This window comes from Folsomia candida, unplaced genomic scaffold, assembly GCF_002217175.1.
Source record: "Folsomia candida strain VU population unplaced genomic scaffold, ASM221717v1 Fcan01_Sc012, whole genome shotgun sequence".
In the NCBI taxonomy this organism is placed as follows: domain Eukaryota; kingdom Metazoa; phylum Arthropoda; class Collembola; order Entomobryomorpha; family Isotomidae; genus Folsomia; species Folsomia candida.
Window position 1 is genome coordinate 187,362 of NW_019091204.1, and position 66,376 is coordinate 253,737.

Genomic DNA, 66,376 nt, shown 5'->3' on the forward strand with positions numbered 1-66,376 from the left:
GCAAACAATAATTATGGTAAGTGTTTCCGTAAATCTAATAATCATAAATTTCGTAAATAAATTGCTAACCACTGTTTTGTTGTCACAGATAATTGGGACAAATCAATAGCAGCTCTATTTGTTCTGTTACACCTTATTCCTCCAAGCGCTCAAGGGAGAGGGAAAGGGGGACGCTGTAAAATTGACGACGCAAAGTTAAAGTTGGTTACTTTTTACCGGGTAAGCGCGGGAATAATTTAAGAGGGTCAGCTAAACGATATGGGACAGTTTTAATAAATATGTGTTTAAATAGGCTGAAACGCCCTTGAAATCAATTGTGGACACTTGGAATTTTGAGACTTCCCAACCAGCGCTCATTGTACTAGGCGAGGACCACTCCAATTTGACGTCCTTCTACATAATTTGTGATCGAATCCTCCTCCCAATCAACGCAAGAACTTCAACCGAGGCAATCGATTCCCTATTTAAGGCTCATTACGTAATTGGAACAGAATACGACAAAAATTTGACCGGAATTTGGAAGTTTATTCAAGTACACATTTTTCAACTTGAAACAACTACTCAGCTATCAAGAAAAGTGAAACAAGTGTTCCAGCAAATTTCTACTTATCTTCAAACGTCAAATTCCTCGACAAATTAAAATGTATACTTGTGGTCCATGTGGAAAAGTATTTTGTAAATTTAGAGAGATTATAGTACATTTTAGGTGCATTCATAATTACGGTGAGGCAAATTTTCCAGCTACAATATGTCCTAAACAGTCTTGTAGCACACAAATATGTACATGGAGTGGATTGTTGAGGCATTTTAAGTCCCACGAAATTGTTTTAGATTCTGAAAATTATGATAAGAATTTTGAGGAAAATTTAACTCCCTCACTTAATTTAGTAGATCCAGTCTTAGATGACGTAGGTAATGATCCCAATTTAACTGAATTTAATGAACAAGCAGATATTACTACCAATTTAGGAATTAACGTAATGAAAGATATTTTAATTTCATTCTGCTCGTCATTGTTAGCCTCAGGTGTTACCAATTCAACTGTGGACTTTGTTGTTAAAGAGTTTGAAAATTCGTTTCTTCAAATTTCAAAATTAATTTTAAGGATAAGCAACAAATTTTGCAAAGAAAATTTTGAGGACTTTAGTTGCCAGTCGCTATCTTTAATAGAAGCGTTCAGTCACGTAAATTCTATTTACAAACGACAGAAAGCGTTAGAAAAATATAGCCAAATAATTATGCCAAAAGAATATTCGTTAGGAAGTAGGCTGGAGCAAAGGGTGAGAGATAACAAACGTCAAGAAGTTATTGTATCAGATACATTTATGTATGTACCAATTCTCAAGAGTTTAGAAAAACTTGTTTCATCTCCAGATATTTATCAGTGTTTTTCAAAAGTTGTACCTTCAAATTCCAATTCAATCGAGTCATTTAAAGATACAGTTGCATTTAAAACTAATTGTCTTTTTTCAAGGAACCCGAATTCTATTCAAATTCAACTTTTCTATGATGATTTTGAAACAGTCAATCCCCTTGGCTCAAAACGAGGAATTCACAAATTGGGAGCGTTTTACTTTACTATTAAAAATCTTCCAGATTATATTAATTCCCAACTTAGCTCAATACATTTATTAGCCTTGTTTTATTCGGAGGATGCCAAAAAGTATGGTATTAATTCAATTCTGAAATTAATAATTCCAGATTTCCTGTATCTTGAGAAAGTGGGCATATCGGTAAATGGATCTGATAGAATTTTTGGTACTTTGTGTTCTCTTGCGTTTGACAACTTAGGTGGAAATAGTTTGCTAGGATTTAATGAGTCGTTTAATTCCCATTATTTTTGTCGAATATGCTGTACATCTAAAAGTGAAGCACAAGAAATATTTGAGCATAGCAAAATGATAGTCAGGGACAAAAGTAATTATGCCAATCATTTAAGTGACAAATCTTTTGGTGTTCAAACTGAATGTATTTTAAATCAACTTAATTATTTTAATTTTTTAGATAGTCCGTCTGTTGACATTATGCACGATTTACTGGAAGGTGTCGTTCCGTACGAAATCAAACTAGTTTTACAAAAATTAATATCTTTAAAGTGCTTTGATTTAGATTTAATTAATCAAAGAATTCAGGCCCATAATTTTGGCTATTTAGAATCAAAGAATCGCCCAAGTCCAATACGACTAGAAGGATCGGGAAACAAAATTGGACAAAAAGCTTCTCAAGCCTGGTGTCTGATTCGGTATTTACCAGTGATTATTGGGGATTTAGTTATTAGTAATGAGCAAAAAAAATATTGGGAAATTTTATTGCAACTTTTGGAGATTTTGAGCTATGTATTTTGTCGGAAATTTTCAGAATCTACTTTGTTATTATTAGATGCAAAAATAGTTAGCCATCATAATCTATTTCGTAAGTTGTTCCCAGATCAAAAACTTATCCCCAAGCACCATTTAATGTGTCACTATTCTTTTGTCATTAGGCAAAGTGGGCCATTAGTATCAATGTGGGCCATGCGGTATGAGGGGAAACATAATTATTTTTCTCAATTAGCAGGACAAATAAGAAATTTTCGTAATATTTGTTCATCGTTGGCTAAAAGGCATCAACAGTATAGTTCTCATTTGTTAAAAACTATTGAAATTAATGAGGGGGTTAGGGCAGATAATATAGTAGTATCTAATTTGTATGAATTTGCTGAGTCTTTTGATTTAATCGAGAAATTAAGACAGTTTGACATATTTAAAGAATGTGACGGAAATACAAAAGTTTATACAGCAAATAAGGTCTGGTATCGTAATTATAAATACAAAATTGATTATGTTGTTTGCTATGGAATGGGAAATATTTTTCCAAATTTTGGTGTAATTCAGGACCTAATATTAATTGATGAAACCAGATGCCTGTTATTTTTGAAAAAGCTAAATGTAGACTTCTTTGACAGACACTATTTTTCCTATATTGTTACACGTACAAATGATTTGTTTGAAGTTGTGGATATATCTAATTTAATTGTTCATGAATGTTTTGAGTTTCAAAAAAATTGTAATACCGATGCTTTTCATTTAGTTTTAAGGCATTACTTGTAAAAATATATGTATTTGTAATTTAGGCTATATATAACTTGATTGGTTTTTGTATTTAATTAAGTTGTGTAGTTTAATTATTGCGAATTATTACAATAAATAATCAAAATAATTACCGAAATAGTGAAACATTTATTACCATAATAATAAATATCGATAAGCAAACGATAATAATATGATTATGGTGCGGTGTTGATTATTTACCACCCAGTAATAAGCATCTTTATACATTTATCATAATATCATTACTGGCTAATATTACTTCATTACTGCGTGCAGTTGCAGGTTCATATTGCATGATATTTATGATATTATTGTGGAGTAATACGTTAATGCCGGGATGGTAATCTTTCTGTTAAATACCGCGCGGTAACTAACCCATTACCACAGCAGTAGAGTCATATATAGACTACACGGGGTAATGATTCCGGTAAACATTTTTCGGAGAGTGTGCCAATACAATCAATCCAAGGACAAACCCAACCGTAAGCACTGCCACGAACATTGTCTCAACTTTGCACAGTGGTACGAATATTAGAATGTACATCCAGTTAGCTACAGTTACAAATCCTGTCAATCCAACGATACTAAATTTCTGGGTGGAGAATGCACCAGATTTTACAAATTTTCTCCGTTTGCAGTTAAATTTTAAGAGGTCAATTCTCAATATTATTTGAAGATAGTTGAGATGCAGGTTTAATAAATCGAGGCCAAACTTGAACAACATGGTCCAATTTTTTGAAGGCAATTATTTTGACTTGAGTGGAGTGGTGTACAAATTCGACTAACGGTGGAAAGGATTCCTTTCATAACTTGTCAAAATTCTAGGTTATGATTCCTTGTTAGTCTTAAAAATAATGGACTCATTTTGAAATGTAAATGCTGTCAAAATTCGATATTTTGTAGGTAAAGTACATTAGATCGATCCAGTGCAATGTTAACTTGATAAAGAGTAAACTTTACTCTTAATTTTCTGAATATATAATTCAGATTGCATTTACTTTTCAAAAAATAACTTTATTTTTAAGAGAGTGTTGCTCTAATTTCCACGTGTGCAAACATCTATGCTTTAATAATTATTTCTACGGCAATCCTCCATAATTATATGTACATATTCCTAATTCTACATTTTGGCTCAGGAAGCTAATTAAGACACAATTCAATTTCTTATTTTTAGGGAAGTTGATATTGCAAAACATGTGTAAATATCTTAGATATTATATCTATGTTCATGTGTGCTTAATGTATAATAAAACTGTTGGTCGTCCGACAGATGTGCAAAGACGAATGTGTAAACGACAAACGCGCAAAGACAAGCCCCGATAAATTTGCAACCGATAAATCATTTATCGGTTTGCAGGAAATTTTCTAACAATTGTTACACTCTATCTCTAATTTCATTTAATAAATAGGTCATATGTGTGTGAAGTTCGTCAATACGTACATAGATAAATGAATTTCCTACTTTTCAAGCGAGTAATTTATGCTTAATCGCTAATCCAATTTACAAGCACTTGCTTGCATATACATATGTATACATATCAACATACCTATATATTTACTAAAGCAATGTCAAAATGAAAAATAAACTTTCACGTATGCTTACCTGCAAAGGATTATCGACAAGCTACACTTCTTCAATAACTGTTTAACTAGAAATCAACCTAAACTCTATCTCTATACATATTGACATAATATTTGTAAATACAGATGATAGATTATAGGTAGTTGCGATTGGGTACAAATTATTTTAGGTTATTATTCCAAATTATAGGTTATTGCACAAAATCATTTGGATTATTACACAAAATTATTTAGGTCAGTGCACAAAATTTTAGGGTAATTATAGATTTATCACTAATCGATTTGGAACTAATTACTTTATTATATTATACAATGTACATAACTCTACGGGCCATTAGCCCCCTCCGCGTTTTAAATAAATGACTTATATTCATACATAATATTTGTATTACGCACTTATTACGCACCGAATTTAAAACACATCGGGTTGAATTTATTCTACTTCAATCAACAATAAATTCAAGGACCTAGCATAAAGTCATTCATTTTAATTCATCATGAGACGAATATTTGTATTTGTTTTGTCCGCACAAAAGCTTGTAATCAACAAAGGTGTTGACATTGCCATGAAGTTGTTTGCAAATCGGATCTTCTTTGAGGAACATGATCTCGCCATTTTGTGAAAAATACATATACCCGAGCTCGGGTAAATTGTTTAAGGCATCCGGATCAGCTGGCCGATGTAAGAGTTATTTAAGATAAGATTTTTATTCCTTCCCTACGGAGGCCACTTCGGGCCCATGAGGGTACAGTTATTGCAAGTATGTACATGTCAGAGTCATTTCATTGTAAGCAACAACTTGATCGTCCACTTGACGCAAACACCAAGCGTGACGAGTGGTGTTAAAATAGTGACAAAATTGTCTCCAAACCTGATCTTAAGTACCCCACAGGCTGCTAGCCTTTTATGAAACTGCTTGTTCTCTACCATACCCCCTAGTTGGACACGCCTCAGCCTACCGCACAATTTCATCGATGTTTCATTAACAACTCCCGCGAGTAGGGCAAAAGCGAAATTACCAAAGAAACTTTCGACACTTAGAACTATAAATACCACACCACCCAGTCTGTCCACCTTGCACGAACCGTTTGATTAGGATACAAAAGTAGAGATGATATTGGTCAATCCAAACATAGCAAAGCAAGAGGGAAGAAACACTGCTCGAAAACAGTGGCTGATTTGAGCCTCCAAAATTTTGATGTGTTGCCACTCCATGAACAGTTTCTTATATCCCAAGTAAAGCTCGCTATTCTGATGACAGCGTCTAAATAGTTCAAAGAATAAAAATTGTTCAACTCACATTTAGGCTAATTGTTTGTTGGTAGTGAGGTCTTTATAATTGGTTTATATTTACTTAACCCCATAAAACTCACCGCATTATAGACTTTATTGTAATTATCAAACCAAACACTGATAGTATGAAAATGTTTGAAATTTCCAAAATCCAGTTGCTGCACAGGAGGAAATAAAACTCGCCCTGAAATAGAACAATAAAAAAATGCACCAGAGTAAGGACATTATAGCAACCCTCGCTCATTTTCTATTTATAGATTTTATAGCGAATGCATGCAACTTTTAGCATGCAAATTTTATGCATGCATTTTTTGCATGCAAACTTTTTTTGCATGGAGTTTTGCGATGCTGGGGGCTGACCCCCCCAGGGGTTGCAGATAACCCCAGCGCAGTGACCGCGGCGCCGTGACCTTTGACCTGTCAAGCGTATTTATTATAATATGAGCGTTACATGGTGAGTATGTATGTCAAGATGAAAAAACCACACATTGATATTTAACTACAATGATGAAATGTGCATAATAATGGGTGTTAAGTTTCACAGTTTAATAGCTTAATTAAATGTACATGGCTTGCAGAAGCTGGCCAACTTCATTTGACATTCCAAGCGAATTACGTCCAGTTTTATTCTAAAGAAATTTACTTTAAGATATTTATTATTCCACATACAATGAATTGATTATTGCTTAGTTTTATTGATACACACAAAGTGACAATGAATTTGCTTATATTAATTTGTGTTGTGCTGCAGACCGTAAATTCGTATACGGAATGTTATCGTCATGATAGTTGTGTGCAATGCATTCAAATTGTGGGTTGCGTTTACGGAGTAACAAGTTCAAGTGCTCGGAAATGTTTTCATCGTGACGAGATTCCGGTTGGAATTTTGGCAACCTTTCGAAATCCGACTGCATGTAAAAGAATTTACAGGTTTGGTACGTTCATTTTCATGTTTTCACTTTATACTGAGAACAAAGTGTTTCTTTACTGAATAAATAAGTTGTTTTTTAATTTTTAGCAACCACCCAGACGAGTGCATTTGATTACCATTCTAAAAGTGGAAGCAATATCATTGTTAAAGAAGAGATAATGCACAATGTTTTAACAGGTATGCACTGCCATTTTTCGCAATTTATTCCATTATTTTAACATTTTGACATTTTTAGAGCGGGTTTCAACCTCCACCACAACTGAAAATCAATTGTATACTTCAACATTACCTACTTTCACGACTTTGCCAACGACCAAAATAGTGACGACCAATTTTTATTTGCCGGAAACCTTACATCCCACACAACCAAGTGTTGATCACGAGCAAGACAATTCAGAGACCACAACGGAGACAATAATAAACACTGCTGTCGCCGGTATTGTACACATTTTTTTTGTTACGTAATCTCGGTTTTTCATTCATAAATAAAACCATCACAGAAAAACTGGCAATCGAGACTACAATCCTACCAATGGTGGAATCAACTACGCATTTCTCTGAGCTAATTCATCGGCCCACTGATCCATTCCTGTTGCTGAATACGAGCATCACAATTGGGGGTATGCACACCATAGTTAAAAAAATAGCACGTAAAGTTTATTAAAATTTTATTTATAGAAACCAATAATACTGCGAATTGGAATAATGGTTCCAACCATAGTGGAAGTTTCAACTCTTCCGTCCCGACAACTACCAATTTAACGATTTCGGTATTTATTAGTGTTTATATGCAACCAATCCCAATACCGTCTAAAGCCACGAGAACAAATTCGTATGCAATTCTTATTGTGTCACTTCTTAGACTTTTCCAGTTGTAGCAGCAAGAAAACGGAAAATGTGGAGCACCTATGACACAATTGGATTATATGCATGCAGAATTACTAAATTACTTAAGAAGAATAATTTCTTTCATGATCGAGATCTTTCTACTATTAATAATATCATATCGAGGAAATTTGATTATGTATTATGTGATTCGTTACTCAGCGGAAAGCCAATATTTTATGCCAAAAACATTTAAATATATGCAACAAGTTAATTAAGCAAATGCATTTGCAGAGTGTTGGATTTAGAGGAAGTTCTAGCAATAAATAATTATGATAATTTTATTACAATAAATGCATGACATTTTTTCGATTTATTTTTTTATTTGCTCATTTCCATCAAATCATTTGTTTTTATTTTCAATCATCAACTTAAAATGATTATAAATCACTACTAAAATCACTACTAAATTCTACATGTATATATGAACTCTACAAATGACTCATTTCGATAAAATCACTACTAAATTACTACTTTTTTTAATTTTTCGTTCGTTTACTGGCGGGGGCGTTTGTGGGGGGGGGATGCTTGGACTGCTGCTTGGACTGCGGCTTCCTGTGCCTCCTTTATTGCTTCAGACACAACTGACGAGGTCAGAGGCTGAACCGTCAGTATCTCATTCGGAGCTGAAGACAGTTGTTTTACACACGTTGTAAGGAAGAGAGTATCCTAAAAAAAACAAGCATGCTTTGCAACAAAATCGTAATTATAAGTACGAAAAAAAATTGGAAACACTTACCTTTGATGCGTCATGTAGCCTATTAACCAGGCCCATAGCATTGAGATGTTGTAATTTTTTAAATATATTCAAATTTGTCCTAAATTTGAGTTTAGGAACTCAAATTTAGGACAAATTTGAATATATTTAAAAAATTACAACATCTCAATGCTATGGGCCTGGTTAATAGGCTACATGACGCATCAAAGGTAAGTGTTTCCAATTTTTTTTCGTACTTATAATTACGATTTTGTTGCAAAGCATGCTTGTTTTTTTTAGGATACTCTCTTCCTTACAACGTGTGTAAAACAACTGTCTTCAGCTCCGAATGAGATACTGACGGTTCAGCCTCTGACCTCGTCAGTTGTGTCTGAAGCAATAAAGGAGGCACAGGAAGCCGCAGTCCAAGCAGCAGTCCAAGCATCCCCCCCCACAAACGCCCCCGCCAGTAAACGAACGAAAAATTAAAAAAAGTAGTAATTTAGTAGTGATTTTATCGAAATGAGTCATTTGTAGAGTTCATATATACATGTAGAATTTAGTAGTGATTTTAGTAGTGATTTATAATCATTTTAAGTTGATGATTGAAAATAAAAACAAATGATTTGATGGAAATGAGCAAATAAAAAAATAAATCGAAAAAATGTCATGCATTTATTGTAATAAAATTATCATAATTATTTATTGCTAGAACTTCCTCTAAATCCAACACTCTGCAAATGCATTTGCTTAATTAACTTGTTGCATATATTTAAATGTTTTTGGCATAAAATATTGGCTTTCCGCTGAGTAACGAATCACATAATACATAATCAAATTTCCTCGATATGATATTATTAATAGTAGAAAGATCTCGATCATGAAAGAAATTATTCTTCTTAAGTAATTTAGTAATTCTGCATGCATATAATCCAATTGTGTCATAGGTGCTCCACATTTTCCGTTTTCTTGCTGCTACAACTGGAAAAGTCTAAGAAGTGACACAATAAGAATTGCATACGAATTTGTTCTCGTGGCTTTAGACGGTATTGGGATTGGTTGCATATAAACACTAATAAATACCGAAATCGTTAAATTGGTAGTTGTCGGGACGGAAGAGTTGAAACTTCCACTATGGTTGGAACCATTATTCCAATTCGCAGTATTATTGGTTTCTATAAATAAAATTTTAATAAACTTTACGTGCTATTTTTTTAACTATGGTGTGCATACCCCCAATTGTGATGCTCGTATTCAGCAACAGGAATGGATCAGTGGGCCGATGAATTAGCTCAGAGAAATGCGTAGTTGATTCCACCATTGGTAGGATTGTAGTCTCGATTGCCAGTTTTTCTGTGATGGTTTTATTTATGAATGAAAAACCGAGATTACGTAACAAAAAAAATGTGTACAATACCGGCGACAGCAGTGTTTATTATTGTCTCCGTTGTGGTCTCTGAATTGTCTTGCTCGTGATCAACACTTGGTTGTGTGGGATGTAAGGTTTCCGGCAAATAAAAATTGGTCGTCACTATTTTGGTCGTTGGCAAAGTCGTGAAAGTAGGTAATGTTGAAGTATACAATTGATTTTCAGTTGTGGTGGAGGTTGAAACCCGCTCTAAAAATGTCAAAATGTTAAAATAATGGAATAAATTGCGAAAAATGGCAGTGCATACCTGTTAAAACATTGTGCATTATCTCTTCTTTAACAATGATATTGCTTCCACTTTTAGAATGGTAATCAAATGCACTCGTCTGGGTGGTTGCTAAAAATTAAAAAACAACTTATTTATTCAGTAAAGAAACACTTTGTTCTCAGTATAAAGTGAAAACATGAAAATGAACGTACCAAACCTGTAAATTCTTTTACATGCAGTCGGATTTCGAAAGGTTGCCAAAATTCCAACCGGAATCTCGTCACGATGAAAACATTTCCGAGCACTTGAACTTGTTACTCCGTAAACGCAACCCACAATTTGAATGCATTGCACACAACTATCATGACGATAACATTCCGTATACGAATTTACGGTCTGCAGCACAACACAAATTAATATAAGCAAATTCATTGTCACTTTGTGTGTATCAATAAAACTAAGCAATAATCAATTCATTGTATGTGGAATAATAAATATCTTAAAGTAAATTTCTTTAGAATAAAACTGGACGTAATTCGCTTGGAATGTCAAATGAAGTTGGCCAGCTTCTGCAAGCCATGTACATTTAATTAAGCTATTAAACTGTGAAACTTAACACCCATTATTATGCACATTTCATCATTGTAGTTAAATATCAATGTGTGGTTTTTTCATCTTGACATACATACTCACCATGTAACGCTCATATTATAATAAATACGCTTGACAGGTCAAAGGTCACGGCGCCGCGGTCACTGCGCTGGGGTTATCTGCAACCCCTGGGGGGGTCAGCCCCCAGCATCGCAAAACTCCATGCAAAAAAAGTTTGCATGCAAAAAATGCATGCATAAAATTTGCATGCTAAAAGTTGCATGCATTCGCTATAAAATCTATAAATAGAAAATGAGCGAGGGTTGCTATAATGTCCTTACTCACCAGAAGCAAAATCCTTCCTGTAGCATGTCCACCCCCATCGAACTGCCAGGCTGGAATAACTGATCCAAGATATGGTGGAAGTTTCGGGTCAGAAACGATCATCATCATAAAACCAATCGGGGCAAGAATAGAGGATCCGCACCCAAAGATTAGCATAATCCACTTCAATAGTATTCTAGATGTTTCAATATTTCGAGCACACTCTGTCGCAATGGTGGTTTTTTCATATTCGAGGCCCATTCGAAATAGGGCGATGAAATCGTTCGGGTTTTTGTGCAAGGTTAGAATAACTGCGAAATAGCAGAACGGGAGGACTAAAGTGCCAAATGAAGTGACGGCTTTCGTGCCGACCGAGTGATTAGGAGAGCCGAGATATATTAATCCATTGATCAAGATAAAAATGGCGTAGAGGGAGAAACAAGTTAATCTCGTGGTCCTAAATATGACGAAGTTGTTGGATTTTTCAGTTCGGAATTTTCGTGAGACTGTTATCTTATCGTTATCGTTGATGGAAATTGGACAATCTGTTAATTTCGATATAAACTTGATTTGCCATTTTATCATTGGAAGTGTGGAACGAAGAATCATGTTGGCTTAAGTTTCTCCAAAAACGATCTGGCCAAATGTACGTTAAATTTTGGCTGGAGTGATGAGTACCTGTATGTGAAATTGTGACCGACGTGTAACTTCTGTGCGATAGAAATATATGACCAACTTAATAACACTCTGCTCATAAAGTATTTAACTTGTACATAGCATGCCCAAGGTAACTGGTAGTAGCTCTTTACCCCGAAACCGCTGGAAATAATGAAATTCTGATAAGTGCATTGGATTCCTCGTGCGATTTTGCATAAATACCGATAATCGATTTTTTTATTATTGCAAAGCGTATCAACAGGGAAAACATTAAAGGGACGCGGGTGGCGATAATTTTTCATCAAAAAATCGGAAGAGAAATAGCGAATTTGAAAAGTATGACATGAATTGAACGTGCACTTTAATTTAGTCAAACGAGTTAAAAAAACGTGCATGGGGACCAAGTCGACTAAGTACAGTCGAAAAAGAATTTTTCCAAAACCTCCAAGGACCACACCCGTCGTGAAGGCGCTAAAGGCTAGAATCCGAAGAGATTCACGAAATTTCAACTGAAAATATCTTAACAGCTGACATTGTTGATGCAAATTGTCTAACGAGTGCTCAAATTGAACCTTAGACTTAGGGCTTTGAAACGTAGTACTTAGCATCTCCTGACGATCCCCAACAGGAAAGCCAGATTAAAGAAATGAAGAGCTGTACGCAAGCGGTACGCACCAAAAAAGTGGAGAGGATTTTTTAAAAGATGACGAGATTTTGACATCGGAAAAATCTTTTAACGAACGAGCTCACCTATGGTTAATCTAACAAAACCGCAGCATTTTCTTGGTTCGAGGTTATGTGGCGCATGCCGCAATGCTTATAAGCATTGAAACTTTGATTTTGAGCCATTTTTGCAATTCCCCACCGATTTTCAAAATAAAATATGTTTTGGAAACAGTTGACCTTTTGCTACAATATATAATTTCAAATTTTTCAAATTTGACCTAGGTAACCTGAAATCAAGGTCACAAGGTCAAAAAATGAAAATGTTGCATCGTTCTTAAAAACACTTCTTCGCGAATTTGATTCAAAATTTTTACATCAAACAACTTTGAGGAGTGGAAAAATTTGACCCAAAGGTCATTTAAAAAATTGTGGGTGCGGCAGGGGGTGTGGAAAAATGGAATCAGGTTTAAATTGCTGAGTTTTAACACCTGAGAGAGTTAGAAATATCATTATCCAATCAGAGTCACACCCCTCGACAATGGTTATATTAGCAGATTCAAATTTTGAATCCCCAACCACAGGGGGTGTGGCCATCAGCGCTTTTGCTATCTTTTCGAGAAAACATGCCGTGCGACATATCATTTTAAGCAGAAACATTAGGGGAACTTAAAAATAGGTTCGAAATTGCCAAAACCACACCCCCAGGTGGGTGTGGCTTCCAGCGCTTTTGTCATCCTTTCGACAAAATATGTCGTGTGACCTATCATTTTGACCAGAAACATAAGGGCAACTTAAAAAAGTATCGAAGTTACCAAAACCACACCCCCAGGTGGGTGTGACTTTTAGCGATTTTGCTAGGTTTTCGAAAAAACACGTTGTGTGACATATTGTTTTGAGGGCAACTTGAACACATGAGGGCAACTTCAAAATAGCATCGAAGGTACCAAATCCACACCCACAAGTGGGTGTGGCTTTCAGCGTTTTAGCCTTCTTTCCTTTGTGTGACATATCGTTTTGACCAGAAACTTAAGGGCAACTTAAGAAAGGTATCGAAGGTACCAAAACCACAACCCCGGTGGGTGTGGTTTTCAGCGCTTTTGCCATCTTTTCGAGAAACCCTGTCGTGTGACATATTATTTTCACCAGAAGCATAAGGGCAACTTATAAATGGTATCGAAATTGCCAAAACCACACCCCAAGTGGTTGTGGCTTTCAGCCCTTTTGTCATCTTTTCGAGAAAGTCTGTCGCGTGACATCGTTTTGACCAGAAATATAAGGGCAACTTAAAAATAGTATCGAAATTAAAAAACCACACCCCCAGTGGGTGTGGCTTTCAGTCCATCTGTTCGAGAAAGCATGTCGTGTGACATATCATTTTGACCAGAAACATAGGGGCAACTTAAAAATGGTATCGAAATTACCAAAGCCACACCCCCAGTGGGTGTGGCCTTCAGCGCTTTCAGCAGAATGTTTATAAAGTGTCTTTTGTGATGCTAATATCGTGTCGTGTTATCGTTGCGGGATCGATTGTTACTCCTGGTTTGAGATTTTTTTGGTATTCGGTTTTTTTAAAACGCGTGGAACGTTAATTCTTTGAAAGTTAAAAGTTTTGTTGGAATGAAACGTTAATTTTTTTAATAATTAAACGTTAACTAAACTCTGAAACCTTAATTTATTAGAATTAAGAGTATGGCAAAACTTAATTGTTGGATATCATTCTTCTCCGCTCAAAGAGCAGATCCCGATTCAAGAATTAAAATTCATATCATACACCCCCGTGTGTATGGTTCCCAGAAACTTTTGCCTTTTAACGACAGCATGACATTTGATATGTCATTCTTCTCAACTTGATGAGCGGATGGCGACGAATAGCTATAGTTCATAAACCATACCTATAGTGTATGTGGTTTCAGTGATTTGGTGTTCCCAAAGGAATTACAAGAAATAATAAATATATCAATTTTGTTAGCCACATTCAAGAAAATCAATCGAATAATTACAATTTGAAATCACGCCACCAGTGAGTGTGGTTATGAGAGATTTTACGACTTTAACAAAACCATGTGGCACATCTCCTGTCCCTTGGTTCCTTTCAAGACTAACGTAGTCTCCCACTTTTCTTAACTTGGTGAAGGTCCCCTCGTCGATGTCTTCATCGATTAATAGCATCTAAACACGAGAAAAACATATCTCATAAGGCATTTTTGGGTAAAATTGATTAGTCGCTGAAAACCACATGACGTGTGGTTTATAAATTTATTTTTTGAATGGCGATTTCTTCAAGACGTCATGTTTTAGGCAAAACCGAGAAGTTCTTGAGAACCGTAATCACTGTGGGTGTGGTTTATAAATTGTAAGTTTATAATCGGAGTGTCGTAATCGAGCTGAGAAAAATGGTATCACAACCCATGTTTTGACAAAAGTAGACAAGCGAAGTGAACCACACCCACTAGGGTAGGGAATGTGGCCACTTGAACTTCGTGGAGCGTGACCTAACTCTCGGTATATTCTTTCGACACAAAGTTAAAATTTTGTGCCTTGAAACGACGATGTATCAATCAACTAATACTATTTTACATACTATTCTAACTGATAACCCTAATTTAAATGGGATGTGGTTGTATATGACAATTCTGGGAACGCGTATTTCGTAGAAATATCCAAAGTTTCCGAGACGGCTAAAATTTTGAAAATCGGTCAAACATTGATTAATTGAAAGCAGTGACAATTCCCAATCTATATTATAAGCTGGAAATGTTTGTCTGCACCGGAAGTGAAAGTAATTTTCCGTGACGGAAGTGAAAGTGGACCAAGTTAAGTTTCAAATGGCGCCATAATTCAAATTAAATTCTTAATTTAAAAAATCAATACCCCAGATAGCCACCATCTGACAATCACCCCCAGATAACCACCGTCTGGCAAGCACCCCCAGACAACCACCGTCTGACAAGTCCCCCAGAAACCACCCCCAGACAATCTTCTTAGCTAATCACCCCCAGATAACCACCCCCAGATAACCATCTAAGATAACAACCCCCAGATAACCATCTACAAAAGGCGTTAGGACATGGTTTTGACGAATTCATACTTTAATTGCGGGATGGTTTTTAGTCGTAGAGATTTCTAACTTGTTTTATGTGAAAGCCCATGTCTCAAACTATAGGTAAGCATATCTGGCTTCCGATTTTGTGTACTCTGCGAAATGAGGCAAGGTCAAATTTGGAGAGGTGTCCTTTTTTAGTTTTCCAAACCAGTGTTCTTATAAAATGGCGTTGAGCGATATATTTTTTTCTTAGGTCCTGATGCAAAAATCGTCTTTGCGACTATTTTTAAGGGACTTAGCATGCTTTTCACTATATAAAACCACTTTTGCCTTATGCTTATCTTTTAAGTCCGTTTTGCAGTCTAATTTCATACTTGTCTTAATGGAATGCGCTCTTTAACGCAACTCTTCCACTTTTAAGGCCCCCACATTTTACGACTTTGATGCTAAAAATCCCTAACGTGGTTTTTATCCAAGGTACATATAGTATATTGCACTGTAAGTACTTTTGACAAAATTTTGATAAGTGGTTATACCCCACGGACTGAGTTTTCATCAGACCTTATAAAATTTTTGGAAAAGTTCCGGTCGTTTTCGATGTCGAACTTCAGAAATAATTTAACTAACCAAAACGCAATAATTTTATTATTTTGTCACTTGTACCTTGTAGATAAAATAGTTCTGCAGTAGGGGACACAAAAAGATTAGTAAAATTTATTTTCTAAAAAATTTGACCATTAATTTTCCAAATAAGTTCACGTGTTTTTTAGGATTCCGCGACAGCTGATTAGCTAGGGTCGTTCTCCAAAACTGTTTACACAAAATCTTCACTGTTTAATTTAATATTATTTGGGACACTTAAAGCTTTGCCCTCAATCTTCATTTGACCGAGTGGGTCCGCGTTCAAGGTCAGCAGGTCAATTTTCCTGTGCACGGTCCAATTTATCAATTTTCATGAAAAAGTATCAGCGACGATGGAGGCCCAACGTTATGTAATTGATGTAAATTCTTTTATTATTACATGCAATGATTATCTAGGGTTGTAATATTAACAATCATCCACCTCTGACCTCTTAGGTTATCATGCTATATGAGTAATTCAGTTTGGAAAGTGTTTTTTTGGCTCCTTCCAACTCTGGGGGCACTGGAGGGGGCATTTATAAAGCTATCGGCCTAAAATTTTACATATATCTTTTTGAGAGTATTATCTTACAACTGACCAAAAATCAGTTCAAAATTCAACTCCCCGCCAGAGATATTCACCCGCGAATTCGTCAAAACCATGTCCTAATGCCTTTTGTAAGATAACTACCCCCAGATAACCATCTAAGATAACCACCCCCAGATAACCACCCCTAGATAACCATCAAGATAATCACCTCCAGATAACAATCTAAGATAATCACCCCAGATGTACGCACAGCACAACAGTAACTGTTGTGACTTGAAACAACTCATCGATCTGTGATGAAGTTGTCGGTGCTGTTCTGTGTGCACTGCACAGGGTCCACAAGTTGTATCACGTTGGAACTGGGGCCATTGTGCTGTGACGTGACACAAGTCATCTGTGATTTGTTGTCTGATAGTGGTTATCTGTCAATGGTTGTCTGACGATGGTTCTTTAGGAATTATTATCGTGAGCGGTTATCTAATAATAGTTATATTGGTTATCATGGACGCTGTACTTTAAAGGGAAGGTAAAATTAAGTGAATGTCACTTTTGCTTCCATAGCGCGGAACAGTTACTTTTCTTTCCAACAGACATGTCCAGTTAATAAGAGGTATAATAAAAAAAATAATTATGCACAAAATCCCTCTCAATTTTCATGAAAATCAGTTGAGCTCTCGCCCGGCGGGAGACGGGCTTATACGCTAGTGTATTATGTGCGTAAATATTAGGATATGGTAAATTTCACCTATTAACCAGAGGACCCAGGAGAAGGGTCAAATTATTAAATGCATACCGTAACGGTACAGCTTTTTAATTCGCAATTGAATCTTCAACGACTAATTGACACATTTCAGGCGGAACTGTATTTTCGGTTGCTTAGAGCCCCACCCGCTGGGGTTGTGGCAATTGATAAGCGCAAGTAAACATCGATGCCCCCCATAGTACGACACGATATTTGCATCAAATGAGACACCTTATGCGAATTCTGTCAAAAGCGCTGAGAGCCTCGTCTACAGGGGGTGTGGTTTTGGTAACTTGGATACTATTTTTAAGTTGCCCTTATGTTTCTGGTCAACACGATATGTCACACAACATGCTTTCTCGAAAAGATGACAAAAGCGCTGAAAACCACACCCACCGGGGTTGTGGTTTTGGTACCTTCGATACCTTTCTTAAGTTGCCCTTAAGTTTCTGGTCAAAACCATATGTCACACAACATGCTTTCTCGGAAAGAAGGCTAAAACGCTGAAAGCCACACCCACTTGTGGGTGTGGATTTGGTACCTTCTATGCTATTTTCAAGTTGCTCTCATGTGTCTGGTCAAAATAATATGTCACACAACGTGTTTTTTTGAAAACCTAGCAAAATCGCTAAAAGTCACCCAGCTGGGGGTGTGGTTTTGGCAACTGCGAACCTATTTTTAAGTTGCCCCTAATGTTTCTGCTTAAAATGATATGTCGCACGGCATGTTTTCTCGAAAAGATAGCAAAAGCGCTGATGGCCACACCCCCTGTGGGTGGGGATTCAAAATTTTAATCTGCTAATATAACCATTGTCGAGGGGTGTGACTCTGATTGGATAATGATATTTCTAACTCTCTCAGGTGTTAAAACTCAGCAATTTAAACCTGATTCCATTTTTCCACACCCCCTGCCGCACCCACAATTTTTTAAATGACCTTTGGGTCAAATTTTTCCACTCCTCAAAGTTGTTTGATGTAAAAATTTTGAATCAAATTCGCGAAGAAGTGTTTTTAAGAACGATGCAACATTTTCATTTTTTGACCTTGTGACCTTGATTTCAGGTTACCTAGGTCAAATTTGAAAAATTTGAAATTATATATTGTAGCAAAAGGTCAACTGTTTCCAAAACATATTTTATTTTGAAAATCGGTGGGGAATTGCAAAAATGGCTCACAATCAAAGTTCCAATGCTTATAAGCATGGGCCCCATCCGCCAACTTGTTTCAGCAAAATTGAATAGGAAAATGCTGCGGTCTTAATAGATGAACCATAATCTACTCAAAATCGGTCAAAGACATCTCCCAATATAAGCAGCTGGTCAAAAAGGCATATTATCCGGGTGTATGATGGTTTTGGTAGGTGGGAGCTAATTGGGGTAATTCCTCTACATTTCGGAGAAAATGGGGGGAAGGTGGGGAGATAAAATTTCTTAAAATACTTTTTTGAGTTGATAGTACATCCCCTCAATGAGATCCAGTTCAATGGAATCGATTGGACCTCCCAGAAGGATTCAGCATCACCAAATAGTGGAAAAAATGATCCAAGTGTGGCTAAAAAACTACATTCTGACCTTTATCTCAACATCGGAATGACCATCCTTCTGACTGTATTTAAATCCCCGGATTATGAAAAATGGTCAAAGTTAGAGCCAAAGGTGTGGTCTAAGCCTAACATACGTGTTGAAGCTCTAAATCTTTGACCACAGAATGATACAATTTGTCCATGGATTTCGTGCGTGCACCAATCGAGGACTGGAGGCAGCGTCTTCAGCGCTGTAGTAATGCAGGGGGAGGAAATTTCAAAAGCTAAATACTGGTTACTACTCAGAAATTAACTGGCTTTCTATTAAAATTAACTAGAAGTTTGTAAAGCAAAAGCCGTTGAAACCACAGCGTTTCATTTCACTCCCAGTTAGCTTGGGCATGCTATGTATTAAATTATTAAGTATTTATTTACTTTGTACGCTTATCCCGACTTCGTTCTAGAAATCTATTCGTAATACTTAACGATTGCTTCCTTATACAATATAGTCCTTGGTCAAGGTTACATTTCCTGGGTTACATACATATTTATGTTTGTGCGTGTTCATCCCACTTCACGCAGTATTTATCGGTTGGTGATTAAGCATTGTAATTTATTTATATTTAATTAATTCCATACATTCAGCGACCTGAACACTACAATTCCCCGGAAACATACATACGTATATAGAAAAGGGCATGCTCAGCAGTATGGAAATGTACGCCTTGTCACCATCAATTACGATTTGTGTGAATGTGTATGAGTTGGGTAATTATGGCCGACCAGCGCTGACAGGGTCGACCTCCGAATTGGATGTTACCTAACCTAAATTGGAGATACCGGAATTGGATGTAACCTAACCTAACCTAACCTAAGTCGGCAATCTGGATCTTAAATTTTTTGGACATTTCCACTGCTGGTGCAACATTTGAAAAAATCAAAATCTGAAAAAAGTTCTAAAGTCAAACGACTAGGGTGAATCCATTAGCCGAGTGATTCTAAAACATTTTTTTGACAGTTCACTTAATGAAGGATTGATTCGCTTGGCTTCACTTCACGTAGTTTCATTGTATTCGAGTTCGGTGAACGATGTATTTAGCAACTTAAAACATGCATTCTAATTCATTAAGAGCAGTCTAGTTGTTGTTTTTGCACAAAAGCTGGCCATCATCAAGGGTGTCGACATTGCCATGAAGTTGCTTGAAAATCTTATTTTAATCGAAGAACACGATCTCGCCATTTTGTTGAACAATAAACCAGACTTTTTACTCTTCGAAGCGGCCCCTCTGATTTTGCTTATGTAGCGAATCGACCTCTTATTCACGCAACCAGCTATCGTTCCCATCCCAAAGAGAGCAATTGTCGATTCTACCGCAAGGAAGGGATAGAGGAAGTTGGCTGGGTGGGCGAGAAGATCGGACTTTAACGTAAATGTTAAAGTTGCTCCAACCACATTGGCCGAGACGATGAAACATAGAATTATTGGAAGAAGGACTACCCTATAGCCCAGGTTTATCTGAGCGACGAGGATTTGCAGTTGTTTGTAGAGGTGAACCTTGACACGCATTTTTTCCAGGGATTGAGAGTTAGAATTAGAGTTAGAATAGAGTTAGTGCTGATATTAAAAATCATTTAAATTACTTAGGTGAAATAGATCAAGCAACGAGTCGCAACTAACTTTTGCTCAAAAATAATGTAATATATCTTACCAACACAGACAATGCAAGTAGGTCATGATACAAAGCACCATGCCAAGAAATAGGTCCCCGAAGATAAATGGAATCAATGATCCGTACACAGAGAATGTCCAATGCTGAGTGAAAAAGACGATTGTGTGCAAAACATAATTGAAGACTGACAAATCCTCTTTGAAGTGTCTTGCAACCAGTGATCCCAAGAATGGATACATCGAAGGGTCGTATAGAGTGAGTAGCATGACCAAAAATGGCCCAATTATGCCGATAAGCATGGTCGATACGAAACAAAACCGGAGTCCAAGGATGGATTTTTGATTAGGGTACCCTACGAAAGATGAGACAAATAATTTATACGCTTTACACAAGCCTCCTGGAAAACCATGAATATAAGCGATGCATATTTTAATGAAACATTGGAAAAACGTAGTTAGAAAAATATTTTTTCCAGGGGCTAAACAAGCGGGCACATTGTCTTGTGGTTTTATAATTTAAATTCATAAGGGGCTTCCTTCCTTCCAAAGCTTAGCGGGAAGTCTCTAATAAATTAAATTATCAAACCGTAACATTCAATCTACGAATTTTCAAAAATGGCTTGACTTGCCCAAGAAATGTTTTCCAAACGTGTTATCCAGCCGAAGCAGCATGTTTGGCAAGCATTTGAAGTCGTCCAAATAAAGTAGCAGAGATGCAGAAACGACTAAGCAAAGGATAAACCCAACAGTAAGCAGTGCAACAAACATTGTCTCGGCTTTGCGCAGTGGTACGATTATGAGAGTGTACAAGCAGCTCACTACAGTTGCAAATCCTGTTAATGAAAAAATGCTGAATTTTGTGGTGGAAAATGGCTCAGATTTTACAAATTCGCTTTTTCTATGGTTATATTTTAGTAGCTCAATTTTCAGTATGACTTTAAAATACTTCAGATGTAGGTTTAATAAATTTAACCCAAATTTGAACAACATTTTGATTGACGTTTAAATTTCTCTTAGTGTGACCGACTGGAACCGAGTGGTGCAAAAGCTGCATTAACGATGGACCGGATATCTCGTGCAATACGTTTGTAAATAACATCGTAATTGCCACACTAAAAAATTAGGTTACTCTTCTGACGCTAAAATGCAGCCGCAATTTTATATCTTTGACGTGACCTAAGCTTAATCCAGAATAGGGTTAACTTAATAAGAGTAAAGTTTACGCTGGATTTATGTAGGATAGTCGACCTAATTTATGATGCATTTAATTCTCAAAACGGTAACATTATTTTTATGACACTATTGCCCCACTTATTTCCAAGTGTGCAAACATAAATGCTGTCAAATTTAATAAATATGTTTTCGACAAACCTACATAAGTATGTATATTATTATGGTTTTGCCACTCTACAGTTTGGTGCAGGAAGTGCATTAATATATAATTGGTTTTCTTACTTTTGAGATAAACAACGATTTAAAGTCAGGCTGTTTCACCTATGTATATATGAGATAACCTTGAGTTGAGGAAAGGGCCGGATCATCTACAAAGAAACGACTTACGGTCGCCTCTGTAACAGAGGTAAGCAACCAGTGTTAACTCTCGAGGCAACTGTACGTGCTCCTTTTTTACATGATCCGGCCTTTTCCTCAAGTCAAAGTTATCTCATATATAGGTGAAACAGCCTGGTTAAAGTGTGCTGACTGGATAATACTGCTTAAAAGGGGCGGCTGATACTCGACGCCAGCATGAAACTATGTACACTGTTAGAAATCTGGTATAGTCAGGCAGGTATTGATTTCTCGGTGTTAAAGTTGCTACCGCCTGTATTAAAATTATACCCGTCCGGAACAGTGTGCAATCGACATGTTCAAAGCGAAGCTACTCTGCGAATACAATTTATGTACCTATGTATACTACATTTTAACATGCATATAAGCGTCCAGACTACTGAAAATGAAAAGTGAAATTATTCACTACCTCAAACGAATTTAAACCGACCATGCACCTTAGGAGGAGAGACCCACTACATGTCGTCTTCAGATCTTGATACCCTTTGCATATTTTGGAGTACACCTTGAGTCTACTAAAACCCTCAAGTTGTATGATTCGATGGCCCTATCAGCGTCCCCCTATAACCTGTAAAAAACATGAAAAAAGCCCTCTTTTCATGTACTTCAACCGTCACTAAAATCCAACTTTGCTCGGATCTTAATAAATATAAATTTTTGTAATCTAGGACAATTCATCAAATTTCAACTCTAACTGGAGTCAAACGCTTTGTAATTTCCCTCATGACCGATCAGTGCCCGTGCGACCCTAAATATATACCCGGGCAAAATTTATTTGAGCGCCCCTAATTTTTCGTTCCTTAATTTTGTATCTGAATAATTTTTTCGAGAGATAAAAAAGACCGTAATTATATGTTCAGCTCGTCTAAAAATTAATGATTTAATATTTTGATGAGCAAACCTATAAAGAAATCAGTTGGCTCAAAATGTGTTTAGGTCTTTAAAATTTAAAACTCACAACTTTGGGGGCCAAAGTACGCACGAGAGCTTTGGTTATTGCCTCGTGGAGGGAAACCGCGAGAAAATTTTGCTAAAAAATTGCACTTTGCTCCAGTATTTCTCTTCAAAGAGTCCATTCAACGGACTGATAAGCTCCATGTGATTCCCAATTATTGGCTTAATTTTTTTTTCATATAACTCGCTAGACAATCCCGGTATAGGTTGAAAAAATGTTCCATGGTCAGATGCACATGGGACAATTTTATTTTCTTCCACAAAATAAGCATACCCATATTTTTGGGGGGTTTTCAGAATGCCTAATTTGAGCCGGACACTTGCATTTCAAATTATTTTCCAGCCACAACCATTGGTTTTTAAAATTCTCGAATTTTTCGAAATCGAAAAACGCGAAAAGATTTTGATTGGGACTTACTTGACTTATTAAAAATCGACCAGCCATAATTGTTGAAAATTTAAAATTTGCCAAGAGTGTGCTTTTAGAGGTTTCACAAACTAATGAAAAATCTTCAATAAAAATTCGGTAATTCGAATTTTATCTAATTTTATCGAAACTTTAATTTCGGTAAAATTAGATTGTATTAAATCAGACAATTAATTCTGAGCAAACCTGTTTTCAAAATTTTTAATTCTCGGTGAAATTCGAAAATTTCAAGGTTTTGACGGCAAAACCATTTATAATTTATGCCTCGAGAATATAAAATTCGTCCTACGTAGGTCTGAATTTTATGTTAAACCGTCGCATTTTGAGCGTAAAAATTAAATTGAATTCTGGCACACTTGCGGCCATAGAAAAGGGTTCCTTTTGGTGACGCAAATTTTTCTATATTAAATTCAAATCCGACGTTTGGGAAAACACCAGGGTTGTTCTAGAAAATCCATACTCAAGGGCTTTTTCGGGGGTTTTGAGAAGTTCTTTAATAAGTTTGGGTGATTCAAGAAACTAGGATTAACTTGTTCATGATATTGAAAATTCAATCATAAAAATATTAAAAATTTCATGAGGAATCCCAATCTTTATTATGGAGGTTATTGTTTAAGGAGTTTTATTTCAATTTGCCAAAAAATCTTACAACAAAATCCCGAATAAACATTTTCAGGGATTTGATAATAACAAAAACCTCCGAAGCCAGACATACCTACAAAAACCAGTAGTGGCGTACCGAACTGAACAATACCACTCATTGCTGTAGAATATTCGAAGTATAAGCTTTGCTTTAATTAATTCCATTTTTACTTACTAAAATTATTCAAATAAGTTATTTAACGTATCATACATATCGTTGGCGCCCTCCGGCGCCCCTCGGCGCCTCGGCGCCCCGGGCAACTGCCCGGCTTGCCCGCCCCTCTCACGGGCCCTGTGACCGATCATGGGCCACCGATGAGCCATTCAAAAATCCAGTTGACGAACTCAGAAATAGATTTGTATTCTACTCGAATCTAGTTTAAGTTAGTTTGGGAACGGTAAATAGAATCCAGGAATAACGAGTTAGGGTTTATTAAAGCAGTACCTGCACAAACCTACATGTCTAACCGTTAGACATGAAGGTTAGACTCTAATCAACGAATTAATAACGTCTACCCCATTTTTACGGATATTTATGTGTGATATTACTTGATTGGTGATATTTTTCGGTGTCAGACTAGAAATAGCAATTTTGTTTTATAACTATAAATATGTTTCATATGCGCTTATTTATTTAGAATTAACAACTTTCTGCAATGCTGAATGTGCACGTCAAGTGATTCAAACGTAATGTTATATAATTCTGCTTAATCGTTTTTCCTGATGAGAATGAGTGACGATGCTTGATTTAGGCAAAAGTTTTGAATAACCAGACTTGTTCCTTCGTCGACAAAGTTAGATCCAAACTTGATACTAAGGTGACTACAAGATTTAATTGTCCTCGTTAACTCGTGCCTCCTCCCGAATGGTTGTGGGTCCCGTGCGTACTCCCCTAAAACCTGCTTTGACGTACTGTTCACCCATCCGGCTAACATGAAAGTGAGGACGTTTATTACGGTGACATCAACCATGAGAAGTGGGAAAAGGACGAATCCAGGCATCGGGATTTCCTTATATAGCGTGAAACTAACGTACATGGTGACAATTTCCGCCATTGGTGTAAAGGATATTACGGCAGGTATTATGAGGAAATTTAGAAGTTTGTTGAGGATCCGTTCCAAAATTTGAATTTGCCGGTAGAAAGCGATGCAGCGCCTGTATTCCACCATTGTGCGAGAAGTTTGGAATTTTCTAGAGTTTTTTAATAATTTAAAATTATTAATTCATATATTATACACGCCCTCTAAATTTCCATTTTTTTCAATGTTTTTATAAGGAAAGTTAACTTAATTAAGACCAGAACTGACAATGTTTTCGAATTATTTCGACCGAACTAAAAAAAGCTGAGATATGTAATGTTTAAATTTGGTCGTTCCTCATACATCATAACTCGTCGGCCTTTGGTCACTTTACATAATTTCTGCTGCATAACTACCATTTTACATAATAGCCATTTTGCATAGTTATCAATTATGTTAAACAATTATTATGTTAACGAAACAAGTATGCAATGCGTATTTATGTGATAAGGCTTGTTATGTAAAATGACTTTTATGCAATGAAAATTAGGCAAAATGGATATTATGCAAAGGTTCTTTATGTAAATTTATCTAGGTTCACAGCGTAGAAAGCGTTTCTCCTTGGCCTTCTCTAGGCTAGGTTATAAACGTATCAGAAATTTACCGCTTTATAACTTCCAGAAAATTAAAAAGGCTTAATATCCCAACGGCACACGCATACAGGAATATCGTAGTTCCAGAGTAGAACATATGCGTCGTCATCCATACTTCGAAAAGGATGACGAAATGCTGTATTCCCAAACTTCCCCAGAAGCTGAATCCAGAACATTCTTTGCACATCGATAATATGAACGGCGGCGTGCACGGGTCGTACAGTATCAGTGCCAATATGAAGACTGGAACTACCTTCAGGCTGAATTCAATCATTCGAATCAGTATCTTCAATGAGTCTGAAGCCATGGATATCCTCTGCGCAGGCTGACCTGGCATGGCATAAACAAATTTTGTAAGTACAAATGCTACTAATCTGTATGTGCAAAACTCTAAGAAACCCGGTAACTAAGTTATTACCAGGCGGAGTATCTATGTGACTCTACCGCATAAGTCATAATCATTAATTTCCTATTGAGTGGTTGAAAATTAGTTACCAGCTGGTAATATTTTCAAATTTCGCGACCAATGTTATTACCGGTTTGGTGACAAAATGTCTACCACTCAATCATAAATTAATTACCATGCCGTAGAGTCACATATGTAGATACTCCGCTTGGTAATAAATAACTTAGTTACCGGGTTTCTCAGAGTGAATCCATAATTATTTAAGCGGACCTTCCAGAATATTTTCTTCAAAGTCCATATACGAATTTATCACATGACTTATGAGCGGATCCAAGTCGTAATTCCACCTGCATAATGTCAGGGCAAAGAAGCAGATCAGGAAAACTAGTCCTTGACATTGCTTCCACAAAGTTAGCGGGCCAAGTATGATGTGGGGGAGGAGAACAGAACAATACAGGACAGAAAGGACAGATTGCAGTCGAAATGCTCTAATGCGCTTGGGACACTGAATCATGACGACTTGCCTGGATTTGGGGTCATATTCAATCGGGAGACATTGCAGAGAACGGCAGAGCTTAAGTTGACGGATTAGAAGGTTGAGAAAGTATGTGCGGTACATTAGTATCGAAAGATGTTTAATCTGAGGAATTTAGATAATTGTTACAAGTAGGCATGATCGCTTGCAATCTTCTGGCGTCTACAAATTCGAAGACGACTTCTATATATTTCAAGCCTCTCCAAGATAATGCTTTGTCATTAGGTTCGAAAAATGCTTTTACAAGGATAGCCTGCCAATAAAGCGGCAGAATATAAACTAGTTCTCCGTTACATAAAAGAGTCGTTTCATAAAATAGGGTAAATGTTCTATTGGCCTGGGGTGCTCACCCAGCTATCATATAGAAAGTAAATATTTGGTAAATAAGCCAAGTTTTACTTATATAGTACTTTCAAAATAACTTGATTACAAAGCGTTAAACCACAAACAGGCTTGACTCCCTAAATAATACTTTACCGTGAGTAGTTGGTGTGAGGTGCCAAGTAAACTATAAAATTATAAGGGGTCTGACGAGCCAATTCTTTTATTAACTTTATCTATAAATGACTCATATCATATAACCATGCATGGTTATATTTTATACTTGCAGGCTGACCATGGTCATCCTTGGCATGCATACATAAGATAGAAATATATAAATATATCTTTATATAACACCCAGAAATAGAAATACGACTTAATGAATAATTTGCATTATGCGTGGCAGGAACATGACTCCTGACATCCTTAAATTTTGTAAGCGTAAATTCTCCTAAACCTACCCTCAATCGATAAACAATGGAATAAAACTAGTCTGCAATAAAACACAAGGACTAAAATTACAGTATGTACTACATAAATTATTTTGTTGTATTCTGGAAAGCAAGACATGAAATGTGTGATTGTTTGGAGTAGAGACATATTTGATAAATTATAAATTATTAGTAATAGTTAATATGGTACCTATGAGTATTATGAGCATAAATATAGGGTTGCCCCGGTTACGGAAGGCGGACAGTTTGGCGAAAACCCTTTTGGCGAAAAAAATTCGCCAAAAAAAATCCAGTTTGGCGAAAAAAAGATTTCACCCACTTTATGGCATTTTTAGAACAACGGTTTCAAAGTACCTTTTGGCGAAAAAAATGTCACATTTGGCGAAAATGAAGATTTCATGAGTATGTTACATCATAAGGATAATACTACAAGAATTTACATATTTCTTTATTTTCATACATTAATGTATTTGAATGAGCACGTTATCGCTGGATTATTTTAATCTTCTCCTTCTTAGCTCATCAATTATATTTTTACCGTCAGTCACCTACCCCAGCCTAAAAAAAATCATGTCTGAATTTAACGAGTTCACTAGCAGAGAAAATAATGGCAATAGGATGAGTTCAATAAGGTTTAATGATCCCACATCAATTAATGAACTAGATCTGCCAATCCTACTGCTTTCAATACTAAGGGGATATACATTTTTGATGAAGGAGATGGAATATAATGGAATTTGTATTTTCTCAACCGAAGCAAATGTTAGCTAGATGCTCATTATACATGTTGCAGAGATTGGCAAAATTGGATACCTGGATTTGTGACACAGATTTTGTGTATAGGACTCAAGCTAGTCATGAAAAATTTGTAACTTGGTTATCCAAACTTACAAGAAGCGCTCCAGACTATAAATAAGTCCTAATTTTCTGAAATTTGAATTATCTAATAATTTGTTGCAATTGTATTAATTTTAAGGCGTTTGACATGAATAACTACGAAATTTATTTTTCGTCAAATGTGCTTTTCCGAGTTTTTCACTTTCGCCATATGTGACAAAAATTTCGCCATTCGGGATTTTCATCCTAATTTTTTTTACCACTTTGGCGAAAATTTATTTTCGCCAAATCGGCTTTCGCCAAACTGTCTGTCAATCCCGGGTACCGGGTAGTTACCCGGTACCCGGCATACCCGGCCTGTTTTAGGATACCCGGTACCCGGCCGGTTAGACTTAAGTACCCGGTTTACCCGGCCGGGTAATTTAAATATTCAATTTTCTTACTTAAAATGCAAAATCTTTAAAAATACAAAAAATACCGATGGATTTCATTTTTGTACTTGGTAGAAAATAATATATTTGGAACGAATAGGAATAAGTACAACTTTGGAAATTTAACTTTTAATTTTAAAATTGTTGCAAATTCTGGAAAGACTAGAAAAATACCCGTTATTTTAAATATATAAATATTACCCGGTACCCGGCCGGGTAGCCGGGTACCCGGCAAAAATTTCAGGCCGAGTACCGGGTAGCCGGGTACCGGGTAGTACCACTACTCGGGGCAATCCTACATAAATATATATGTACGTCAGTTACGAATGAAATATGACTTTATCCATTTATTGATAAATAGTCCCCAAACTTTCTGAGAATATTCACGATCACTAGTAAATACATAAATATATGTCTTGAACACTATCCGGTACGGAAAGATTACTATTTATATTACACCTTCTACGCCAATTTAATGTTTTTCAATATATTATGTATGTATTCAAAGTTATACACAATATACGGTGGCAGCAAATAATATATGGATTAATTATAGGTACATGCATATGTACATAGGTATGTATATACGTTAGACTGCATGTGTATTCCGAAGTCTTACATATTTTTATACCAAGTTGGGGGCCAAATTAACATTTTCAAAAATATTTGGCCACCAATTTTTCTCCCAGTTCGATAGCATTAGTGACACATTCCAGCGTTAACAAGGTGGTCCCATAATAAAGGCCACCATCACCTTGAATGGAGTCGAAATTTGAGTAAAATCCTTTTCGAATGGAGTCGCTCGTGACGTGGGGAAAGTACTCGGTCGTCTTCATGTATAAAGTTTTCGAAAATGGGTGGATATTCTTTAGTGTCGTTTTAAATTTTGTGGCCATTATTTCCATGTTGTGGTTAGTAGCGGGTTCGGTGTAGTCACCGTAAATCCAGAGCCCGATTTGTCTCGTGGCTCTATATTAATTGCAATTTTTTGCGTGTGCTGCTGCTGAGAAGATTTTAAAGAGTAACTGTGATTTGTCTCGTGAGGCAATATTTATTGCGGATTTTTTGCACTAAAAGAAGCAGCTTCTAAGTAGGCACATTTGTTTGTAACAGGTTATTCGTTTAGTCGAAATATGCTTACCTGGCAAAGCGACGTATGATTGAAGGGGATTTAACAGGAATTGTGGACAACGACTAGCAAATTTAAAGTTCTAAAATGCTAGTGAAATGGACAAAAATTAGAAACAATTTGAGCATGTCACGATACAATATTTGCTTTTTATAATTTTAGTAACCTAAAAACAATTTTGTCTAACATCGATGAACGCTAAATTAGCCTTAAAATTTATTGAATTTAGATCATCATGAGTAATCTTGTCGTTTTTGCACAAAAACTCGCCATAATCAAAGGTGTCGACATTGCCATGAAGTTGCTTGAAAATCTGATTTTAATCGAAGAACACGCTCTCGTCATTTTATTAAACAAGATTCTCGCCTTCTTATCGTTTAAAGACGTCCGCCTGATCTTCCCGATATATCGGATCGACCTCTTATTCACGCAACCAGTTATCGTTCCTAAGCCAAAGATAATAATGGTTGATTCTATCGCAAGAAAAGGATAGAAGAAGTTGGCAGGGTGCGTGAGGATACCCGATTTCAAGGTAAACGTCAAACTTGCACCCAACACGTTCGACGACACGACGAAACATAAAATTGTAGGTAGAAGGACCGACCTGTAGCAAAAGTTGATCTGCCCAACAAGGATTTACAATTGTTTGTAAAGATAGATTAATTCACGCTGCTTTTCCAGGGATGGAGATTCTCTATTATTTGTCCTGAAATTTAAAATGATGGGAAATTTGAAAATTGGTCGATAGTCTTATTCATAATCGTATCCATAATCTCATATGTACAAACATCGAATCCTAATAAATTAAAAATGTCACAGAAATATTTTTTTTTACTTTGTTGTAAACACAATCGCCTAATTGAATTGTAAAATTTAGCATCTTATTTCCAACTTTATCAACAAATTAGGCGAAGCATCTTACCAAGACAAGCAATTCAGATAGGACATTACACATAGCACCGTTCCGAGGAACACATTGCCCAAGATGAAGACAGTAAACGATCCGATGACAAAGATCGACCAGTGCTGAGTGAAAGAGACGACAGGATGCAAAAAATAATTGCAGGTCACGAAATTGTTTATACAATGCCTGACGACCAATGATCCTAGGAATGGATGCATCTTCGGGTCATAGAGATTGAGTAGCAAGAGGAAAAACGGGCCCCCAATGCCGACAAGTAGGGTCGATACGAAACAAAACTGGAGCCCAAGGATGGAATTTCGATTGGGGTATCCTGTAAAAGATGAGGCATATTTATGCAAGATTGTGCATAGTTCGCGTAGCGTAGACTGTTCGGTTTTTATTTTCCTAAAAAATCATTCTTAAGTGTGAATTCAGGGACAAAGAAAAACTGGAATGAAAATCTCCACCACAGCTTTAGACCAAATTGGTGTCAATCAATCCTGTCTTGTGAGTTGATATTAAGCAATGCAGTCTGATCAAGTGGGATGAAAAGCAAATAACTTGAAAACCCGGAGTCAGAAATCGGGATGATCGACTTTTTAAATTAACCCAATTTTTTAACTGGATCAACTTACCCGAGAAATGCCTTCCAAACGCGTAATCCAGTCGTTGCAACGTGCTAAGCAAGAATTTGAAGTCGTCCAGATAATGGAGAAGATATATCGCGAATATCGATGCAAGGGATAAGCCAATCGCAAACAATGCAACGAACAATGTCTCAACTTTGCCCAGTCGGGTGAATATTAGCGTGTAAAAGGAGTTCACCAACGTTGTAAATCCAGTTAATACAACGATGCTAAATTTCAGGATGGAAAATCCTCCAGATTTTACAAACTCACTACGTTTGGGATGAAATTTTAGTAGCTCAATTCTCAATATGACGCGAAGATAGGTAAGGTGCAGATTTAGTAACTTTAAGCCAGCGGTGAATAACATTTTTAAATATATTGTACCCAATATTTGCAAAATATTTACAAAAGTAAGTACGATTAATACAGAACTGTAAAAAATCTGGTAAAGCCGCATATGGTAATAAAATTCACTGGAAGTGGAATGGATTCCTTGTCCAATAGCGAATATAATAATTTCCAGTTAGGACTTACATATTGCTATCTTGAAAATAATGTGGCCCTTTTGAAAATATGATGCTATCTCAATTTTACAAACGTAAAGACTTTTCTGTTGATCCACTTATGTACCATTACTCTGAATTTAGTGGGATTTATTAGCATTCGCTTTTGATAAGGGAACAATGTTATTTTCCTCGTGTGCAAACAATAATGTTGTTAAGTTTAATAAATAATTATTTCTCCAGTAATTCTGTGTATGCACAGGTTTACCCATATTTGCATACATATCCCTACTTTCACACTTAAGCTCATTAATGAATAATTTGAATTCCTACTTTAGATTTAAACTAGTACATATTTATAGGTATGTACATATGTATGATAAATACAAGGCTCAAGTCAACGCCAATATTGTTCGAAAATAAAGCAGGGTTTTGATTAAAAAAAATAACAACCCAGGGGTTTTATGCATTAAATTATTAGCAATAAATTCGACATATTTGTTTCACAACCAATTGTTAAAGTTGCGAGAAATATTTGCCGCATTTGTTGGTAAGAAACCTAAATGAAACCTCCTAAAACTCATCACACTCATTGGGTTTTAATTTTTTAAGTAAAAACCTTCGTTTTCATCCCTAACAAACTTGGCATATCATCCAAATTAAATCAACTGTCATCTGCTTCGCAAATATTTAAATTTTCGCATGTTTTCATTCGAGACAAATACGTAAGTATTTATGGACATTCGACGTGGAAGTTGTACCCGTTTGGTATATTTTATATGCAATGTATCAACTCGATAGATAAAAATTTTACATATGTACGTATGTATATCGTTCTAATATTTTCAAACATATATTTATATCGTAAATTCCATTAGCACCGGAAAGATTACTATTTATTTTACATTTACAAAATATAGCAAAGTTTATGTCTTAGGTGTTTAAACATTAAGACTTTAAAGTTGTACACACTAACAATTTGGTGGTAAGAAATAATACAATAATAATAGGTATTTACATTACATATGTGCATACATATCCTTCTCGTAGACTAGTTATGTTTATGTAAATATTTCCAAGTCTCAAACACATGTAAGCATTTCAAAATTTTGGCAAGATCATCATTCTCAGAAATATTTTGCCACCAATTTTTCCCCAAGCTCGATAGCATTGTTCACACATTCCAGGGTTAACAAGGTGGTCCCATAATAAAGGCCACCATCGCCTTGAATCGAGTCAAAATCGGAGTAAAATCCATTTCGAATCGAGTCGCTCGTCACGTGGGGAAAGTATTCGGTCGTCTTCATGTATAACGTTTTTGAAAAGGGATGAATCTTTTTTAGCGTGGTTTTCAATTTTGTGGCCATTATTCTCATCTCTTGGTCAGTAGCGGGTTCCGTGTAATCTCCATAAATCCAGGAGTACGCATTGTAGCAGAGACGTTCCTGGAAGAATGGCAATTTTTAAATTTAAAATTTGGTATTTCAACAAACGTCTTGTGTATTTCGCATATGTATGTATACACTTATTTTACAAATTTTCAAAAAGTTTATATCATAAGAGATTTCGCAAAATATATTTTTTGAAAATCTGTTCAGTTCTGTTATCCTATTTTAATTGGGTATCCGCAATTTTTAATGCATTTAATAGAGGATGAATAATCTTGCGAAATAAAGTCAGGGTCAAGTTTTCGGTAAATTTTCTAAAACATGCTTTGGGTTTAAAAAAAATGGTTTTGCGAAATCTCGCAAAATTCGTAAAACCTCCCAAATTATGCCTAATTTTAGTCATGAGAAAGTTGAGTGAGTACGCCCAAATGTTTCCAAATTATTTGTTTCCAGGCAGAAAATATGTCCATAAAATAATTTGCCATAGAAATCACATTTTTAAAATAAATATCTCAACTTACCCCTTTATTCTGCTTTACCAGCACAACCGGTCCGCCATCCCCCTGCGGATAGATCATCTTTGGAAAAAGATGTCTGTTATAGTCGTACCCAATCTCCGGAACCAGCCCCGAGTACACGGCCCGATTCAAACTCGGTATTAAATTCCCGCTCGAAACATACTTCATAATTTTCACCTGGTTAAAAACCTGTTTCTCCTTATGACTCAAATCACTCACTAAAACCGCCAACTTATTCATCAACGGCGGAAAAGCTAATATCGTCCTTTTACAGATCTGGGTAATCTGCGACTTCATATTTCCCGCGCTCACTTCAAACGTAACGTACTGCACATCCTTGTCCCGATTTCGCTTAATATCGACCGCCCTCCAACCTAAATTTTTATTCTGCACAGAGGCCGCCATTCTTTCGGCAAAAGTATCAAATCCCTCCTTAACTGTGAATGAGGGCCCGCCAATTTTGAAAAAGTTTTCCGCGTCATCCGCAATAATAAATTTCAGCGCATACATGGCGGGAGTATCTTTCACATCTCCGTACCCCATAGAGGTCAAAATTACCCCGAAAAGGGGCAGCAGCTCGGAAATGTTTCGCTGTTTTAACCAAGTCTCAATCGGTGTCGCAAGTTCCTCCAGTTTCGCTTTAGAAGCGGGAGAATTATACCCCAGTTCGAGCGCTTCTTCGGATAAGAAGTTCCAAAAACGTTTATATTCGTTATTCAACTGTTGCACTTTGGCGGTAAGTTGCGCACTAAACTCGAGGCGGGGGAAGATGACACCACTTTTCGGGTTGAACAGGGCGTGGTCATGAATATTGAAGGGGATCGTTGTTAAGTTTACGCGATTCATGTGTTTCACGATGTACGTCATTTGATCAGAGTAGAGAATCGGGCCTTTCTCTATGACGATGGTGTCGCCGTATTCGTCTTTGGACCGGTAAGTGTCTAATTTCCCGCCGAAACGGGATCCCCCCTCGTATAGGATGACATTATCGTAGCCTTTTTCTTGTAATGAATTTGCTATCGTGATTCCACTAATTCCACCACCAATTACGCAAATTGGGTATTGTTGCGAATAAATTTGCTCGACGGAAATTAGGAGGAGTAAACACTGGGATAAAACTGAGGAATGTAATGTCTTCATAATATCAGAATTTAATATTTTCAGTTACAAATTTTGGGAAACTATGTAGTGACCCGGAATTGCCTCGTGGGACAGTGCTTATTGCAAATTTTTTGCATGTGCAGATGCTGAGAAGATTTTAAAGAATACGTGCGATTTGACTAACGGGGCAGTATATATTGCGAATTTTTTTTGCAATAAACACAGCAGCTGCAGAGAAGATTTGTTTGTAGCAGGTTATCATTTTAGTAGAAACATGTTTACTTGGCAAAGCGACGTCATACACGATTCAATGGGAGACGCGATTTCCAAAGAATTGTGGACCACGGCTTACTTGCTACTTGGTTCTTAGGAATAATGTCCAACCGGTTTTGTTTAGTATTGTATGAGAGTCAAATTACATACGTAGGTAAATATGTAAGTGACGAGCTGGACCACATGTAAATATGTTTGAATGTGTGTATATATTTACATACATACGTAACTGTGTGTGTGTAAGTATTGGGAATACCTGATAAACATTGTGTTGCGCATAAATTTTGGGATACACATTCACAAACAAAATATATTAGAATTCAACAGTGTTTAAATATTTGAGTAGTGGACCTATCCACGTGTCTTGTATGCACTGTCTAGGAGTAGTGAAAATGTCTACAAGGCCAACATTTTGTGCGAGTAATTTCATATTGCGAAATCTTCGTAACTGGAATTTCAAACAGATTAAGATGTCAACACAAGTACATTTGCGTCCGTGTGATGGTTACATAAGTTTGACTAAAATTTTAAACATGTACGTATTTACATAAGGTATGCACATATATCCAATGTGTTTGTAATAAATATTTCCATGCACGCATTTTATGTGGTTCTCATTCTGTACAAATATTTAACATATGTTAGCAGAGCTAGGTTAAGGGACATATGCAAATGCATGTCGCATCGGTGTGATGAATTTAAAAATTATTAAGTAATGCAAATTATCGTGTGATCGAGTGTCAATGTCGACATAGCTATTTTTTGAATCATGAAACCACCCTTTTGAATATCAGTCATAAAATGATCGCATGAATAGTTAACAAATATTTTTGTTTGCAATTTGTATGTATTTATTTCTCATTGCAATATTTATGTATGCTACAAATTGACTAGATGTAAGTTATTATCACAATTTAACTCAAAATTGTATACGTTTCAAGTTTGATCTCTTGTGGCTGATCAAGTTGCATACGTGTATCTGCGTATTTAATCGCATCAAGCATCTTGTTCCTGAAATAACCTGAGCTTAACTTGAAACGAAATTCGATAAGTCCAAATAGCTATCTCATGCAACAACTTTTTCCGGATCTCTATGAAACATACAGATGTACAAATAACACAACAAATCGCCCAAACGTTACACAACGAAGTAAACTTCGACATAAAGTCTCTCCTCTCCAACTCATTTAAGACTGGTTTAGTCCAGTTTGCATAATGAGGAAATAGCTTCGTCGGCTTGGTTATCTTAAACCACGCTTTCCACCAGTCATAAATGCCACAAGTTACTAACTTCTTCAACTGATCATACACAAAATTCTTTCTATGGGTGTAGTCCACCTGAAAACCCATATGCGTCGATAGGAACTTATCGTCCGCTCCTTTCATGAATACTATACCGTCCTTGTTATCGTTTAAGAAGGGCAGAATTTCCATTATATTTTCGGTGTTATCCAAATAAACGTACTTTTCCTGACATTTGGATAAGTTCGTGTAAAGATCCCACGGCCATTTGTAGTGTAGCTCTTGCCAAATACGAGAAGGAGCTTGGCTTGTGAACGATATCTTCCCAACGGTCCGATCACCCACCATGAGGGCCTTAGCGACCTTTTTATATCCTAAAAGCCTGCTGAGATTACCCTCGTATCTTGCCGACTGAGCCACCTGGGAGGAAAATTCGAAAGCTAGCAGTGTAGTGATAGGAATTCCTTTAGCGTACAATAGGTCCAGATCTCGATATCTGGTTACAGGTAGTAAAAATTTAAATCCAAGGGGTTCCAGATCGTAGATACTTGACCAGGATGGGTTTCGATGATACGGTTGTATTACGTCCGCGATAAAAACGTCTTTGTACATTGATGTAATGGCGGAACAACATACAATCCAAAACCAGAAAGCGGGAATAAGTTTGGTAGGAATAGCCCGACTAATATATTGAGAAAACGAGGTTTCCAAAAGTACAAAGCATGACACGATGACAATGTCCTCCACACCTGCATTATTTTTGACGCTCTTAAAATTTTGTACGTCATCCTTCTCCATCCAAGTTGTCAGGAAGGACATTACGATAAATATAATTACCACGAGGCAAATAGCAATCCACGTGTATATATCGAAAGGCTTAGAAAATACTTGATAGGACAGTTCCTGCTTAATGTCGTAGCACGATATGAAACTACAAGACTTCGTGGCCAACCTAATAATTTGGTGGTTCCCTCTTGAGTTCCGAAGAGAAGCTGATCCATGGTAAAAATATTTCTCATTAAAGGCAATTTTTTGAGGTATTGAAATATTTTGCAATGTATTGGCTAAAATGGTGTAGGCAATGAATTCGTCAAGGGATTTTGACTCATTTGCAAGAGTTATCCAGTTTATCTGGGAATTTTGAAAGAAGTGTTTAGTGTGCATTTTACGAAAAGATAAGTTGTACTCGAGATCACCCCAAATCACGTCCATCCACGGGGTAAAAATCCAGAAATATTTGTTAAATGTGGTCGCCACAAGTTCAGACATTTCATCAATTTGATAGAAGCAATCCGTCGAATTATCTTTATGACAAAAGAATTCAGTATACCTCGGAAATCTGTGAATTAGATGGAGTGGGACAGGGTTAGGATTGTGGGCCCTGTCTTGTCGATGATAACGGTTAAAATGATAGATATTTTGAAAATTGTCGAAAAGGCAGAACTCCCTATTTCCCATATGCTTTAGATCGGTTTGTAACATCCGCATGTAGATTTTGTCCAATTGATCTTGGATTCTCTGTTTTTGGTTCGCTATCCAAACGAAATAAACTGGCCCAATGGATCCTCTAATACTTGGAAATAAATGCGAAAGTAGGAAATTTCCCCTATAAAATATTCTTCCAATTGTAGGGAAAACATTTACCCAGCAGAACCTTTTTGGATTTTTTCTCCTAAAAAAGGTAGTGCGTTGAAATATGAATTTAGGGAATATGTAGGATTCGTTTAGTCCGATTGTCAAATTTTGTTTGGGTTCGAATATAAGTAATGTGGGATGTGAAAGATTCAAATCCACATCTAAATTTTCCAGAATCAATGATATCATGCAATGTGCAAATATGTCCATAACTGATGAAATTTGGTTACTTATTGGGACTCGAGGAAGTTCCATTGCGATCATTTACGATAAATAGGAATGTATTTACCTCTTATTTTAATTAGATATTTGGAGTATTTCCATATAAATGTACCACATTAAAGTGTAGCGCGTTCCACGCAGAAAATTAATTTTCGCACTGGTCAAGGAGCAAGTACATACATTTGCTGTTTTATTAGTAAGTGATAGTAGGTTACTGCTTGTTGTTGATATTCACTGTTAAAATTTGGGCAACAACGTCTGAATTTAGTTGTTCAATAATAATTTACTTGCTTCACTATACTTGAACTTCAGCCTGCAATGAACAAGTACAACAGAACAGCTCATCTTTAGTAGATCAAGGTGTTTACACATCACTTAAACACGTGTAACATGCCGTAATTCATACTTGGAAGAACCGTCACAGAAATAAGTTCAAGTACATACATGAACAATGGACATCGTCATTGATTCAGTGGAGTTATGAAAACAGGTTAACACCATTCGGAACCTTTGCATCATAAGAGTATTGAATACATTTATTGACACAGGTGAAAGCTACAGGTGAGCATGGGTATGAGGCACGCTGGAACTTTTCAAAAGCAAATATCTAAACATAAACACTGCAAGAAAGTTCTCTTGGTTAGTAATGAATTGAGTGAAGAGTTTTCTTGATTCGATCTCTTTTTTAGTGTCCCTTAATGTGATCCAGTCATTAGATTGACCAAGAGTTTACATGCCAAAAAATGACTACACTCTTAGGTAACCGGTATTTAATCATTACGTGTAATTACTCGCCGGAGTACATACATATACTATATGACTACCAACATCGGTAGTATCGATTGTTGCGGCGTAATAATGTGGGGTGATAATGAAATCTATACCACCACTTAGAATCAAACTATAACCAATCCCGTAGGGAATTATTGCAAAGTTAATACAGTGCACATATTTATGTGACTACCGGATGCATTAGAGTCTACCTATGTATACATATGTATTTACATATGTATGTATGTATACATATGTATTTAAGATATGTATTTACGTACATATATCCCGGTCCATGCATACCCTCAGTAGAAAATATTTCCTTCCTCACAGTCGAAGAATAGGTAAAGGAAACTGGAAATATCACAAAGGAACAAGAATGGGATCAAGGACAAATCCAGATCCCTTTTCTAAAATTCTTAGCAACCAACAAAATACCTTTTTTCAAGATTACTTACTATTGTAAATCTTTACCATTCCCTAGATTAGGCCCAAATCGTATAAATCGCAACCTTTTTGGAGATTTTGGCTCAATCATCTTCTCATCTTTCTCTAGGGACGGTCGAAAGAAACCCGAAAGAAAACCGTTTGGTGTGTTTCGAAAGAAACCCCAGACTTAGGAAATATTGGCGTGTTTTGAAAGAACCCCCAATTTAGGAAACATTTAGTGCTTCCTCGGAAACACTCAATTCACGGACCGTACATGCACAACGACATATTTTTAGAAACAATAACATGATTGACGTATGTATGCAAATAGAATTTATAAGAATATATCACGCAATCCTTGCGAACACAAGATAACATTGAATGTACAAATGCATACGCATTTTACAGGTAAGAAGTTTAACCGCTATTTGCATATATTTTTTTATCTTGTTTATTCAAGTAGAAAATTCCATTTTACAAATATTTTCTAATTGGGAACTCGGGCCAGTTTACAGCAATCCAACCAAACCATTTTGGAATATATTTATCTCCTTGGATTATCACTGGTAAATAGAACTCATAAAATATGGAGAAATTCCAACCCTCAACGCTCTCCAAAACACAAAAAAGGAATCTCCGCAGCAGACGGGCAAAAAAAGAATGGAAAAATATCCATGAAATGGGTAGATTAGAGGAAGAAATAGAAATACGCAAAGCAGAGATAAGCAAGTTAGAGGAAGCATTAATGCAGATTAAAGGGAACAAAAGCAAAAATCGGGAAAAAATGTATGAATCGGAAGATCAAAGAGCAAATGCAGCTTTTAACCCATATCCTCATCGACACGACTACCGTAATGAAGAAAAAGTGCAACAGAAATTAAACCAAAATTAAAACACAAAACGCACAGAGATCTTGTTTTAGACAAATGATTAAATTTCAAAAAATTATAATTATGAATTAAGGAAGAGTTGTTATACAAATTATTTCCTCCTTTTGTCGAAAATAATAAAATAAACAAAATAGACCGGTTAGAAATTTATAATATTGGGAAGTTAGGAGTGTTAAATAGATATTACGTAACAAATGTCATATGTTACTGATTAATATGTATATACATCCATCCATAAATACTAATACTAAATACTAAAAATTGTTTAAAAATAAATTTAAAATAATGGTTAATTTTGGCATTAAATTTATTCGAGGAATAACTTTAGTATTACTATGAATTCTAATTAGGTACCCATGTCTTAATTAAACTGAATCAATCTTAATTAATTTCAATTTATTTAAGTAATTGTTTTCTTGGAAACATTAAATGTAGGACAAAAATATACCCATAGTCATAGCAATAAAATTTATGTACATACATAAATGCACAATGTAAGCTATTATTGTTGTCCATAAACTATATAAATTCATAAAATTTGTATATACAATAAACATACAAAGTTCACAAAAAAGTTGAATTCAGTCTAAATTTACATATATGAAATTAATTAATGGCGTAACTCATGGTACACTTAACATCAAATGTTCTGTCCACATTGTACATCACACGCGTCAATTATAATATGCATAAGGAAAAACTAAAATGTGGCTCAACATTCACCCTGTTAAAGAAATTCTTATATATAAATACATACACACACTCCATGCAATTCCATCCACTCGTACAGGAAAACGCTGTGTTGAGTCATATCGGCGTAACCTTCACTTTACGAACTTGCATCTACTCAGGTACCGTACGTAAAGTATGTGCAACTTTTTGCCCACAATCGCCTTAAAGTGTCCGGCAAACTCAAGTTAGAATTTAATATGCAATACGGATAGGTTGCCTTAAGGGTTACATCCATCACATTATTAATGTACGCTCCCATTACGTCAATAATTGTACTATGCGTGATCAGCATTGTACACATGTACATCAACATGCCACAAAGCAAAAAAACCGGCTGATTCATAGATACGTAAAAGTTGACAAGTTCACATCTAAGAAATACTAATTCTTGCTAAAGTAATTAATAAATTGGTCGTGGATGTTTTTCACGGGTAAAATTGTTACACGAGTTATACATACATATTCTGCATTATGTAAAAATTCCTGTAATAATACTTCAACAATTAAAAACCCATATTACATCTTATTCATTACTATATAAGCAGTGTTCGCATTTTTGTCCAATAATGAGACCACTCGTAATTGCTGCAGGGATTGGGATCGGAGTTGTTGCTGGTGTCGGTGTGGTAAATAATTATTTTAATAATATCGTAATTCGGGGTACTCAATACGAGTTGGCATCATTCGCAAATTTAGCAAATTCGTACAAAAATGTATACAAAATTGACCTACAAAACAATTCTCAACAATGCTCGGGTACTGAATTTACTAAATTTACATCTTGATTTTCAGGCATATCTTTCAACAAAATTATGGAAGTATCTTTCAACAAAATTATGGAAGAGTTACCCTTCTCAATCTAAAGATACAGGAAAATATAAGACTGAAATTTTGGTAGGTTTATTAAATAAAGATCGCAAATTTGCAAACATGTACATACATATTTACGATTTTATACCCAAGCAAATGCAACGACTTCGCGATCAGTTGTCCAACCATGGGGAAACCACTGATAGAAAACTGGCACAATTAAAAACACAATTGGAGCAAGGAGAAGGAGAGTAAGTTCTTCACATATTTTATTTCATAGGATATTGAGGGTATTCATGATGCTTTTGTATCATTCGTATTCTTACAAGGGAACATACCGAGGTGTCCAACGAGTTAAGGGTCGACACCTATACCAAAATGACCACAATACATGATTTATTAAACAAACTGAAGGAATTTCCGTGTAAAATTCACTTTTCGTCAAGTTGTGACGATATTTGTGACGAGCGCATGACCATCGGGTTGCCAGAGGGAGAGGTCGGCCGCTAAACGATCAGGTCGAGCACAGAGTAGCGTGGTCGTCTTCAGAGATTTCAAATTCTTTCAAATTTGGAAAACATCTTGACATTCAAAATTTTGAAATTTCTTCAAAATTTCAAAATTTTTTTTAAAATTGCAAAAATTTTTCAAAATTGCAAAATTTTTTCAAAATTTCAAAATTGCAAAATTTTTTCAAAATTTCAAAATTTCAAAATTTTTTCAACAATTTCAAGATGTTTTCAAAATTTGAAAGAATTTGAAATCTCTGAAGACGACGTGAAGACGACCACGCTTCTCTGTGCTCGACCTGATCGTTTAGCGGCCGACCTCTCCCGCTGGCAACCCGATGGTCATGCGCTCGTCACAAATATCGTCACAACTTGACGAAAAGTGAATTTTACACGGAAATTCCTTCAGTTTGTTTAATAAGTCATGTATTGTGGTCATTTTGGTATAGGTGTCGACCCTTAACTCGTTGGACACCTCGGTATGTTCCCTTGTTAGTATAAATATGTTACGACGGTTACGGGATTTTGTCAGCAAAAATCACGTTACTGAGATAACGATTTTTACGAAGCTTGACCCTTTCTTTCACTTCGTAAACAATTTTACGATACTAAGGACACGAAAATAAACGTGAATACCATTATAATTTTACTAACTATATAATTTGTATTCTTGTACATTTTCATACATACAGCAGGGACGACATTCTGGCCAAGATCCGGAAGGAAGAAGTTACATATGAAAATATTGCAGCAGAATTACTAGAGTTGGACGAAAGCTTGACAAATATGCAGATTAACCTTGCACTCGATCAGACAGACGAAGTCATGGAAAATGTGAGCTTCGATTTAAACTAGTGAGAAATGTAGATTTATCCAGGCAACAATTTCCAACAAAAAGCATTAACACTTTTTAATTACATCCGGAATATGGGTGGCATTTTAAATAAAGTATGTCTGCAAGTTCTACAAAAAATATCAGAAACTGTCAAGAAATCAGAATTCTAAATATGAAATCATTACTTAATATCATGAAACCTTAAATTTATGTTAAACCAAATATATGTGTAATTAATCTATTTTTGATGTATGTATTTAACCTTTATTTTAAGCAAGTTATGGTAATGTAACTTTTCAAGAAATGGGGGATGACTCATTCTTGTCACTTATTTAAAATAAGAGATCTTTACAATGTGACTCATAAATGATGTCAACAACAATCTACTAGTTATTATATCAATCAGTCATGTTGAGATTTGAGAATTGGTCAAGTCTTGCATACATTAGGCTTCCTTTTTACTCCGACAAACAGATCGTGTCAAAAGGATTTTTATTTTCAATCTGAAAAGCTGATTGGATCGGATAGGATTTTCAAAACTCATTACTCTACTAACCTCTGGTGCCCCGTCCTTTACTACGACTTACTCCGAACCTGAAGTCGACGCTGATAAATCTTGTCGAACTATTGCTTTGTGCGTGCAATCATTAAATTGTGGTCCACTCAAGAATCCAATTAAACTGTGCATGTAGAGCTGTCAACATGTCACTTGAAAGTATCTATGTATGTATTCATCAATAAAATGCCAATAATGTGCTTTTAACAAAATTTAGGTACATAAGCTACCGTGTAAATTGTTTTATAATCATTTATTGATCATGTTAGGAACTTGGGCTTGGAGTTTATGAGGCCATTAATATTTGATTGACGGAAACATGGATTCAAGCAAATAATCAAGATCATATAGATGTTGGGAATTTTAGGCTACATAACACAATTGTCCCTTATCGCAATTCACGAAAGTCATTCAGGCCCTGCTTTTGAGGGTGGGATGGGTGTCCACGGCGCCAAATTCTGAGGGCGCCGAACGGCTTCCGTTTTATACATCGACAGATTAACCTTTAAAAAAGGGTGTCCAATTGTCTAATTACGATTATTACAATTGTTACACCTGCATAGTCAATTAATTATGTTGCGCATGAAAGACAAAATACATATTATTTATAAACATATTTATTTCAAGATACATTACTGGTCAATTTAAACACTAACAATTTGAACCAAATATTCAACAAGCCCATAGCTTGAATTGCTAATTATGTACACAGGCACATTATCTCTCTGGGCTAGTTTCAAATAAACAAAGAATGGTTATTTTAACCAGTAGTCGGTTAATTAAGTTGGGGAAGAATTTTCAACCATTACCGATATTTCAAAGTACAAACTGGACTGGACTTTTTCAACCAATTATAGTCTTTTTTCATTCAGAAATAACGATAAATTATCCCGTTGACTTGTTCTATTCTAAGCTGTTTCCAAAGAATAGATGAAGTAATCGACAATATATTGACAAAACCAAAATTGTGTGTACATTTTTGAAAATGTGGTGAAGTCACATGTACAAACACTCCGTGCTGGTACAGACTTGGGAAAAACTTCTTCCCAAATTGGTAATGATTCGTTTCTAAACAGTAGGTTTTTATTACAATAACGTTATACTTCATTACTAAGATCAGTGATAACTCAATACCATTTTGCAAAAAGTCTACAAAACCATACACTCCAAATTCGGTAGAAGAAATTGCTCACGAATAAACTACTTTTTTATAATTTCTCCTTTCTTAGATTATTAGCTCACCCTGCATAGCACGGGAGCTATTGAATTCCTCTTGTCTGTCCGTCCGTCCGTCCGTTGACGAGTTTTTTGCATCAATTGATGCTGATTAAAAATCCCCTTGCCCATTATAGACTTGTTTGGTCCCACCATTGGTATAGAACAATCCGAGCGCAAGTGCAAGTTAATTCAGCAAATAGATCGAGATAGGACTATAATTTTGGAAAAAGTAGCACCGTTAGTACCGAGCAATTGGTTATTAAAAATGATGCGTAACAATTGGGCCATCTGTTTCCCCCAAAAATCAATGATGCGTAACAAGTGGGCCATCTATTTCCCCCCAAAAATCATGTCAGAATTCTGTTCCATTTGTTCGATTATCCTGCACCATTAATGCAAAATTATTTGAAAATTCTATTCTAATATATTTGCTCCATTATTCTGCACCATTGACGCTAAAATATATAAATTTTATACTTGCGGTTATTCAGCACATTTGGTCTAAATATAAATGAAAGTAATTCCGACATTTTATATATTTGCCCTTTTGTATTGCACCATCGGTGCAAGAATGTATAAGAGTCATGATCTATTTTGTCGGCTTATTTTGCACCTTCAGTGCTAACTTCTGTCTAAATAATTATGACAGGGTGAGCTACTTCTAACGTTACTACGGTTTATTTTTAATTTTTTTAGATTATTAAGTTTTTTATGAAGGTTAGGGATTTTTTAACGTACGACTCGTTTGTGTTCAGCTTTTCCAATGTGTAATGTGCATATTCATAACATGTGTTCAATTATAATGTGAAAATAATAAAAAAAAACTACTTAAACTAAATTGTAGATAAGAATTGTATCACATAGGGCCCGTCACGATCTTGCCCCTGCCAACGAATACTAGGCACTGAATCCATTAAAAACTTTGAATATAAAATGAATGTCATCCAGCAACACCAGTCATTAACAAAAGAACCAACCAATCAATCCAATAAATATGTCTCCCAGACAGAAACATGTTTACCTCTTAGCCCTCTTCACAGTTTGTCACCAAGTTGGGCGAACAGGTCAGTACAATTTAACTTGATACTTAATTCGAGTGTCTTAATCAATTTAATAGTCCTTCTGTATTTAGCTGCCGTATCTTGTGGCGACGAGTGGACCACCTTCGAAGATTCAAAATGTCTAAGGTTCTATGATAATTTTGAAACTAAAGATGTAGCAATCCAGACGTGTGCATCCATACCATCAGAACCGACTAACACGGCACGCCTTCTATCCATAAAATCACAATCGGAGCAGAATTTTCTCAACACGTGGATATTTCAGGATTTGGGGGTACTGAACAGCGTTTGGTTGGACGGAAATCGATTTAACGGCACTCAGTTCGTCTGGGCGGACGGGGACGCAATGTCGTTCACAAATTGGAACGACGGATTTCCCACGAATCAAACTGCCGACAATCTCTGCATTGATATGTCGCCCAAGGCGAATTTAATGGGACAGGGTGCCACTGAGGTTGGAAAGTGGAAAGACGTCTCCTGTTCGAAACGAAATTTAGTCGTTTGTGAAAAGAAGCCAATGTTGACCGAGTCGGACCTACGAGATATAGTTTTCCAACTGACAAGGGACACTCACGACCTGTCGTTTGAGTCCAGGGTACCCACTATGTTTTTTAGAGTCTACTAGGACCCCAGATGAAGGATTCATTCATATTTCTGTGTAAAACTCATATTTGGCGCCATGGCGTGGCGCCAAATTCGCCAAATTTGATGGTTTTTCATTTTAAAACCGCCGTAACTTTTGAAATCCTGGACGGATTTTCAAAATTTTTGGCAAAAATCATGACAAGGAGTTCAACTTTCGTATTCTATGAAATTTTTTCCAAAATTGTCGCTTTTAACTTTTCGCAAAATTTCGAAATTTCGGGTTCGTCGAAAAAATGCTAAAAATATCTCAAAAATTAAAATTTTTTTATTTTTATTTTTTTCTCTAAGATTTCGACTTTTCTGATCATTTTAAGCATAAAATTTTAAAAATCCGACATAAACTGCAAAAGTTATGGGGGTTTGAAATTGGTCGAAAATGCAAATTTTTAAGTTTGGCGCCACGCCATGGCGCCAAATATGAGTTTTACACGGAAATATGAATGGATCCTTCATCTGGGGTCCTAGTAGATTCTGAAAAACATAGTGGGTACCCTGGACTCAAACGACAGGTCGTGAGTGTCCCTTGTGAGAAGTAACCCGGGTAAGATAAGAAGCCACTTATAATTAACCTTGTCAACAATTTTCCCACTAATTAATCAATCTGTAAGAAAATGTTGCACGATTGGTTTGGCTAGCCCACCACAAGCCCTTTGAAATATGTTTATTGCAGTTCAACGAATGAACTTCGCAAATTGAAAAAATGTATAAACCATTAATTATTATGTAGCGTCAGCTACTTGTTGTGGTCGTTTTTTCTGCCCATTCGTCATGATGGGCAGGATGTGTAGAGAACTTTAGGACATAATCAGATTCCGTTTTCGACATTGTGCATGTAATTTTTGGTTCTCCGTCGAGTTCGATACTGGAGTCAATTGACTTTCAGTACCAATGGGGGTGGCTAAGATAAATTTTAACTTTAATTTTCATATGGGGTACCATGTTAAAGGAAATTTCACCACGAATTCACGGTCGTCTATATTTGTTACCTCGTGACCGTAACGACGAGGTCATAGGTCTAATACATACTTAATGGTCATATTAGGAAATATTAATAATGAAATTGATAAGGAAATTTCGATTTCTCTGACGCTACTTTACACATTAGCATTTAAAAAAAATGCATGAAGTATTTAGTTTAATTAAAATTGATTTAGTTGATGCATTTAAAGCAGCATAATAAATTGACCTCATAAGGAATTGATTAATTATTTACTACCGGCTATCCAAAATTAAGGCCTATCAAATTGCATATTCTAGTGTCCTTATCGTTGCAGTCATCGTTGCAGCATTCTACTTACAGATGCACAAAATATTTGCTGTAGTTATAAAGTCAAATTGTTAGAAAGTTACAACAATTGTAAATTAATAAAAAATTGAATAAAAGTATGTTTTATAAGGGGTTTCTAGTCTGTTTCCTCAAGACCATCTTCACTAGAAAGCAAGGAAACATGAAACTCAATGCGGAAGCGTGTCACGCGTTTTGAGTTTCAAGCACATTTAACGACGTGCATGGTCATTCTTTAAAAAAATAGATTGAAACGGATATGCTAGTATCCAACTGCTCAAAAACCATGTGTCTATCCCTACTTTTGTGTTTGAACTTCATATATAAATATTGTATAATAAAATATTGTATAATAAAATTCATGTGCTGTATTTTAGTTCCGATTGGATTCATCTATGTCCAGCTGCCACTTCATCCCTCACCACACACGGTGTGGCCAAGTGTCATTTGGCGCGATGTCTCGAGCAGTTACGCCGGGTTGTTCTTCCGGACCGAGGGTGGCACTGCCGCTGCTTTTGGGACAATACAGGCTGAAAGCAGCAATTATCTTGGTTTCGTTGGTTTCCAATACTCCCTCAACGAGTATTCTCGATCCATTCTGGTTCCGAGTACAGGGTGGTCAAGCATCAGTAATGCAGGGTTTGCTCTACTGCAATCTGATATGTATGAGGGATTAAACTTTCGAAATACTGGATCCGAGACTCGTCCACAAAATATGGCTGTACGAGTATGGATGAGAGTATAGGTAGTATAAATATATACAAATATATGTGCTCATTGCTCTAATATAACCAACCAATAGTCAATTATAAAAGTTAGAACTGAAATTCCATTAATTGTTCCCAGTTACACTTTCTGTAACTTCTTAGTCGTTTTGGTATGTATTTAGGTAGCTCCAGGCTACGTTATTTAAGACCTTGCCCCCAGGATGTCTTTGAAACGTGCCCCTGCTATGGTTTAATTAAAGTGATACATATTTAGTAAGTTATTTCATTCCTTATTGGATTAAAAATAAATATACTCCATAGTTTTAATCACTGCTGACTTTTCTTTGTAATTAATTCATACGTGTGCAATACATTAATCGTAATAAAAGATTATTCCATGCATTTGTTCTCATGCACATGAATCAAATTTCCCCAACGAATATATGTTTTCCATAGAAATTCGTTTGAAATATCCCTAAACAATTCAGGAAGACATGCAGATGAGGAGACAAGAAGAGCATATTCGTATCCGGTGCAATACATGATGATCAAGTTGATAAAATCTAATCAAAAATGGGATAACCATATTTAATTAACTTGAAGCAAAAGCATGCCTTGGAAAAATTGTGAATGCATATTTGCTAGGCTAAGTTGGTTTTATTTGGATGTAGCCTTAAAACCGCACCGTTGAGGTTGAGAACAACACGCATACATTGGACGAAATTGTCCCACTGGAGCCAACCAAGTAATTTAATTAAACTCGCAATTTTTGAAAACCCGGAATGGATCATCAATGTACATCCCCAACCGTCAAGTGTTGTTTTCAAAAAATTTAATTTAAGAACCAATACAATTTTAATATGGGCAAGTAGGATTTACATATAATAAGAACTGATTGTGGTACAATTACAAGATTTTTTTTATTACAGCTGAAAATCTATTAAAACCTATTAAAACCTCAGTTTGAACCATTAAAATCCTTGCGTCGTTGTTTTTAAGGTTTTATAACCTTGGTTTAATGGGCTGGTACCAGGGTTCGGAAAACCCCGGGGTTTTTGTACAAAAACCCACCCCCGGGGGTTTTTCCGGGGTTTTTGGGGTTTTGTGGGTTTTTGGGTTTTTGTGGGTTTTTGTGGGTTTTTGTACATTTTGGGCAGGTTGAACCGGAATTCCTCAAATTATATATTACAGAAAAACTAATTTAATATACGAATTCAGCGCGCAATTTTAACCGTTATCATTGTCTCGGACTGTTACACCGAAAATTCATGAAAGGGGTCAAAACTTTTTTTTCATCCGGAGAAATGATTGGATCGGTCTTTTTGCAAATCTAAATAATATATCCCATCGTTTTTTAGAACCTTAAGGACGGATCGGATTAGTTTTGCTTTAAATCCAGAAAACCGATCGTCACAAAGCGATTTTTATCATTAATGTGAAAAACGAATTGGACCCCTGTGACCCGACTCAGCATTTGGTTTCTCCCTCATTGACTGCGATATACTCCTATGTGACTTGTGCTTGACTGCTTTGTTACTGCGACCATTAAATTATAGTCCACTCAAGAATCCAATTAAACTGTGCATGTAGAGCTGTCAAACATGTGATCTGAGAGTAATGACGAATAAAATTCCGATGAATTGCTTTTAACGAAGTTTAGGTACATAGGCTGCCGTGTAAATTGTTTTCCTATCATTGATTGATCATGTTAGAAATTTGGACAAGTACTTTGTGAGGCCATTAATTATATTTGATTGACGGAAACATGGTTTCGAGTTAATATTAAAAGATAGTAGAAAGGTTGGGAATTTTAAGGTTACAAAACACAATTGCTTCTTATCACAATTCACGAAACCCAATCAGGCCCTGACTTTACGGGGGTGCAATAACGGGAGTTCTGCAGGGCGCCAAAAGGTTTGCTTAACCTATCCAAATGTTAGTCATCTATATTATAAGCTGGAAATGTCTTTTGGCAACGGAAGTGAAAGTGGAGAAAGTGATTTGCATATCCACTGCGTTGGAAATTCGATAAGTAATTTATCCGTTACTCTGGTTACCCGGAAGGGAAGTTAATGGAAATTGTTGACTGTGGTCATCGGGTCGCATGTGGGAATGACATGTGCTCCATTGGTTATCGCTCTGCTGGGGGGAGGGGATGGGTTGACCTATTGGGATATGGTTATCGCTATTCTGAGGGGGAGGGGGAGGGTAAGCCCCCTGCCCGCTCCCAAAGCAGTGAGACATGACTGGACGGAAGGTGAAAGGATTCAGTTTCCTTCATGGGTAGACAATTTTTATATTGGTTAGTTTAATTTACAAGATAATATCTTGTAAAAACACATATTATGTGTATTTGCATAGATTTATTTACATAGATACATACATAATATTACATATACATACATATGTATGTATATGTCTGTATATATTTTTGTATCTTACATATAAATAAATAATTTTTTTTCAAACTGACCGATTTTCATGCAACTGTTATTTTTTAGAAATTGTTACAAACCCCAGAGCATTCTTATGGACAAAGTTAATATTTTTATGATACAATATAATTTGTAGTTGAAATAAAATAAAGTACGAGCTACATTATTAAGTAGCTTCAGCTACTTTATGTGAAGACTTTGTCTGTCTGTCTGTCTGTCTGTCTGTCCGTCTGTCTGTCAGCAGGATATCAGGAGAACGGATCGAGATAATCGAAATCGGTTTTCGCCATCATACATAGGACCCCAGGGGGAGGATCCTATCAACTTTTGGGGGCAACCGGACCACACCCCCTTTGGCGACAGGGGGTGTGGTCGGGGCAAAATGAGATTTTTAGTGCAATTTAATCTATAGGTGAAATAGAGTAAAATTATGTGTTCCGGAGTTGTGCCACACCCCCTCGGCGCCAGGGGGTGTGGTTGGGGCAAAATGAGATTTTTAGTGCAATTTAATCTATAGGTGAAATAGAGTAAAATTATGTGTTCCGGAGTTGTGCCACACCCCCTCGGCGCCAGGGGGTGTGGTTGGGGCAAAATGAGATTTTTAGTGCAATTTAATCTATGGGTAAAATTAGGTGAAATTGAGTGAAATTAAATGAAATTAAGTGAAATTAAGTGAAATTAAGTGCTTCCCCGATTGTGCCACACCCCCTCGGCCCCAGGGGGTGTGGTTGGGGCAAAATGAGATTTTTAGTGCAATTTATTCTATGGGTAAAATTAAGTGAAATTGAGTGAAATTAAATGAAATTAAGTGAAATTAAGTGAAATTGAGTGTTTCCCCGATTTTGCCGCACCCCTTCGGCGCCAGCGGGTGTGGTTGGGGCAAAATGAGATTTTTAGTGCAATTTAATCTATAGGTGAAATAGAGTAAAATTATGTGTTCCGGAGTTGTGCCACACCCCCTAGGCGCCAGGGGTGTGGTTGGGGCAAAATGAGATTTTTATAAAAAATTAATCTATAGATGAAATAGAGTGAAATTAAGTGTTCCCGAGTTGTGGTGGGACCGTTTGGGGTGAAGTACGTCTGAAGCTACTTCCGTATGCGCGTTTGCGACGGTTTATTCTATTATATATTTAGGCATGCATTTAAAGCCTCTCCAAAAAAATGGGAAGTACCCTCCAATATTTCAGAAATACCCTCCATTGAACCCTACCTCCTAATGTTATTTTTGAATTAGGATTTTGGTGGCTAACTACCTCTTAAAATAATAAACGTATGTGCAACTTATAATTTTGGAATTTTGTATAAAATTTTGTGTATTCATTTATTTACAATTAAAGGTAACGCTTCCATAAAAACAAATTTTTAGCCCGAACCAGGGCTTATGTAATTGGCATGTCCGTCTGTCTTTCTATAACTCTCTAACGAGTTGACCGATTTCTACCACATTTGGTACAGACATGTATCTGGGCAATGCAACGACTGAGTTCGAAGATGAGTTAGTTCAGAAAAGTTTTGGACCGGTGGGGGATATATGAGTGCGTGGGGTATCTATTATGCAATAAAATTTTGGTCATTAAGAGGTTGCTTTCCACTTAGGGAACTTTTTAAATATTTGGAGGGTGATTTCCATTGTTCTGGAGAGACATTAAATTACTTCCATATATTTACTACATATCTAAATCCTAGCGATGGAAGAAGTTTGTTCCTTATATCCAAAAAAAGTTCCTTAGATAGTATAGTCTTTAAAATTATGACAATAGATAATCTCTAAGAATTAAGCCTTTCATGTGGAAACAGTAACATAATTCCCTTGAAAAGTTCTACCTGAACGAACTACCCAATAGGCATGTAAGAATTGTATCACATGGGGCCCGTCATTATCTTGCCGCTGCCAGAGAATATTAGGCACTGAATCCATTAAAAACTTTGGATATAAAATGAATGTCATCCAGCAACACCAGTCATTAACAAAAGAACCAACCAATCAATCCAATAAATATGTCTCCCAGACAGAAACATGTTTACCACTTAGCCCTCTTCACAGTTTGTCACCAAGTTGGGCGAACAGGTCAGTACAATTTAACTTGATACTTAATTCGAGTGTCTTAATCAATTTAATAGTCCTTCTGTATTTAGCTGCCGTATCTTGTGGCGACGAGTGGACCACCTTCGAAGATTCAAAATGTCTAAGGTTCTATGATAATTTTGAAACTAAAGATGTAGCAATCCAGACGTGTGCATCCATACCATCAGAACCGACTAACACGGCACGCCTTCTATCCATAAAATCACAATCGGAGCAGAATTTTCTCAACACGTGGATATTCCAGGATTTGGGGGTACTGAACAGCGTTTGGTTGGACGGAAATCGATTTAACGACACTCAGTTCGTCCGGGCGGACGGGGACGCAATGTCGTTCACAAATTGGAACGACGGATTTCCCACGAATCAAACTGCCGACAATCTCTGCATTGATATGTCGCCCAAGAAGGATCTAATGGGAGTAGGTGCCACTGAGAATGGAAAGTGGAAAGACGTCTCCTGTTCGAAACGAAATTTAGTCGTTTGTGAAAAGAAGCCAATGTTGACCGTGTCGGACTTACGAGATATAGTTTTCCAATTGCGAAGTAACCCGGGTAAGACAAAGAAGCCACTTATAATTAACCTTCACAACAATTTTCCTACTAGTTAATTAATGTGTACGAAAACGTTAATAGCTTGGTTTGGTAATTCCGCCGCTAGCCCTACTAAATATATTTTACGCACTTCCTGAAGAAATGCTTCGACAGATAATATTGAATTATCGCTTTGTTTTATGATTTATTATTTCAGTCCCGCGTATGAATTATACATGTAACTTGAAAAGTTTTTTTAATTCATTCGTCATGCATTCCGAATTGAAAAAAGTGCCATTGCGGAGACTATGACCACTTGGTCGAAAAGTTTAGGTTGCCCATTGTTACATATGTGCACGATCTTTTACGTTCTAAAGTAGATAAGGTCTTCCCACCATACAAACTATACTGTTTAATTCTCCTCTACCTATGCCCCCAGTAGTGTGAAGCGCCAAAACCTTTCAAGTAGTAGCTGTAGTTAAGCAAGCCCTGGATGGATTTTGCTTATTCTGGTTGAACAATTAGTTGAATGGGTTGAAAATATTTTGGACATACTTAAACATTTGTGTCTAAAGTTCGTGTATAAATCGTAAAATAAAATTCATATGCTGTGTTTTAGTTCCGATTGGATTCATCTATGTCCAGCTGCCACTTCATCCATCACCACGAACGTTATGGCCCAATATAATTTGGCGCGACGTCTCGAGCATTTACGCCGGGTTGTTCTTCCGGACCGAGGGTGGCACTGCCGCTGCTTTTGGAACAGTACAGGCTGAAAGTAGTAATCATCTTGGTTTCGTTAGTTACCAATACTCCACTGGTCCTTATAATTCCTCCGTTGAGCTTCCGAGTACAGGGTGGGCAAGAACCGTGGCAGCCGGGTTTGCTCCACCTCCACCTTATCTGTATGAAGGATTAAACTTTCGAAATACTGGAAATGAGACTCGTCCGGAAAATATGGCTGTTGGAATTTGGGTGCGGGTTTAGTAGTACATACGTATGTTCTTCATTCGTTAAGAGTATGAATTGTAATCCCAGAGTATACCTGCATACGTACATATGTAAGTATGCATGAAAAATATTACCTCTATTATACAAGTAAAAACTTAAATAATACTCAAACTAAATTTGATTAAAGTTTACTCAATTTTGAGTAAAATTGCCAGTGTCACAACTTACGAGTAAAAGTTATCCAAGGAAAGTTCAAATTTATCCTAATTTAAAAGATTTGTGCTCAACCTTGAGTAAATATGTATTATTCAACAGTTGTGTTACTTACCATAAAGTTCACTCAACTTTATTTACAGTGCATTAATTTTTCAGTTTCGCTAAGGTGCAAGTTAGTTTACTATGTAGGTAGCTCCAGGCTACTTTACTGTGTAGTCGAGAGTTTTAATTCCTTAGTATTAATTAATACAATATATATTAATCGTGTGAAAACACTATTCAATACATTTGTTCCCGTGAGAATGAAACATATTTGCCCAGGATATATATTTTTCCATTGACATTCGTTTGAAATATATATTTTTAGTCAAATTTTCTTATGCTCGTTGCACATAGGATTCTTATTTTTGTATTTTAATCTGGTTTGAGTTGTCCTCCTATTTTACGTAAATCCGTGGTGTAAAAGAAATTAAAGCCTATGTGACGTAAATTTTTCGTGCAATTGGCGATGTCCTCTTCGCCTTTGTTCATCGCCAAGTATTGCCAATACTTGGTACATACACATTATGCATGTACCAAATTGCTTACGCGTCGATACTTGATTTCATCAAGAACAAATCGGCTCACTTGGCCACACATTGCACGATTTTAAAAATTGATCAATAACATACATAAGTATTACAAAGTTTACTTAAATGAAATGGAGTAATGTTACTAACCTACGTGTAATATAAAGGAAGTATTAATAAGATGATTTGTAAAATTTTAAAATTGATTGGGCTGCTGCCAAGTCAAAAAGGAATAAAATAATAATAATAATAATACATAAGTATTACAATAAAATAATATGTAAATATTATGTATATAAATAATAAATGTTAAATAAATAAATTCGGTATTCAAGTAAATAATTTTAAATTTAAATTCAAAGGTTTTTATTATGCATTTATGTACAAATTTGTATTGTTTTCGCTTATAAATACATGATTTTTACCTTTTCTTTACATTTAATTTTCTCCTGGCATTGCGTAGTTTCGAGCATTCTCATGCATCTTTCTGGATTTTTTACAGGTGTTATTAAATGTTAAAAAAACAATAAGGAATGTACAGTTGTGGCTAAAGGGGTTCCATGTGAAATTGCATAAAACACTTTTGCATAATACCCTTATGGTATAAAATTTATTGCATAATTACCACTTACCATAAGAGAGTTTTTTGTACATAACTCCATTTCGAGTTCGGCTGACACAGTTCCTCAGGTGTCATTTCTCTGCTTAAGGCGATAAGGGTTTTATTGACCTCGCTCTGTGATGCATCGCTGCTTCCATAGGCATCCGATTGAGCGGATGACAGGTAGTACAAAACAAATTGCAAGATTACTAGAACCAGAGCAAAACCAGATTGCCAGAACGGACCCCATTTTTTAACGGATTGTGCGCGATTCAGCCTGTCGTTGTGCGAGTGGGAATTTGAGACTGGGCGGGGTAAAGTTTCGTGACCATCACTGTAACATTGAGCTCATACATTGGGGGCCGGATTTCTAGGACTCTTGGCACAAACTTCCCAATATGTTTTAGACTTTTATATGTATGCAAAAGCGCATGAGGAATCTAATGCTCTTATCAGACTTTTATTATCTTCAGTGGCTTTGCACGGTGGATCGGTAATTTATATAAAAAAATATAATTTATTTATTTTTATACGTAGTATAAGAAACTTTTTGGCATATCGACAATTTCAAATAATGATGACGGTGATAAATCAGGTGGGGTACGAAGTCCAGCCGGTTGCCACTTTTGTGACGCTCTTGTGCTGCATTAGCACGGGATACATCGTGGTCGATTTGATGGGCTAGATGCCTTTCCGATAACAATTTTTGCGGGTTATGCCCTGATTTTGTTTATTGGATTGATTAATTTCTTGATGCCCTTGTTGGCCGAGATGACTGCAAGGTCGGTAAATTTTGTGAGGTACTGGAAGCTTCAGAATATGTCAGATTGTGGGAAGAGACCGTTGAGAAGTTGTAAAACCCTGGCAATTTGGATCGGCCCGTTTATTCAGGTTACGAGGGGAGTGAGGATCGAATTCGTTGGTTTAGCGCTTTATCACATTGTGTCACTAATACTGTTAATTTAGTTGATCAATTTGCACAAAGTTTTAAATGCCAAGGGAAAATATGTAAAAACAGCTAAATCCGTGTGTGGTAAAAAAAAGGCCTGCGTAGGCGTAGTTAATACTTTTTGAAACTAATCGTAAGATATGAAATAAATAACAGAACTAGCTCTTATCAGGTTTAGGATCAAATTTTTTGGCTAAGCACTTTGACCCACTGTGTGATAAATAGGTCAATTTACAGGAACCATTTACGCAGCGTAAATATAAGCTAGCCTAAATTACGCTAACTTATAAAAAGAGGAATGTGTCAGCCTAATTGTAAAAAGAGCTAACTGCATAAAAAAGATAAACTACCCATGCATTTAGGCATTTTTGAAACTAAGGTTTCGATGTCCTTTGGATATGTTGGAGTATCTCATGAATGAACAATAACCCTTCAGTGGTTTGACTCCAAGGCCACTTTTGCGCCCGCCACACCCACTCAAAGCTGCCCAAAAACCGTACAAAACTGTGCTTTCATTCATTCAAATCCAAGCCAAAAATCCAATTTTACTCGGATTTTGAAAATCCGTACACCAGATAGTTGTACAAAAATTCCCTTGACTTTTGCAAAAGTATTTTTTCCTGATCGTTTAAAATTGTAGACCCATCTTCGTGATAATGTACGATTTTTTATATGTAATTAATCATACGCATTATGTTCCAAAAATTCTTGTAGCGATATGGGCTGCAGCCATCGTTTGAACAAATAAATGCATTGATCGATGGATTGAAAATGTTGACGATCATTCTAGATAAAAACTACATGGTTAAGACTATATGTACTTAAGTTAACGATTCCATTTGCCTAGTTCTTTTGCAATACACTTATGTAAGTTAAGTTAGCTAATAAAACTATTGAGTCCGTTTGTTGTGAAATATTTATTTGTAAATAAAATAGTTAAAAATCAGTATCGAAAATAACGTTTAAAACTTTAATAGCATCAAGAGTTGTTTATTCTTGAATCATGCCGTGCTATAAAATGACTTTATCCTTCATGGGATAAATTGTATGGACAATATAATTCCACGTACATGGGGTTAAACATTAAGCAAAAGAACTTCAAATAAATAATTCATGGAACCATGCATACACTCTTACAAAACTGGAGTTAAGTCCAAGTAAATACACCAGTGACTCTACGACGCTGGTAGTAAAGTAAATAACAGACATTACCGTTCAGTATTATTGCAGTAATAACAAAATTATCACTCAGCAACAAACTACCAACACGTACCAGCAATACCAGCAGAGTGTTTACACCCTGTAGATAATTCTATGATACGATTGTTTCCGGTGAAGGTACTATGTAGTTCTACTGCTTGGGTACAAATATGTCACCGAAGGATAACATATTTACAGAGGCTAAATCCTGATCTCTGAGATAAGTTTTCACCCTGAGGAGACATCTTGTTACTACCTAGTCTTATCTTAAAAAGTGATAGTAGAGTACACGACTAAATCTGCTTGGCTTTAAGGAATTCCAAATTTCTTTCTATTCCATTGGAAAGCCAGTTAAATTTCACGTAGAAAACATGTGTTAGACATGAAAATGTATTCCTCCTGTGACCATGACAAATTGGTCACGAAAGAGAAAGCTCCATCAAAAATACACACGAAATCAATCGACAAAGTGTATCATTCCCGGGTCAGAAATTTTTTTGTGACCTTGACAGTTATATAGGACTCAGAACAGAACTTTTCCCCAACTCGAATCATAATTTGGGGATGCAATCAAGTTCGGTTCGAAAATACCAAGGTCAAACTTAAATTGGAAATGAAGTCAGAAATACAAATCTTCAGCCAGTTTTTCACGAATTTCGCGGTATATGTTACTGTGGAGAACTGCACAAAGGTCAGTGGCTTTCCGCACAATATGGACTGCTTGAGGGGGTGTTCCATCTTCACTATGACGTTAGTTAAATATTTTTTTAAACTATCTCCTCTCCATAATCGAGTAAATTGGGCGGTTTTTGCCCAATTCTGCCGATTCCCGCCAAAACCATGAATGCAGCCCAATAAGATAACATTCGACCTCCATTTCGTAATTAACTAACCCTAAGAATATTTAACATAGATTCTGCTTCTTTTTTTGTGGAAATATGGTTCCGTCTTAAAGAAATTCCCATCCATAAACGGGTTATTTTGTTTGTTTTTTTACCGTACCGCTGGGAGAGGGAGGTCGATTTATTGACCTTAGCTTGGGTCTGGGAAATCTATAGCGCGTGACGCTTTCTACTGTAGAAGGCCTCCATCTTAGGATAATTTTTCAGTGCTCATCTGATTCCTAAAGTTGAACGGTCATTTATATGGCCCAAGTCTTCGGCGTCCGACAGAGATTTTGTGCTATTCTGGCGTTCAAAGCTTCGGACATCACTGTAGTCCTCCTTGACTTTGGACCACCGGAACTTTTGTGTCATAAATAGTCACTGTCCCTAGGGTGAATTTAATAGGTTGGTCAACCAGATCGTAGTTGCCCTTGAATTTCTACCCTATATCTAACATTGTGAGTTTTTTGTCTCGCGTAAAAAGTGAAAACTTATTGTCGCGCGCGCGTGGTAAATCTCCTCTAGCTTTTGACCTAGTGAAGTCAGGTAAAGGAGGTTAACAACAATGATAGTCACTGAATGTAGGCACAAACTGCAACTTACATTTTAATTTTATGTTGACCGGTTCAAATACTACGCTCTACTATCACTTCTTATGGTAAGACTAGGTATTTGTAGTTTTACCACCCGGCTGAATTGCAAAGTACCTCCGGCGGTAACAATCGTATCACAAAATTGAAAATTATTTAGAGTGTAGATGACCCTACCAAATTTGTAGCAATGGCGTCCTGCCATTACTTTCAAGGTTTTCCAGCAGAAAATATCTACAAAAGTTGTCTACCTAATCGATCCAGACTGGTATTTGTCTTCACGGACAAACCTCAAGTCACCATGAATGGCTTAAAAATGCGATTGTCTCAACTTGCCCCGACCCTCAAGGCGGACTATGGGCCAGGTGCCGAAAAAATGGTCACTTGCCACACCCCCAGTGGGTGTGGCCCTCGGCGACTTTTCGATTTTAAGGAAACAATGTCATGTGATTTATAATTTTCCTTAGCTCGACAACGAGGGTTCGACGGAATATCTAAAATTGCGAAACTGCACCCCCAGTGGGCGTGGTTCTAAGCAAATTGTCGATTTTAACGAATCCATATCATGTGATATATCATTTTCCTCAGCTCGAAAAGGGGGTTTCGACGGAATACCTAAAATTGGGAAACCGCACCTCCAGTGCGCTTTGAGCTTGCTTGAAGCACATTTTCGATTTTAATAAAACTATGCCCTGTGTTATATCATGTTTCTCAGCTCGGCAGAATTATTAGATTTTTGAAGCCACGCCCCCAGTGGCGCTCAGCGACTTAAAGTCGTTTTCTTAAATTTTAAATTTCACCCACACCGAAATAGCACCACCTGTATTTTTACGTTTCCATGAATCTCGTGTCATCGATTGTGGCGTTTGAATTTGTGGCATTTCACACTGGTCCGGATTGCTTTATTTGTTTGCCAAAACCTGTAGCCCTAGAACCATTTCATTTTTTCGAATTCTGCCTTCGGGAATTCAGATATGTATGAAGTTCCGAGGGGCATAAGTAATTCAACCTTCATTGAACACCACCCCTTCTTGTGAGTGTGGTCACAGGTCAATATTTATTTTATCGCATAACCCCATCAAGTGGGGTGTCATTTGAAAGGGCTCATCAAGCTCTAAACAACACCGACTAATATTGGGACATTCTAGGCGCACCCACGGCCAGGGGGTGTGGTCAAAATACAAATTTGAAAGTTTTGTTTCGATAAGTTTGAGGATGTATTTTCATGAAATGACAATTCTCTATAGTTTTATGAAGTAGTTCTGCCCTCTACCTTAATTAACAAAGATAATAGGACCAAAATTAAAAATTTCGTTATGCCTCCTCTGGGGGGTCAGCACTTCATAAAATCCGCTCGTAATACATTTTTTAGAGGAGTTTGTTTTATCACATTTCCTTCCCCAAGGAATGGGCAAGACATTTCGAAGCGATTGTGTTATTTGGAACACTCGAAAATTTCATACGTGACAATGATTGGAGCACTCCAGATATTCTACTTATGGCAATTTGCAATTGCATAAATTCAAATCTCTCGGCCTATTTGCAATGGTGGCAGTTTTTGTAGATGAGATATGGGGTTTCATATATAGATATGACAATTTGCTTAGAACCACGCCCACTGGGGGTGCAGTTTCGCAATTTTAGATATTCCGTCGAATCCGCATTGTCGAGCTGAGGAAAATGATATATCACATGACATTGTTTGGTTAAAATCGAAAAGTCACCGAGGGCCACACCCACTGGGGGTGTGCCATGTGTCTATTGAAAACTTCCTCATGCAATATCACATGACATGGTTTAGCTAAAATTGAAAAGTCGCTTCACGATGATTTTGGGTGTTCCGTCGAAACCTCCTTGTCGAGCTGAGAAAAATGATATAACGCATGGCATGGTTTTATTAAAATCGAAACTTTCTGAGAACCACACCCACCGGGGGTATGGTGACATAATTTTAGGTATTCCACCGAAACCCCCTAGTGAAGCTGAGAAAAATGATATATCGCATGATCTGGTTTCGTTAAAATCGACAATTTGCTTAGAATCACACCCACGGGGGGTGGGGTTTCCCAATTTTAGGTATTCCATCGGAAACTCCTTGTCGAGCTGAGGAAAATGATATATCACATGACATTGTTTGGTTAAAATCGAAAAGTCGCCGAGGGCCACACCCACTGGGGGTCTGCCATGTGTCTATTAAAAACTTCCTCATGTAATATAGGATTTAGGTTATCGTTCCACACCAAAATCTAATTTTTATTTCCTCAAATACAGCTCCTATATATTTTTGGTCAAAATTTGTGAAATCTGGCCCACTGTGCGGCGTACGATGCGCATCGTAGATCGCATGGAGAGCATCGCGATGCTCTCCAACGTTTCACAATATTTAGTGAATCCTTGTACCCACAATATTTCGAGTGGGATAGATCGTCCTCGAAACCACATCCAACTTTGAAAATTAAACTGATTCCTTGGTACGTAATGTCCACTCTTCATGTTCAGCTTGTTCATCGTGCTACGCGAGATATTGGCGTATGAGAAGGATGGCCTGGCTATCTCTATTAATGAGTAGACTGGTCACCCCACATAGTACATGAGAAAGATCACGAGTTCAATATTCAGTCCGGAATGTTTTTGATGCTTGACATTTGCGTTTGGTCCCTCGACATGGTGATTATCGCCATCGCTGTAGGGAAAGTCGATGAGATGTGTTTTGGGCTTGGAAATTTGCAAGGGTTGAAAGAAATTGTTCGGAAACATGGTAAGCAGCGGCGTAGCCAAGGGGGGGCGGCTAGGGGGGCTTGAGCCCCCCCAGAGCCCGAGAAATAAAAAAAAAATACTTAAAAAATAAAAAATTGCAAAAAAATTGCAAAAAAATTAAACAATCAAAAAGTGAGTTGCGGCCTAAGTTATATGTTACATATTATGGGAATTCGTTATTACTTCGTAGCCTTAGTATTTTTTGAATCGAAAAATCAGTTACGACAGCTAAGAAATTTTGCAAGCGTCGTAAAGCTGTACTAAAAAATCATGCTACCCAGATAACAATTTGAGATTTCGCTGTGAATTCCCTATCGAGTTCGCAACGAAATGTCCGCCGATTCGCTAGCGAATTCGTGGAAAAATCATGTAGTTTTTGCGACTTTACTTTTTCAAAGCGTTGACGTAAATGGAGCACGGCTGTCAATATTTCATGGGGGACGTAATTTTTTTCGACTAGGTTATAAGTTATGCTGCCATAAAATGCAGATTATTGGGCGATAGTTTTCATCACAATGGGCTACTTCGATATGATTTTCATTTAGCCCGAGTTATGTTGTTATACTCCCTTGCATAATTTTAAAAAGTAATTGAAGTTATCTCGTGAAATTTGAGAATAGTCAGTCTTTTTCTGGTAGGGGTGTTCCGGAAGCAATGCAGCTTTGGTAAAATGCACATATAAACTAAACCAATGAATTTATTCAGGCGAAATTTTGGTCAGAAAGGGACAAGGGTTAAAGCTAATTACTTTTGCTTCGAATGGCCCATACATCACCTTCCGCCCAATTTAGGGAAGCTTTTGTCGGGCGCTTCCCATTAGTGCTTCGCCACTGTTTTTGGTCCTATTTTGGGATTTTTGACCACATGTGGTGAAATAAGTCCAAATTTTTGACTGAATTTTTTGGGTTATAATATTCTTTCCTGGATAAAAACTCAAATTGTTCAATAGCTCATGTATTTGGCAAATTTGCGAACGTTGTTCACCCCTTCCATGTTAATTACATTTGATCCGTTTATAGGCGGAACGAGATACATTGGCTTAGATTTATTTTCCAGTTTTGCATATATATTTTTCTTGAAATTGTGAGAGTTGTACTATGTCGAAATAAAAGCATTTTAATTGTCTAGGCAGTAACTCGTGTTGTACAACACGACCAATTTTGATTACTTCAGGTTAGGTGTTTTTTCTGCCATCTGGCTTGCTACTTTTATTTTACTCTTCACTGTATTTATAAACTTATAAAACCTTCTAGGATTTGATGTCCAACTTCCAAGCTTTAAAATAATGTATGGTGTTAGGTGACAACTTCAAGTACTTAAGCGAATTTCGCTCCGACATTGCAAATTTCTGTTTGTACGAAGTTTATTACTTTCGGGGCTGCCACACGAATGGACCGAGCAAATATTTTGTTGCGATTAGTAGTTTTTTGCAGCTCATACCTTAGTATGGACTGGTCACTGATTGAAAGTGTCAAGGTTGCCCCTACTTTTTCAAGCACTTAAAAACTAATTTTGGATATGTAAGAAAGCATATAAATTTGAAAATTTGATAAACTTTCTAAAACTGCAAACAGAATTTGATTACCTCTTTTCGTTAAAAAATGACAGCACAAAATCTAGAGGAAGTGCAAAAATTAGTTTGCCACTCGGTCAAAAAAGTGTTTTTCTGGAATCGGAAAAAGGCTCCTGACCACCGCATTTTTCAAGGGATGCACCGGACAAAATTAATCATATACTATACAGATATAAGGATCGTGAAAATGCAAAATATAAAATTTTGCCTTGTCGACCTGTCAACCAGCAGACCAAAACACTGACGAGAAACATGAAAAAACTTTTACAGAAAACCCCAACGGATCCTTGAGGGCTGCACCCAGACAACTAAAAATTTCAAATACCTATCTTCGGAAGATCATAGCCAATAAGTTGGGCTTCAAAATTTGCAACATTATTACCGCGCTAAAATACAATGAAGATAAAAAATCCGGGCTAAAACAATTTATGGAAAACTTGTTGAGAAAATGTTAAAATCGACTCCCAGAAGTTTCTCGTCGTGGATCATGAAAACTACTCGTTGACCTCGAAGCGTCAATTGTGTGAAGTTCTGCTCATGCAGAAGTAAAAATGACGTTCGTTCGAAATATAAATTCAAAACCAAGGAAAATTTCCAATAACATACATAAAATGGCTGACGACAGACAAAAATGGGAGTGTCTCAAATCCATTCGTTTCCACGAAGAATATGAACTTTGCACTTTATTTGAAAGAGTTTGTCATCAAGAGATCGACCCCCTCTATCCAAAACAAGCGCGTTTTATTTTGGTCTAACATGGGTACGTGCCACAATACCAAAATAGTGACAGAGTACTTTCGAGGGAAAAAAGTCGATTTTGTCGAGAAAAAGGGAACGCTCCAAGCGTACCTCAGGGTCGACCAGTTGCAAGATTTTGGGCATAAATTAAGAAATAATACTCTCATGAAGAAACGGCACCTAAAGATTTCGAAAAATTTCGGCGGGTTATGGAGAAAACCATCATAGAAGTTGATGAAACGAGTGGCGAAGCGCTCATGGGAGATGTGCGACAAAATCTTCTCTCCACTGGTACCGAAGGTGTATTTGGACCAATGAAGGATTAGAAAACTTCCGTCTGGTCATCGTTAGTATTGCACAAAAGTTTCATTACATTTGATTCGTGCATTCATTATCTACAGGTCAAAATAACTTGACACTTTCAATCAGTGACCAGTCCATAGTATTCAACAAATTTGTTCTTTTTTAAAGTGAACACAGCTCAATTTCTTGCAACCCTGCTTGCTATTTGTTCGCTGGTATTTGACCTCATTTTTGAACGGATAGAGATATCGACTCCGGTTTTAAGATTTTACTAACAATGCAAGTCTTTTACGTGTACAACTCAGATCTGGTTGGGACCAATTTTATTTTGTTCACCACAAAAAATAAGCATACCCGTATTTTTTCATTTTTCATAATGCGCTAATTTGAGCGCGAGGCGCGAATTTTAAAACATTTTTCAGCCAAAACCTCGGTTTTTAAAAATTCTGTAAATTTTCGAATTTTAGCGCGAATCCAAAAATTCGAAAACATGGCCTTTCAGAATGACTTACTTGACTTGTAAAAAATCCATATGCATTATGTTTTGGAAAATTAAAAATTTGAAAGAGTCTATAATTTTAATGAATTTCAAAGTCTGGGAAAAAAAATTGAAATTCATATTTCGAGACAATTTGATTTTTCATAAGTGAGGTAAGTCATTTTGAGTAGACATGTTTTCGAATTTTTGGATTCGTGCTAAAATTCGAAAATTTACAGAATTTTTAAAAAGCGAGGTTTTGGCTGAAAAATGTTTTAAAATTCGCGCCTCGCGCTCAAATTAGCGCATTATGAAAAATGAAAAAATACGGGTATGCTTATTTTTTGTGGTGAACAAAATAAAATTGGTCCCAACCAGATCTGAGTTGTACACGTAAAAGACTTGCATTGTAAGTGTGTGGACTACAATACTCACCCTATTTCGAATTTGGGGCAAATTGATACCCTCGGATATATGCATTTTACCAACGATGCATTACTTCCGGAACACCCTCTAGGTGAAACTAGAGGTGCACCAAATGCCCAGTTGAACCGAGTTCGGCTCGGTTCAACTGAGCTTGAGTGAGCTAATAGTTAGTGGTTTCTGACGCTTAAAGCTTGGATATGTGTACCGATGAATCTATACCCTGTGTTAAAGCGATGGGAGTGAGGGAAATTTTAAGCCTAAAAAGGGTAATTTAAATATTTTTTGGCTGGCCCCCCCAAGGCCCAATCCTGGCTACGCCGCTGGTATCTCCGTCGGAACAAGGGTATCATACA

At 36.5% G+C, this 66,376-nt stretch overlaps 7 protein-coding genes and 1 long non-coding RNA gene across 16 annotated transcripts in view; 5 read left to right on the plus strand and 3 right to left on the minus strand.

Annotated features, from left to right (window-relative positions):
* LOC118437219 overlaps positions 1-217 on the minus strand; it is a 1,352-nt gene extending 1,135 nt beyond the window's left edge. The window contains exon 1 of the long non-coding RNA XR_004835950.1: positions 1-217. This exon is cut by the window's left edge and continues 96 nt beyond it. This is a non-coding gene — a long non-coding RNA (uncharacterized LOC118437219).
* LOC118437218 overlaps positions 1-671 on the plus strand; it is a 2,481-nt gene extending 1,810 nt beyond the window's left edge. The window contains exons 7-9 of the mRNA XM_035856101.1: positions 1-16; positions 89-219; positions 293-671. The exon at positions 1-16 is cut by the window's left edge and continues 129 nt beyond it. Of these exons, the coding sequence (XP_035711994.1) occupies positions 1-16; positions 89-219; positions 293-640 (495 nt within the window). The 3' untranslated portion in view covers positions 641-671. The remainder of the gene's footprint in view (positions 17-88; positions 220-292) is intronic.
* A 5,864-nt stretch (positions 672-6,535) lies between these two features.
* On the plus strand, positions 6,536-8,074 carry LOC118437102. The gene is made up of 6 exons (XM_035855896.1): positions 6,536-6,899; positions 6,983-7,072; positions 7,131-7,331; positions 7,396-7,515; positions 7,574-7,665; positions 7,758-8,074. Exons 1-6 carry the CDS (start codon positions 6,680-6,682, stop codon positions 7,974-7,976), a joined length of 942 nt encoding a protein of 313 aa, XP_035711789.1. The 5' UTR covers positions 6,536-6,679; the 3' UTR covers positions 7,977-8,074.
* A 1,077-nt stretch (positions 8,075-9,151) lies between these two features.
* Positions 9,152-10,669, minus strand: LOC118437103. Its single transcript, XM_035855897.1, has 6 exons — positions 10,327-10,669; positions 10,154-10,243; positions 9,895-10,095; positions 9,711-9,830; positions 9,561-9,652; positions 9,152-9,468 (listed from the first exon to the last, which is right to left on the minus strand). The coding sequence occupies exons 1-6, from the start codon at positions 10,544-10,546 to the stop codon at positions 9,250-9,252; spliced, it is 942 nt and encodes a 313-aa protein (XP_035711790.1). The 5' UTR covers positions 10,547-10,669; the 3' UTR covers positions 9,152-9,249.
* A 22,070-nt stretch (positions 10,670-32,739) lies between these two features.
* On the minus strand, positions 32,740-35,090 carry LOC110855299. Its single transcript, XM_022103721.2, has 2 exons — positions 33,820-35,090; positions 32,740-33,355 (listed from the first exon to the last, which is right to left on the minus strand). Exons 1-2 carry the CDS (start codon positions 34,954-34,956, stop codon positions 33,038-33,040), a joined length of 1,455 nt encoding a protein of 484 aa, XP_021959413.1. The 5' UTR covers positions 34,957-35,090; the 3' UTR covers positions 32,740-33,037.
* A 6,318-nt stretch (positions 35,091-41,408) lies between these two features.
* Positions 41,409-44,041, plus strand: LOC110855302. 6 transcript variants are annotated; one of them, XM_035856075.1, is made up of 5 exons: positions 41,409-41,542; positions 41,657-41,824; positions 41,904-42,005; positions 42,075-42,172; positions 43,123-44,041. In XM_035856075.1, exons 2-5 carry the CDS (start codon positions 41,678-41,680, stop codon positions 43,283-43,285), a joined length of 510 nt encoding a protein of 169 aa, XP_035711968.1. In that variant the 5' UTR covers positions 41,409-41,542; positions 41,657-41,677; the 3' UTR covers positions 43,286-44,041. The 6 variants fall into 6 exon arrangements, with proteins under 6 accessions (XP_035711968.1, XP_035711971.1, XP_035711970.1 ...); XM_035856078.1 differs by having other exon boundaries at positions 41,411-41,542; positions 41,657-41,737; XM_035856077.1 differs by having other exon boundaries at positions 41,415-41,542; positions 41,703-41,824.
* Positions 44,042-46,018: 1,977 nt separating this feature from the next.
* On the plus strand, positions 46,019-49,139 carry LOC110855307 (C-type lectin lectoxin-Lio2). Of its 4 annotated transcripts, XM_022103733.2 has the most exons (5): positions 46,019-46,103; positions 46,172-46,628; positions 47,279-47,286; positions 48,408-48,775; positions 48,920-49,139. In XM_022103733.2, the coding sequence occupies exons 1-4, from the start codon at positions 46,034-46,036 to the stop codon at positions 48,773-48,775; spliced, it is 903 nt and encodes a 300-aa protein (XP_021959425.1). In that variant the 5' UTR covers positions 46,019-46,033; the 3' UTR covers positions 48,920-49,139. The 4 variants fall into 4 exon arrangements, 3 of the variants coding, with proteins under 3 accessions (XP_021959425.1, XP_035712036.1, XP_021959426.1); XR_002548437.2 differs by lacking the exon at positions 47,279-47,286 and having other exon boundaries at positions 48,434-48,775; XM_035856143.1 differs by having other exon boundaries at positions 48,408-49,139.
* A 4,015-nt stretch (positions 49,140-53,154) lies between these two features.
* On the plus strand, positions 53,155-55,846 carry LOC110855457. The gene is made up of 3 exons (XM_022103865.2): positions 53,155-53,240; positions 53,309-53,809; positions 54,408-55,846. The coding sequence occupies exons 1-3, from the start codon at positions 53,171-53,173 to the stop codon at positions 54,773-54,775; spliced, it is 939 nt and encodes a 312-aa protein (XP_021959557.2). The 5' UTR covers positions 53,155-53,170; the 3' UTR covers positions 54,776-55,846.
* The last annotated feature ends 10,530 nt before the right edge of the window (positions 55,847-66,376 follow it).

Excerpts from the sequence above, each read along its gene's own strand:
- LOC110855457 (XM_022103865.2), top strand. The coding sequence starts at position 53,171 with ATGTCTCCCAGACAGAAACATGTTTACCACTTAGCCCTCTTCACAGTT. Across the intron at positions 53,241-53,308 it reads TCACCAAGTTGGGCGAACAG|CTGCCGTATCTTGTGGCGAC; the intron begins GTCAGTACAATT and ends TTCTGTATTTAG. Across the intron at positions 53,810-54,407 it reads CCAATTGCGAAGTAACCCGG|TTCCGATTGGATTCATCTAT; the intron begins GTAAGACAAAGA and ends GCTGTGTTTTAG.
- LOC110855299 (XM_022103721.2), bottom strand. The coding sequence starts at position 34,956 with ATGAAGACATTACATTCCTCAGTTTTATCCCAGTGTTTACTCCTCCTA. Across the intron at positions 33,356-33,819 it reads TGGTAAAGCAGAATAAAGGG|GAACGTCTCTGCTACAATGC; the intron begins GTAAGTTGAGAT and ends CCATTCTTCCAG.
- LOC118437102 (XM_035855896.1), top strand. The coding sequence starts at position 6,680 with ATGAATTTGCTTATATTAATTTGTGTTGTGCTGCAGACCGTAAATTCG. Across the intron at positions 6,900-6,982 it reads TAAAAGAATTTACAGGTTTG|CAACCACCCAGACGAGTGCA; the intron begins GTACGTTCATTT and ends TTTAATTTTTAG. Across the intron at positions 7,332-7,395 it reads AATAAACACTGCTGTCGCCG|AAAAACTGGCAATCGAGACT; the intron begins GTATTGTACACA and ends AAACCATCACAG.
- LOC110855302 (XM_035856075.1), top strand. The coding sequence starts at position 41,678 with ATGAGACCACTCGTAATTGCTGCAGGGATTGGGATCGGAGTTGTTGCT. Across the intron at positions 41,825-41,903 it reads TAGCAAATTCGTACAAAAAT|GCATATCTTTCAACAAAATT; the intron begins GTATACAAAATT and ends CTTGATTTTCAG. Across the intron at positions 42,006-42,074 it reads AATATAAGACTGAAATTTTG|CAAATGCAACGACTTCGCGA; the intron begins GTAGGTTTATTA and ends TTTATACCCAAG.
- LOC110855307 (XM_035856143.1), top strand. The coding sequence starts at position 46,034 with ATGTCTCCCAGACAGAAACATGTTTACCTCTTAGCCCTCTTCACAGTT. Across the intron at positions 46,104-46,171 it reads TCACCAAGTTGGGCGAACAG|CTGCCGTATCTTGTGGCGAC; the intron begins GTCAGTACAATT and ends TTCTGTATTTAG.
- LOC118437103 (XM_035855897.1), bottom strand. The coding sequence starts at position 10,546 with ATGAATTTGCTTATATTAATTTGTGTTGTGCTGCAGACCGTAAATTCG. Across the intron at positions 10,244-10,326 it reads TAAAAGAATTTACAGGTTTG|CAACCACCCAGACGAGTGCA; the intron begins GTACGTTCATTT and ends TTTAATTTTTAG. Across the intron at positions 10,096-10,153 it reads AATGCACAATGTTTTAACAG|AGCGGGTTTCAACCTCCACC; the intron begins GTATGCACTGCC and ends TGACATTTTTAG.